Source organism: Candoia aspera, chromosome 2 (assembly GCF_035149785.1).
Source record: "Candoia aspera isolate rCanAsp1 chromosome 2, rCanAsp1.hap2, whole genome shotgun sequence".
NCBI classification, from domain to species: domain Eukaryota; kingdom Metazoa; phylum Chordata; class Lepidosauria; order Squamata; family Boidae; genus Candoia; species Candoia aspera.
The window spans coordinates 63,062,675-63,134,763 of NC_086154.1; the positions used below are offsets into that span (position 1 = coordinate 63,062,675).

General features: G+C 41.2%; 1 protein-coding gene and 2 long non-coding RNA genes across 3 annotated transcripts; 1 reads left to right on the plus strand and 2 right to left on the minus strand.

Annotated features, from left to right (window-relative positions):
- Positions 1–23,862: 23,862 nt before the first annotated feature.
- LOC134489359 (uncharacterized) lies at positions 23,863–33,692 on the minus strand. The gene is made up of 2 exons (XR_010067113.1): positions 33,266–33,692; positions 23,863–24,325 (listed from the first exon to the last, which is right to left on the minus strand). It is a non-coding gene; the product is annotated as an uncharacterized LOC134489359 (long non-coding RNA).
- Positions 33,693–48,207: 14,515 nt separating this feature from the next.
- Positions 48,208–49,407, plus strand: LOC134489991 (actin-3-like). The gene has a single exon (XM_063292865.1). It carries the CDS (start codon positions 48,208–48,210, stop codon positions 49,405–49,407), a length of 1,200 nt encoding a protein of 399 aa, XP_063148935.1.
- An 11,710-nt stretch (positions 49,408–61,117) lies between these two features.
- On the minus strand, positions 61,118–71,845 carry LOC134489358 (uncharacterized). Its single transcript, XR_010067112.1, has 2 exons — positions 71,755–71,845; positions 61,118–61,525 (listed from the first exon to the last, which is right to left on the minus strand). It is a non-coding gene; the product is annotated as an uncharacterized LOC134489358 (long non-coding RNA).
- Positions 71,846–72,089: the final 244 nt, after the last annotated feature.

The following is a 72,089-nucleotide window of genomic DNA, read 5'->3' on the forward strand; positions in this document are numbered from 1 at the left end:
TACCTGCTATAGTGTTTCAATCAGGTGCCTTACAGGAAATCTACAAACCGGAATTAGTGCAACAGCACACCACCTCTGAAACTGGAGATAATACATTACCATTGTAATTAGCAGCCATTGGTAAACTTGCTTATCACAAATCTCTCTAGTTCTCTTGAAACCTGTCCAATCTGGAAGTCTGGCTATATACAGTGTAAAGGAGTGCCTTCTTCAATTTGTCTTGAGTCTCCCATGACTGAGATTAACTGGATGACTCAAGATGTATGTCACCTTCTTCAAATTATACATCGCTTCTTAAATCTCTGTCATCTCCTGCCTTAACTGCTTTTCCCCCTGAGCTAAAGAATTCTAAATGTTATATCCTTTTCCTGTCAGGGCTGCCCTAGCCCTGTGGTCATTTTACGTGCTCTTTTCTGCCATTCTTCCAGTGGCTGAATTCTATCGGAACAAGACTGAATCAAGGACTGGTCCACTGGGATCATTTGTATGTCCTTATAAAGTAGAAAAGGCTATTCTATAAAGTTTAATTCATACAAGAGATTGTATGGACAGTTTGCAGTCATGCTATTTAACATTTCCAGCAAGGAGAATAGCAGCAACATCTATGCTGCTGTATTTTGGGGAATAGCTACCTCCTTCATGTCCTTACAATTTTTCCTGTGTTATTTCCCTGCCTTCTTTTTCTCCAACTTTTCTTTGCTAATAATTGAGTATTTAGCCAGTGATAGCAGAGAAATCAAAATATAAAAGAATCCTACAAAGTACTGGAGTAAAATAGGATGATAAATACATGGAACAGCAAACAGAAGCAAACCATTGGCTTAGTTCCCTTTCCATCTAGAATTTTATCCTGTTCTGATTCCTGTATGGTAGCCTATAGTACCTAAAATTTTATTTAGAATTTAAATCTAATTTGTAGGTACAAATGGTTGAGTTAAAAACATTTCCCATGATATTCCTGCATAGGTAGTCATCCCCCATAAGATTTTTGTATTTTAGGGCTAGGTAATAGCCAGCGGCCAATGGTCAGATATTCTGTGAGTTGTACTTCACAACATGTGGAGCATTCCATGTCCTCTACTTCTATTGTATGCTATTTTCTAAAACTAAGCAAAGGAGTATACAGAACAGCTGCTACCTGTTGCCCTTTCCCTAAGGTACACTCTTGTGGAGCCCCAGACGTGATGATGCAGCTAGCTCAAAGCCGAAAGGACGGCTAGCGGCCGACGGTGCTGGTGGTGAACGGCGAATCCGATGTTCTAAGGATCAACACACCATTGGAACCTGGAATGTAAGATCTATGAGCCAGGGCAAATTGGATGTGGTTGTTGGTGAGATGTCGAGATTAAAGATAGACATTCTGGGCGTCAGTGAACTGAAATGGACTGGAATGGGCCACTTCACATCAAATGACCACCAGATCTACTACTGTGGACAAGAGGACCACAGAAGAAATGGAGTAGCCTTCATAATTAATAGTAAAGTGGCTAAAGCAGTGCTCGGATACAATCCAAAAAACGATAGAATGATCTCAATTCGAATTCAGGGCAAGCCATCTAACATCACAGTGATCCAAATATACGCCCCAACCACAAATGCTGAAGAAGCTGAAGTAGAGCAGCTCTATGAGGATCTGCAGCACCTACTGGATGACACGCCTAAAAGAGATGTTATTTTCATCACGGGAGACTGGAATGCTAAGGTGGGCAGTCAGATGACACCTGGAATTACAGGTAAGCATGGCCTGGGAGAACAAAATGAAGCAGGACATAGGCTGATAGAATTTTGCCAAGACAACTCAATGTGCCTAACAAACACCCTCTTCCAGCAACCTAAGAGACGGCTTTATACATGGACTTCCCCAGATGGACAACACCGAAATCAGATTGACTACATCCTTTGCAGCCAAAGGTGGCGGACATCTATACAGTCGGTAAAAACAAGACCTGGAGCTGACTGTAGTTCAGATCATGAACTTCTTCTTGCACAATTTAGGATCAGACTAAAGAGATTAGGGAAGACCCACAGACCAGCTAGATATGAGCTCACTAGTATTCCTAAGGAATATGCAGTGGAGGTGAAGAATAGATTTAAGGAATTGGACTTAGTAGATAGGGTCCCGGAAGAACTATGGACAGAAGTCCACAACATTGTTCAGGCAGCGGCAACAAAATACATCCCAAAGAAAGAGAAAACCAAGAAGGCAAAATGGCTGTCTGCTGAGACACTAGAAGTAGCCCAAGAAAGAAGGAAAGCAAAAGGCAACAGTGATAGGGGGAGATATGCCCAATTAAATGCAAAATTCCAGAGGTTAGCCAGAAGAGATAAGGAATTATTTTTAAACAAGCAATGTGCGGAAGTGGAAGAAGACAATAGAATAGGAAGGACAAGAGACCTCTTCCAGAAAATTAGAAACATCAGAGGTAAATTCCAGGCCAAAATGGGTATGATCAAAAACAAAGATGGCAAGGACCTAACAGAAGAAGAAGAGATCAAGAAAAGGTGGCAAGAATATACAGAAGACCTGTATAGGAAGGATAACAATATCGGGGATAGCTTTGACGGTGTGGTCAGTGAGCTAGAGCCAGACATCCTGAGGAGTGAGGTTGAATGGGCCTTAAGAAGCATTGCTAATCACAAGGCAGCAGGAGACGACGGCATCCCAGCTGAACTGTTCAAAATCTTGCAAGATGATGCTGTCAAGGTAATGCATGCTATATGCCAGCAAATTTGGAAAACACAAGAATGGCCATCAGACTGGAAAAAATCAACTTATATCCCCATACCAAAAAAGGGAAACACTAAAGAATGTTCAAACTATTGAACAGTGGCACTCATTTCACATGCCAGTAAGGTAATGCTCAAGATCCTGCAAGGCAGACTTCAGCAATTCATGGAGTGAGAATTGCCAGATGTACAAGCTGGCTTTAGAAAAGGCAGAGGAACTAGGGACCAAATTGCCAATATCCGCTGGATAATGGAAAAGGCCAGGGAGTTTCAGAAAAACATCTATTTCTGTTTTATTGACTATTCTAAAGCCTTTGACTGTGTGCACCATAACAAATTGTGGCAAGTTCTTAGTGGTATGGGGATACCAAATCATCTTGTCTGCCTCCTGACGAATCTGTAGAACAACCAAGTAGCAACAGTAAGAACAGACCACAGAACAACGGACTGGTTTAAGATTGGGAAAGGAGTACGGCAGGGCTGTATACTCTCACCCTACCTATTCAACTTGTACGCAGAACACATCATGCGACATGCTGGGCTTGAGGAATCCAAGGCTGGAGTTAAAATTGCTGGAAGAAACATTAACAATCTCAGATATGCAGATGATACCACTTTGATGGCTGAAAGCGAAGAGGAACTGAGGAGCCTTATGATGAAAGAAGAAAGTGCAAAAGCTGGCTTGCAGCTAAACCTCAGAAACACCAAGATTATGGCAACCAGCATGATTGATAACTGGCAAATAGAGGGAGAAAATGTAGAAGCAGTGAAAGACTTTGTATTTCTAGGTGCGAAGATTACTGCAGATGCTGACTGCAGTCAGGAAATCAGAAGATGCTTAATCCTTGGGAGAAGAGCAATGACCAATCTCAATAAAATAGTTAAGAGCAGAGACATCACACTGACAACAAAGGTCCGCATAGTTAAAGCAGTGGTGTTCCCCATAGTAACATATGGCTGCGAGAGCTGGACCATAAGGAAGGCTGAGAGAAGGAAGATAGATGCTTTTGAACTGTGGTGTTGGAGGAAAATTCTGAGAGTGCCTTGGACTGCAAGAAGATCAAACCAGTCCATCCTCCAGGAAATTAAGCCAGACTGCTCACTTGAGGGAATGATATTAAAGGCAAAACTGAAATACTTTGGCCACATAATGAGAAGACAGGACACTCTGGAGAAGATGCTGATGCTAGGGAGAGCGGAGGGCAAAAGGAAGAGGGGCCGACCAAGGGCAAGGTGGATGGATGATATTCTAGAGGTGACGGACCCGTCCCTGGGGGAGCTGGGGGTGTTGACGACCCACAGGAATCTCTGGCGTGGGCTGGTCCATGAAGTCACGAAGAGTCGGAAGCAACTGAACAAATAAACAACAACAACACTATTGTGGATTTGCTTTTGCTTCCAATCTGGTTCACATCTCTCAGAGGTTCAACTCAGCATGCACAATTAAGTATAATGGCAATGCTTTTTTCATATATAATGTCAGGATACTGAATACCAGTCAGGTAGAAGTTACAGAGGTAGGGTATTAAATAAGGTCAGATCTCCAATGGTTCATAGTTACAGCATATGGGCTCCAACACCAGCATTATTATGATTGAAATGGAGCAGCAAATGGTACCTCTGTCAAGTAGCTGGATATCCTCAACTGGTCAGGATTTGGCACCTGCATCAGAAAATCTCAATAACCTCTACTTATTCCTGTGTATGATAATATTAATAAATTATATAACTAACCATTTGTGGCCAACTCATGTGACCTTTTTACTCAGCATAATGGTAAACTGGTGCAGTATTTCTATGAGGATATTCAAATTATATCTAATCAAGACTATTTATGCTTTGTAGATTCTGCCCACCCATCCCAGCACATACCCTGATGGAAGGTTTTCTGCACTAAAAGAATGGTCATTTCATTGTTAAAGTCCACAGGTGAAAACCACATGAAGGCAAGCTTTTACATTCTCTTCTGTTCCCATAAAGAAACAAAATTATACTTTCCATGAGTGCCACATCTCTTGCATGCATTAACAGTCTCATGTGCATCTATATCTATCAGTTGTTCTATATATCATGTTGTGTAAGGATGACATTTTGTAAATGCCATCTGATCAGTTCCAGTTTGATTAAATTTGAGCTGATCCTACCATTCTGGAATGCCGCACATCAGGCTGTGGATTAAATGACAGGTTAGCCAATGTTCAGTGTTATAGTCCTATTTTGACTAAGAAGTTGAGTGAGAGTGGGTGGGATTTCCAAGTGCCAAAATTTCCAAGTGCCAAAATAACTTGGCAGACTTTGATTGTTCTGTCCCTTGGGGAAGGGTGATGAGCACCATTTGCTGTTCACTATGAGACAGCCATTGGCCTCAGTAGGTCAGTGGGCACAAGGACTTGGGTGTTCTTGAAAGGATGCCAAGGAACAAGAGCATCCCAGTTTTAAACATCCTCAGGGTAAAACAGGCTGGTTGCTATAGGGGTTCTTCAGAGCCCCAAATGATACCCCAGAAGAGAAGGTGGCCTCTAAAAAGATATGTTTGGGGACATATTTTCCTTTCCTTGGAGGCATGAGAATTCTTTGCCAACAATGAACAGAACAATGTGATTTCAGAGTGGGTTAAACTGTCAAGGACTATTAGAGTTGCCGTAGCAACCTGTACCCAACCCTCGCACCACACATTCATTAAGTTCTGAATCAGAAATAGGAGGCAATTGCCTGTTTGGTTTCCTAGCAATAATTTCAAAATAACTGGGGGAGGGAGACTGCAAAAAAAAAAAAAGTGCAATGTTGGTACAGAGTTGCCCCATTAGTAAATCCTGTGCTCCAAAGAGGAAGTGACATGTGAGTATCTGAGGAGTCAGATCAGACAAGTTTGGAGACAAAGCCAAGTGATTTTTTTCCAGGACTGAATACAAATGCATAAAAATCTAAAAGGAGAACAGGGCAGCCTGGCTTGTCAGGAAGCAGACTGCAGGCCCCCTCACAACAGACAGGTTCAGTTCAGCCTTTATGTTCCTCATGCAGAAGGATTGTTTCCTTCACTGCTACTGTGACTATCTAAAATAAAAGTTGAAAATCAGCTGGAGGTCAAGCAAGAGAAAGATAGTAGTGCAGGTTTATAATGGAATCATTGGTTACAACTGGGATTTTTTTACACAATTAACAATGATCTACTTGATGATATTCATGCCAGGATGTGAGGGCTTTTCTCTCTGCATTGAAACATATTTTAAAATATGGGTAATCTATTTTTAGATAGAGTTTAGATTACTTTACAATGACAGCCAAACTAATATTAAGAAGCGACTTGGGTCAGGTTTCTGATGAGCATCTTAAAAGGAGCAGCCATATACAATTGGAAGAGAGAAGAAATAATAAGGGTGGCTTACTTGATGTGGTACTTCTCCTCTTCACTCTGATGCTGCAGTGTTTTTTGTTCCAGTGTTGCAAGGAAATACATTGAAGTAGGAAGATATATAGTGGCATAGAAACCTAAACTTTATGACAATCCCTGGAAGGGACATTATTTTGACAAGGGACCTGTCAATCATAGAATTTGTGATTGGGTGCTCTCCATATTACAACAACCATGATTATCAGCTGTCCATGGTGCTGGACATAATACAAATTGTAATTCACTCTTTATTTATTTATTCATCATATTTTCATCACTGCCCATCTCCCCCACACGGAGGACCCTGGGCGGTTCACAATAAAAACAATTTAAAATTCAATAAAATCATAAATAATACCAGTAATATATAAATGTGAAATGCAATGAAGTCCAAGTAACAGTGGATCTAATTTAGCCCATAAGGGGATAAGACCAGTCCTGGCAGAACTAGGCAACCAACCAGACCCAAGAATGGCTCTTCCTCTCCCCACTCCAGGCAAGGTGGCAAAACCAGGTCTTCAGCTGTTTTCTGAAGTCCAGGAGGGAGGGGGCTAACCTCACTTCTGGGGGAAGGATGTTCCAAAGGGTGGGAGCTGCTGCAGAGAAGGCCCACCTCCTGAACCCTGCCAGATGGAATTCTCTTACAGCCAAGGTCCATAGAATGCCCTCTCTGCATGACCAGGTGGGACCGGTTGATGTAACGGGGATGAGAGACTCCCTCAGGTAACTTGGCCCCATGCCATGTAGGGCTTTAAAGGTGATAACCTTGAATTGGAAGCAAATTGGCACCCAATGCAGCTTGCGGAGCAGGGGAGTTATATGTGGTGATCTTGAAGCACCTAAAATCACCTGCATGGCTGCACTTTGGACCAGCTGTAGCACCCATGTTAGGGTTGTCTGGAAAGCACCCAGTTGTGCTTAAAGCTGTGTGGATTGGGAAGAATTTTGAGGGCTTCTAGCAGCCAGCACAGTCTTTTACTTTTTATTGTCCCAGATCCAACTTCCCAAGTTCTACCAGCTGCCAGTCAATGATGCACGGATGTTTCTCATTCTTCTTTGTCTGCTTTTACCTCTATGGCACTGTCTGGAATTTGCTGTTACATGTTCTGCTCATAATAAATATGTTTGTGTTTTGGCTCATGTTGTTAAACAAATCATCCAAATTGTTATTTGCCAACTGGGTAGATTTTGTTTTTTTTTCCATATATACTAGAAGAACACTCTGTCCATTTCCCCAGATAGTGAGAACTCCCTAGGCAGAACTACTGTACCTTTAGCTTCCCTAGGATGAGAATAAGCACTAAGGATTTGCAGGAATCTTTGTATTTCTGCTTTTATAACCAATGCAAAGGATACTGTATAAGAATGAGGGAAGGAAATCCAGTCCTAAAAGAGGAAGCAGCAATCTGTATCCGGCAACAGATTCCCAGACTGTATCCCAACTCCTTGAGGCTTCTTCAAGCCCAGCTAATTCCAGTTACAAGTCATTACCTTTGTCTTCAAATAAAGTTGAAATAACTTCAGCTTTCTTTTCTCTTTCTTTTTCAGAGTAGTGGTCTCAGTCCCCAGCCTTGGACACAAATTGATCATTCAGGGAAACATCACTCAACTACTTCTTTTATTTTTTTACTCTTATTTATATTTATTTATTAGAGCAATTTTATATTTGTATATTTTATTTATTGTATGTTTGTTGTTTTAATTAATTATTGTAAACCACCCAGAGTCCCCCAATGGGAGGAGATGGGTGGGGACAAATTAAATTAAAAAATAGAAAAATAAACGAGTAAGGAAAAATCTACTAGTTATATCTGGCTATTAGCAAGCAAGCAATTACTTCCAATTCCTAGAAAGAATGCATTTTAAATAGTTCAGTAATCCATTCTGGGAAAAGAAGATAAAGTGTACAAAACTGAGACTGTGCAGAGTAATGTTTGGATGGATATTTATATTTATATAGTTATTTCTCTTTTTTCAGACTGAACAGCTCCCTCTTCATTGTTACTTTTCCTCCTCTTCCTCCTCCTGGCATAACCATTAATGAAACAAAAAGGCAATGTTTACTGTGCCCCACAAAGCTATTTCCCAGTCTCAGTTGTGCTGGAAAGAAATATTTTCTTCAGGATCAAACTATATATTCTTAATGCTCTTGTAAATGGCCAGCAACATCCCTCTCCTCTCCTCTACCCTATCCCTTTTCCCTATGGAAAAGCTGCAGTATGACTTAGGGGTAGCAGTTAATGGGCCACGCAATTACTCTGAAAGAAAAAAATAATTTCATCTAAGTCAGTGATGGGAAACCTGCAATCTCTGTTACAGAAAACCTGTTTCTCAGCATATTTGCTATTAGATATTTATCCCTTGGGGTCTTGAAGTCAGTGGGGAATCTTGTTCTTCAGCTCAGGTAACAAAATGTCTTTATCTACTTCTACTTGTTGAGTCCATGTATTTCACACTATTATCAAACTTAAGAAAGGGTGGCCATCCTTCAGCCCTAACGGGGCGGAAATCTTTATTCATTAGCATCTGTCCTCTAATTTTATTTCTTGTTCTGCTGCTGGTTGGTTAATATCAATGGAGAATTTACAGATAAATAGACTGTAGAGAAGAAAATGTTCTGATTTTGTAGATTTTATTCTCCAGCAAAACCTTGATATATCTGTTGCTAGCTAAGCAGAGATGAGTTCAGGGTTCTAGCTAGTAAAGCATCTGGACTCCTCTAGAGCCACTGGGACTTCGTCAGCATTCCTAAAGGTAGGAGTCTGAACTGAAGTGAAGTTTGCAGCAATCGCCACAGAAATCTTTTGAAGCTGCTTGTTGCTTTTGCAATAATATTGGGAATAATCTTTCATTGAAATGACATAAAGATGGATCTCTTTTGCTACTACTGGAACCTGGCACTTTTTGTTTAACTGTGCATTTATCTATCTTGCTTTGCAATGATGAAATAACAAATAATCACAGCTCATTCGTCACAGGCTCTCTTCAGGGGTTCATAGCTTCAGTGTTATCCACCATTTATAAACAGTTCATCTGTAATCCAATATTAATGGAGCAGTTAATGTAATCAGAAAAAAGTTGCTATCTCAGTATAAATAAACCTGTACATTTAAAAAAACTGTGTGTCCTAGAAGTATTAAAATTAGCTGTTTAGGAGTATGATCATCAACCTGAAGGGAGATTTCCTGCCCCCTGGAAGTAGAACTCTTTATCTTTTATTTTTTTTAATTCTTAGTTACTTGTATTCTTTGAGGATAAAAGATTCATTCAACAGTTAGGTTAGGGCTACTATATCTGGGCTGCAAAACGTGGAAAGCCATTAGATGGCAGCAAAGGCATGCAGAAAGCTAACTCTTTGCTGCCATCTAGCAGCTGTTGGGACCTTTGCAAATATTCCTTTATTTACCTCAATGCCAAGAACATGGAGATAGTCAGTTTGCCCAGGGGAACAGGGTGAAAAAATGTCACGTAGCATGGACAGCCCTCAATTGTATGCTAGGTTTTTTTTTTTTAAGTCAGAGATGAATTCTGCAGCTGTGGACAACCCATGGATCTCTCTGCCACTTATCTGCTTCACACGTCTCATTAAACCGTAATCCCGAAATGTAGTGGAATCATTTTTTTTGTTTTTGTTTTTAGAAAAGCAAAATAGATTTCTTAAATTAACACACCAATTTTACTTCTTAAAAATTCTAACCAACCAAAAAGACTAAAAGTGGGGGAGGCAGAAAATTCAATCCTTCCCCCTCAGGAGATGTCATCGTATGTCCACAATGCCTTGCCTAGATTTCATGATAAACTTAAGGATTATTTTTATATAGATACTAATGGGCATTTTATGGATCTTTTCTTTCTTTCTTTCTTTCTTTCTTTCTTTCTTTCTTTCTTTCTTTCACTGTTTATTAGGGGTTTTCCCCTCCTTTTTGTCATGTTTAGTTTATTTTAATCACTATAACATAGCTAGTTTTTTCTTCTTCACAGTACAACCACTATTTATCTTTTATCCCCCTTTCTGTTGCTGTTGCAGTTTCTGTGCTTCATGATTAAAAATAAGAAATATATCCCCAAAATGCCCCCTGCTGCCTTCAAAGCCTGGCCAGCCCTGAAGGGTGGATGGAGAGGCACATGAAGCTGAGCATCCATCCCAAAGGGCAAAAGGAAGAGACAACCATAGCACAGCCCCACTGGCAACCACCTCTGGGTAGGTTGCTCAGATAAGTTATGACAGCAGACAAATGCTGAAATATTCCCAATGAAAAGGCACACACAACTATATGGACACAAACATATGAAAGGTACACTACCTTTCCTTTGATTTCAGTAGGTTTATGTTCAGTCTTGTTCATTCTCTTGATTGTTTTCTTGTTTCCTTGTGCATTCATAACTCTGGAATTCTTCTATGCAGTCATAACTGGTCTTTTTTGCACTTTTTACAAGGACTCTACTTTCAGCTGATTAGAATATATGGAAGCAGAAGAGAACTGTTGAACTAGAAGGTAGATGATCATCCAAAGGCAACCCTCTTTGAACACTACAGCCTTTGACAGAGGATACAGGGTGGCAGAAACTAAATGACAGCCCTTCTGCATAAGCTGAAGTGTTTATGGTCTTCAGAAGAGGTAGAAGGCCATGCTGTCTATGTCATGGGACATCCTGAGCAGATCACCCAACTGAAAAATCTGGAAGGAGCACTTGGGCTAGGAGCATTTGGAGAGATTAACCCTTTACACTGTATCATCAGTTAATACCATAAGCTCAATGTTGCTATAATTTCACCTGGGGATGAAATTACTCTCCAAAAGACTTATTAGCAATGTGAAGGGGGAGAATCAATTGGAAAAACTCTAGGGGCACGTTTTAAAACACTTCCATCAGCGCCACTGTTCTGAGTCTCACAGAGTGTCCCCCACATTCTATCTGCTTTGTTTGCTCTCCTTTTCTGTTTTTCTGCCGAGAATTTCTCCTACAACATATGACTGGGCCAGCCTACTCAGTATGTTCTTGGCCTTGAAACATGCTGCTCCTCCTAGTCACCAGATGAAAGACCAGGTAGCACCTTTGTTGGGCAATAACCTGGCATAATCAGAGACAAATCATTCCTGGCATAATCAGAGGCAAATCATTCCTGGCATAATCAGAGGCAAATCATTCCTGGTATAATCAGAGGCAAATCATTAACTTCATTCTCACCATGAATCAGAAGAACCTGGCTACATCCAAGCCTGTTAGGAAGCTCAGGCCCAATTCATGGTACTGGCTGGAACTTTGTAAGGCAGGTGGCACATTGATGCCCTATTTACCTCCCCTTATCTTCATCTGAGGCCCTTCTCTAGGTGCCTGCCCACTGAGTCGAGGCAGATGGCTATAAGGGAAGGTGCCTTTTCAAAAGTGACATCCAATTGGTGCAATACCCTCTCAAGATGGGCTTACCTGGTATCTAGTCTATGCCTTTCTGGCATCAGGAAAATGGCTTTCTTATTTTCTCTGTCATTTTAGGAAACTATTATATAGTTACTGGATACTGTTTTATTGCCAGTTTTATTGTGATTTTATCTGTTGCTGTTAAATTTTAGTTCTATAATGCTTGTATTTTTATTGATTTTTCTTTGAAGATTTTCTCCCTAATAAGGTTTCAGCTCAAGGATCAGTAGATTTACTAAGTGCATCGTTATCACTTTTGCTTGAAAATCTTTATGCCACTACACTACTGTCTGTAATTGTGTAATGTGTGTACCTATTTTATATTTATATGTGCAAATATGCATTGATTGTGCAGACTGCAGTTTCTGCAGATCTAAGCTAAACTAAGCTAAACTACTGCTGAGAAGAACAAACTTCATGAGCAAAGTCAATATAAACCTATATAGCAAGTAGTATGTTCCAGCAGAATAGGTGTGTGCCAGGTCCCTTCCATTAAATGTTGCCATCTTGTGTGACCAAGGAGGTGTGCCTTCTCTGCTGTGACCCCCACCCTCTGGAACAGCATCCCCCCAGAGGTACAGACAGCATTCCAGAAAGCTTTGAAAAGTTGGCTTTGGTCCCAGGCCTGGGGTTGATGTTTGTTATTTATCTATGGCCCTGTTTTGTTTTGTTGATTTTGTTGGTTATTAGATCATAAACATTAGATTATTATAAACATCATTAGATCTGGGCTGTCTGATTTAATGTTTTTAGCTGTTTTTATGTGGTTTTTTTCTAGTTTTATATACTGCTCAAAGTCCATTGGAGTTGGGTGGCCAATAAATTTAAAATAATAACAATAATAATAACAGCAATGACAATGACAATGACAACAAACAGATGCTGCCTTATCCTGTTCAGCAAACAACTGAAAAACCTCCCAGAAAATTTAATAAACTGCTGAGCTGCTGAGCTTGCCGATCGGAAGGTCGGCAGTTCGAATCTGCGTGACGGGGTGAGCTCCCGTTGCTAGTCCCAGCTCCTGCCATCCTAGCAGTTCGAAAACATGCAAATGTGAGTAGATTAATAGGTACCGCTTCAGCGGGCAGGTAACGGCGTTCCATGTAGTCATGCCGGCCACATGACCACGGAAGTGTCTACGGACAAACGCCGGCTCTTCGGCTTTGAAACAGAGATGAGCACCGCCCCCTAGAGTCAGACACGACTGGACTTAATGTCAAGGGAAACCTTTACCTTTACCTTATTCACACTGAACATTCAGTCATCAGTTAGAACTGGAAGATATTTAAGCATGTCCTCTTGAAAGACAAATGAGATAAGATTACCACTGCTTATATGTCTCTTGAAATGAATGCCCAGCCATTTTACTGGAGCCTGTAGGTTGTTAATGCCACTTACGCTATTAGCCCGAGCACTCCTAGCATTTAGTGATCCAAAGGAATTCATTTCAAGTGTAGGTTCCAAAGTTGGACCATTTTTCCACCTTCCCTTTTTACTCGTTGTGTGTCATAATTAAAAGCAAGAAGTGGTCTCTTTTTCTTTTTCTCTTCATGCTGGAATTTTCTAACAATTTCTGTTTAGCCTTATCAGTCTCCTGATTTCTCATTCTACCTTGGTATTCAGAAGAGTTAAGCTTCTTTAGACTCCTAGTGAGCAATATACAAGCATCAATCCCAGATAGGGCTAAATGGGTTGATCACCCACTGAGATCTATGCCCTTCATCCTGGTTCCTGAGGAGAAAGTTATCTATATGTTAAATATATTTGTCCTATAAGAACAGAATGACGGGGCACCTAGCTGATGAATTGGGACGCTGAGCTTCCTCAGATTCAGCTGTTCCTAGACCTAGCTTTCTCCCATTAATCCACATAATTTCTTATGCTGTCGCTATCTTTGCATGATTCCCTTGGGATAAATAGTTTGTTTTTATTAAATATGTAGGTTCTGGATTATTCCTCCCTACACAATATCAAATCCAGCCATTTAGCCCTAAAGCACATTACTACTATCGAAGCCAGTTTACTAAAACTGATCCTCTTCTGCTAAATTAGGCTTCAGTTTAAACCATCCTTGTTTTCTATTCTGATTAAAGATTATAGAAATTGAAATCCAGCATCAGATAGGAGAAGCTGAAATCTTAAACTTGAAATGCCCACACTATCTTACTTGAGTAGATTATTTTACTTATTCTTTATTAACATACTGTATTTCTATACTGCTTCTGATGTATTCACATACCAACCAATTTGCAATAAAAATATTAAAATACAATAATAAAAATAATAAATTGAAACAATGCAATTTTATTTTATTTTAATTTAATGTGGTATTATTATCATATTATGATAATATGGGTGGAATGGAAAGCAAAACCAAAATGGAACCATTCTTCCCACATTCACACAGTGAAGTCCTGGGTATAAACGAATAAACTTTTAATTATCATTATTGGAGTGGGAGAGCATTCCAGAGTGCAGGCGCCAGGGCAGAGATGGTCCATTCATGAGTAAGTACATAATGACACTCAGTAAGTTTCATCACCTACAACAGGGGTTCCTCTGATGATTTCACTCATTGATGCTTTTGACCCAAAGTCCTAGAGGTAAATATTCCTAAGTGTGGTTATCTTGGACTGAAATATCCACATGTAACTGGACAGTGTATTCTAGATCTTTAATCCATTTTAAAAAATGTCCCACTTGTGCCAGAGTAAAATTTTGGATGCAGTTCAAGGAAGAAGCCAACTCGGAAACTTAAATCTGTTGAATTGTCACAATCTCTTTGCACTATGGTCTCTGCACCAATGGGTTAAACTGCACAGGGCATTGTTAATTTGAAAGCAATAAAGGTAGAAATAATGTTGTAAGAAGGTAAAATTAATATGAAAGGAAACATCAAACATTCCCTTCAGCAGTACCAAATTATTTTAGGTTCTTACTGAAATTCATTATTAAGGAAAGTTCAAAATATGTATCTCTGTAATGTTTTACAGTGCTGGCACTTGATGTACCACATATGTGACTTAAACTAAAGTATACAGTATGTGTATGTATCTTCAGCAAAGGATCGTTACCTTGTTGTGGTGCTGGAGCTTGAGCACCTCAGTGATGCCATGAGCTAAACCATGAAGGGCCACCCAAGACGGGAAGGTCATGACAGAGAGGTCAGACTAAATGCGATCCCTGGGGAAGGTAATGGTAACCCACCCCAGTATTCTTGCCGTGAAAACTCAATGGATCAGTACAACCAGAGATATGTTGGTATACCATCGGAAGATGAGACCCCCAGGTCAGAAGATGGTCAAAATGCTACTGGGGAGGAACAGAGGATGAGTTCAACTAGACCCAGACGTGATGACGCAGCTAGCTCAAAGCCGAAAGGACGGCTAGCAGCCGACGGTGCTGGTGGTGAATGGCGAATCCGATGTTCTAAGGATCAACACACCATTGGAACCTGGAATGTAAGATCTATGAGCCAGGGCAAATTGGATGTGGTTATTGGTGAGATGTCAAGATTAAAGGTAGACATTTTGGGCGTCAGTGAACTGAAATGGACTGGAATGGGCCACTTCACATCAGATGACCACCAGATCTACTACTGTGGACAAGAGGACCACAGAAGAAATGGAGTAGCCTTCATAATTAATAGTAAAGTGGCTAAAGCAGTGCTCGGATACAATCCAAAAAACGATAGAATGATCTCAATTCGAATTCAGGGCAAGCCATCTAACATCACAGTGATCCAAATATACGCCCCAACCACAAATGCTGAAGAAGCTGAAGCAGAGCAGTTCTATGAGGATCTGCAGCACCTACTGGACAACACGCCTAAAAGAGATGTTATTTTCATCACAGGAGACTGGAATGCTAAAGTGGGCAGTCAAATGACACCTGGAATTACAGGTAAGCATGGCCTGGGAGAACAAAATGAAGCAGGAATTATTTTTAAACAAGCAATGCACGGGAGTGGAAGAAGACAATAGAATAGGAAGGACAAGAGACCTCTTCCAGAAAATTAGATACATCAGAGGTAAATTCCAGGCAAAAAAGGGTATGATCAAAAACAAAGATGGCAAGGACCTAACAGAAGAAGTGGAGATCAAGAAAAGGTGGCAAGAATATACAGAAGACCTGTATAGGAAGGATAACAATATCGGGGATAGCTTTGACGGTGTGGTCAGTGAGCTAGAGCCAGACATCCTGAAGAGTGAGGTTGAGTGGGCCTTAAGAAGCATTGCTAATAACAAGGCAGCAGGAGACGACGGCATCCCAGCTGAACCGTTCAAAATCTTGCAAGATGATGCTGTCAAGGCAATGCATGCTATATGCCAGCAAATTTGGAAAACACAAGAATGGCCATCAGATTGGAAAAAATCAACTTATATCCCCATACCAAAAAAGGGAAACACTAAAGAATGTTCAAACTATCGAACAGTGGCACTCATTTCACATGCCAGTAAGGTAATGCTCAAGATCCTTCAAGGTAGACTTCAGCAGTTCATGGAGCGAGAATTGCCAGATATACAAGCTGGGTTTAGAAAAGGCAGAGGAACTAGGGACCAAATTGCCAATATCCGATGGATAATGGAAAAAGCCAGGGAGTTTCAGAAAAACATCTATTTCTGTTTTATTGACTATTCTAAAGCCTTTGACTGTGTGCACCATAACAAATTGTGGCAAGTTCTTAGTGGTATGGGGATACCAAGTCATCTTGTCTGCCTCCTGATGAATCTGTAGAACGACCAAGCAGCAACAGTAAGAACAGACCACGGAACAACGGACTGGTTTAAGATTGGGCAAGGAGTACGGCAGGGCTGTATACTCTCACCCTACCTATTCAACTTGTACGCAGAACACATCATGCAACATGCTGGGCTTGAGGAATCCAAGGCTGGAGTTAAAATCTCTGGAAGAAACATTAACAATCTCAGATATGCAGATGATACCACTTTGATGGCTGAAAGCGAAGAGGAACTGAGGAGCCTTATGATGAAAGAAGAAAGTGCAAAAGCTGGCTTGCAGCTAAACCTCAGAAACACCAAGATTATGGCAACCAGCGTGATTGATAACTGGCAAATAGAGGGAGAAAATGTAGAAGCAGTGAAAGACTTTGTATTTCTAGGTGCGAAGATTACTGCAGATGCTGACTGCAGTCAGGAAATCAGAAGACGCTTAATCCTTGGGAGAAGAGCAATGACCAATCTCAATAAAATAGTTAAGAGCAGAGACATCACACTGACAACAAAGGCCCACATAGTTAAAGCAATGGTGTTCCCCGTAGTAACATATGGCTGCGAGAGCTGGACCATAAGGAAGGCTGAGAGAAGGAAGATAGATGCTTTGGAACTGTGGTGTTGGAGGAAAATTCTGAGAGTGCCTTGGACTGCAAGAAGATCCAACCAGTCCATCCTCCAGGAAATAAAGCCAGTCTGCTCACTTGAGGGAATGATATTAAAGGCCAAACTGAAATACTTTGGCCACATAATGAGAAGACAGGACACCCTGGAGAAGGTGCTGATGCTAGGGAGAGCGGAGGGCAAAAGGAAGAGGGGCCAACCAAGGACAAGGTGGATAGATGATATTCTAGAGGTGACAGACTTGTCCCTGGGGGAGCTGGGGGTGTTGACGACCGACAGGAATCTCCGGCGTGGGCTGGTCCATGAAGTCACGAAGAGTCGGAAGCGACTAAACGAATAAACAACAACATGTGTATGTATAATGGCATGTATCCCTGCCCACTGAGTTTTTATGATAATTTTGTGAACACTGTTAGCACTTTTGTGTGTACTTTTTGACTTGCAAAGTACATCACAAAATCAGAAAAAGTGTGGATTTTGGCACATCATTGCTTTCCTCTTTGAATACACATTTGGGACGTGTGAATTGAGTATGTTCACACTGAAATGTGCACTGAACAATTTCGCACCCATCCCTAGTTTTAAACAGAAAGCAGAATCATTCTGTTATTGTTCCAGTTAATTACCTCCAGGGGAATAATCTGTCTCTTAAATAGCTTCCATTTTGTCGAAAGCAATATATATGATGTTCGATCACAGATCTCGGACGGCAAGTGCTTTGTAGATAGGCAGGCTCTGATCAAGAGAGCAGAACATGCACTTCTTTTGAAACCAGCTAAACGTGCTAAGTTGTTCTTTGGGTGCCAGGGACTTCGGGATGTAAATGGTAATATCACAGCCCGAGTTTGGGTTTTAAGGACTATTTATTTAAAGAGCTATTTAGAAAAAAGACCATAGAATATGTATTCCTATAATCTGAAATCTCCAGACCAGGTTCCATATACACGTAAAAAGAGCTGTATCTTCTCAAAACAAAACATATTTGTTGAATCTTCAGACAACTTCAACACCTACTGTTTGTCAGTTCGTTTGTTTATTCAATTTGTATACCACCACAATCAATCAGACTCTCTGTGATTCGCAGTAAAGCAAAAATATCATCAACAGTGCAGCTCAAACATTGATGGTAAGTAAATTAAAATTCAAACTAAACTATACATATATATACATACATACATACACACACATACATACGCACACACACACACACACACATATATATATCACAACAGTCAATGGCATCATCTCACTCTTCATAAACTCTCTGAAAGAGTTCTGTTTTCAATCACTTTCAGGAAGCACATAATGTGGGAGCAAGTCTGATATCCATTGGGAGACTATTGCAGAGCACAGGCATGCCATGAAGAAAGGGTGCCTTAGCCCCTGTAACAGAAGTGTCAAAAAGTCAAGATGGCAGGACTTCAATTGCATGGTCTCAATTGCCATCTTGGGTTTTCTTTTACCTTCCCTGGGGATGTCCCTGTCCCTCACTACCTGAAAATGGGGTAGCAATAGTAGTTTGTTCCAGGATAGGCCAATTCTGGTTGGAAAAGACAGACCAGAAATTATCTTAGTGCCAAGCCATATATGGCTTTATGATTTAAAACTAGAACTTTGAATCACTCCGAGAAGCCAAGGGGTAACTAGTGCAGTACCCAGAATACCCAGTGTAATGTGCTTATGGCAATAAGCACCAGCCAATAACTGGGCTTCTGCATTCTAGACAAACTGTTGCTTCCAAGTGGTCTTCAAAGGAAGCTCCAAGTACAACACATTCCTATAACTTAGCCAAGTAGCGATGACAGTGTGAGTCACTCCAGTTAAAGCTGCATCAGCCAGACCTAGGCAAAGGGCCTCCTGGTCATGGCTTCCAGTGCCCATATAGCAGTAGCCACAAGTCTAGGTTTAGGTTCCCTAAATTACAAATAATCCTTAAGGGGCAGTCCCACTCTGTCAAGAGAAAACCCCAGTGCTGACAAAACATCAACACCATAGTAACTTCATGGTGCTTGGGCTCAGCTTCAGTCTGTTTCATTCCATCCAGATCTTAACCACCTTCAAACACTGGGACAAGATGTAACAGCATTCCTGCATGGCCTGAGGTAGCAACGTATAGTTGAATATCATCAGCATACCAATCATGCTGTGCCCTGAACCAATGCATGGCCTTCCCAAACAGCTTCATGTAAATTTGACAATCAGAACTGACTCCTGAATCACCCCCCAGGGGAGTAGCCATTGACCCAATCTCTCCTCCTCTGCAGCAGATAGTGCCATCAATCTCGTCCCCACATATGATCCAGAAGGACACTTTGGTCAATACTTTCAAAGGCCAATGCAAGATCTGAATGGACCAAAAAGGACTTGTGAGGTGTTTTTATTTTACTATAGATATTTACGCTGTTGTTTTTATAGGATTTATATACTGTTGTTTTGATATTTATTTTGTATTATATTTTTTATATAGCGGGCCTTCTCTGCAGTGGCGCCCGCCCTGTGGAACATGCTGCCCCCGGAGGTGGGATTGGCCCCATCGCTCCTGGCCTTTCAGCGGAGTCTGAAGACCTGGCTCTGCCGCCTCGCTTGGGGCGGAGAGGGGAATAGATCTACATGGGGATGGCTGCTACAGACCACTCCCCCATACTTGGACTGTTTTAGATTCTTCTGCCACTTGGACTTTTTATTTTTTTATTCTTATTTATATTATTTGTTGCTGTAATTTCATATTGTGTATTTTATTCATTGTATTATTGTTGTTTTAATTGATTATTGTAAACTGCCCAGAGTCCCCTGACGGGAAGAGATGGGCGGGGACAAATTGGATAAATAAATAAATAAATAAATACGTTGTTAGCCACTCAGAGTTGCTACAGTGAGATGTACAGCCATATAAACCAAATTCCTAATAATCGCAATCATAATCTTAATAATTCCCCAGTCCAGGTTCTGACAAATGCCATCCACAGGAGCATCCAATACATCTCTATCCTATGCCTTGGCCTTAACCCTGAGTGAAAATAATCCAGATAATCCACTTCTTCTAGGACGCTCCATAGGTGGACCCCAAATACCCTCTCAATTCTTCCTAGAAAGAGAAGTTTACAGACTGAATGAGAATTGTCAAGAGCAGCTGGGTCAGGCCAGAGATTACTTAGCTGGGTCAGGCCCACAGTCACCATTATTCTCATTCCCGCAGATTAACATGCCATTTTTTCTTGAAATGGTCTGTTACCTGTCTTAATACAGGCCTCCCTCTATATAAAACAGGAGAAATGGGTTGAAAAATCCTTAACCTAGATCTGGATTGGAATATGTCCACATGGCCCTAATTCAGGGCAGTCAGACAGAAAGGTGGGAGAAGGATGAATCAGTCTTAGGTACCACAGCACTAAGCTGAAGATTGGGTAGACTGGAAATCTGTCAGCTGTTGAATGTGGACTAACTTTATGAACCTTTGGCTTTTAGGTTGTGCCTGGTGTCTCTGGGATTGAAGTTAGTGTCTCGGTTATATACACTGACTGCTGACAAGTCAGGAGCCACTCCAAGAATGGACTTCTAATTGCAAACAAATCATTTGACAAGCATCTTTTAAAACTGAGGATTCTGGCTGGCTGCTACATGATCTATTAACATACCAGTAATGGGATTATCTATTATATATGCCTTTTTCAGCATCTCTGATCATTTTGTGAGAAGCACAGAGACAATACTGGGAAATAGCATTTTGCAGTGGTTTCATCTAAGAGATGCTACTGCACCAGTAACTAGTAAAAAAAATAAAAGCATATTGGAGTATTTTTAAATGCTTCTGTCCAAAGCTGCTTGTATGAAGTCCTTTCTATGTCACATACTAACTAGGTGGCATCCCCTTTTATATATCAGAACCCCAGAAGAGGAGCTTCTGTCTACATCATGCACAAGAAATGTTCCAGTTTCTCAGCGGTTATGGTTGCAGCTCTCATATCTGGAAATCACCTGAAAATATTTACTTTTCCTGACATTTGCACCAGTATTGAATATATTTGCCTTCTGAGAAGATTTTATTAATGTTCCTTATAACAAATTTGTATTTAGCTTCCAATGTCCTTAATGATGTCATCATGTAGCTAAAAATAATTGTCCAGTACCATGATGCCCAAGATGTCACTGTGTGATCTTAGGTGGGTGAGATGACATGCAATTCATCAAAACACTTCCTTTCTTTCAGTGTTATCACTGTATTTCAAATTCCAAATGACTATATATTGGCTGGGATCATCATAAAACTAATCCCAAAAGAAGAAAGTGTCATTGCTGCATGCACCCCTGTATGATACCAAAGCAGGAAAAGCTAGGAAAATTAATTGCACTTAACATTAATCTCAATCATTCATAAAACAAAGCCTTACATTAGAGATCATATATGAAAATCCTGATGATGGATTTAAAGCTGAGAGGCAGCAAGAAATTTGCCTGTTTCTTTGCAGCTGATAGAGCATTGGAAGTAGAACTTCCCAGTTCTCTTCAACACTCTCCGAGTGTCCCTTGTTTTCTTTTTATTTTATTACTAATTTAAATTACAGTTGGTCTTTTGGTGAGGGTCTTATTTTAAATTAGTAATGATAAGCATTGTATTCTCTTGCAACAATGTGATGTCAAAAATCTTTCTTCACATTGTCCACTTCAGTGCCTGCATTACACTTCACTCCCATTCCAGAAGTAGGTGATGCCTAAGTGATTGTAGTATTTATATCATTCTGCAATCACTCTTAAATGAACCATCTTCTGGGGATAATTATTTTCAGGCCTTTGATCCGTTCTGAGCTGGACAGAGGTGCTAGTAGAGGCATGCATGATCTCTTCTAATATTCATGTGTATTGATCTACTGTATTTCTAATTATTTCAAGTTGTATCAAACAATTACAATGAAGTATATTATCTGCTCCTTTGCATCTGATTTTCTTTTCTCATCCCTCTGTAGATGTCACTTGCAGAATATGATGGATTTCATTTTAAGAGACATTTATCTTGCTCTAAATGTGCAGCTAAAGACATAGTGCAAGGAACCTAGTTTTTAATGAAAAAGCCAACAAACTGAACTTCCTCTTATAATTGGGTGATCTCATCTGGTCTCATATTTCCCCAGTTCAAGGCTGAAACAGGAAAATTTCTTCCTTGTGTAGCCTTACTTGGCATTTCACATTGCTAGGCAACCATTTCTAAGAAGGCCTGCCACAATTGAGTGTTAGATGGTACACAATATGAGGTTGTGCAAGAAAAAATGGTAGGTGGAAGACACAAAAAAATGAGACTCTCACTTTTGGGTTTCAAATGTGTTTTCTCAAGCCAATTATTAAGCTATGGAATTCATTAATGCAAAACATGGCAATGGTCACAAATGTGGAGGCTTTAAAATGGAATTGGACAAATTCATGGAAGGCAGTTCTATCAAGGGCGTTCACCTCTGAGTTGGGGCCAGCCTACTTCAAAACACCAGTTCCAGGAGACCAATGAAGAGGGATATGTCTCCACTTATTGCTTGCAAGCTTCCCAAAGGGATCCGGGTGGCCACCGTAAGTAACAAAACGCTGGACTAACATAAGCCTTGCTCTGATCCAGCAGGACTATTCTTATGCTCCTGTGCTGTTACCTAAGTCCATTGATGTATTTCCATGGCCTTCAGATAGACCTGCCTGCTTCACAGATATGAGGACCTGAAGAAAGAGGCTGCTTTGGTAAACCAAAGTTCATTCTTCTAGCTTTGGTGCCTGCACTTTAGATACGGGGTTTGTCCATGTAGAACCATCCCTTTCAAAAGCCATGTCTAAAGATGCAGGGATGCTGTGTTCCTAGTATAGTAATAGCAAAAAGAAAAACAGCTCTTCTGATCTCAAAGCGCCAGTTAGACCCTTTGAGCAGCTTACAGGTAGAGTCAAAGGCATCTTTTACGCTACTTGCCTTATACCTACCAAGCCTCAGGGACTCAGGATCCTGTGTTTACTTGAATGCTAGGCCCAAAGTGCAAGGAACAGTATTTTTGTCTGTTTATGTTAAGCACTCACCTCTCTGGTTTATGTAAAATTAAAGGATTTGTTCCGATAGCTATCACCAAGTGGCACGTGCACATTTTTTTTTCTCACAGTGTGAGAACATATTTCAGCTACCTCTAGTTAACCCTAGGTCTCTTCAGACATGATATTTATTCACTAAGAATGGCAAAAGGAATTTTTAAAAAGCCCCTTTTGATGTATTCCACAGACCCTGAACAACACATTGGAGATGGAGCACCACACCCATTTTTAAATTGGGAACCAAGCAGATTAGAGCCACCCATCCATGTGGAGTAAATTAAATCTACTCTGAATTGACCTGATCCTTGCTGAGATGGGGATTTGTGCTGAGTCTGGGAACAGCAGTCCTGGGAAGCAACTATAACTACAAACTGGAGAATATATCATTCCAGTCAACTACTGGACATTACCTGAAATCCCACCAAGAAATTATTGTCTTCATATTTTATGGTATTATTCTTCTGTAGCCATATACCATTTGTTAAAGATAGTAACGAAGAACAATGCTTAAATGTTTGGAAAATATCTGAAGAAAAATTAGTTCCATTGGTTCCTTTAGTCAAGTGTCTATAAAAACATCTATCCTCTCTTGTTTTACTTACATCAGGAACAAATGCTAAATGAATCTGGTTTTCTATCTTAGAACTGCCCAAACTTGTCTGCACTTCTGCAGACTTGGCAGAATATTTTACAGAGGTCTAGGGAAATAGTTGTCAACATGAGTTGCCTTTTAGTTCTCATTCTGTATGTATTGCAGCGCCTGAATCAGTACTACATAAAAACCAGCTTTTGTATGGATTTGCACATTATCCCCCAGGATAATTTTCACAAGGACGGGAATGGATAGAACTTGAGGGGAAATCTATAATTGCTGTGCTGCGTGGGGAAAATATAAGGAAGAACCAGAAGGTAACATCAAATCCAAAAATCTTTTTCATGACGAGAGACAAGCTATCTTATAAATACAAAGTGAAACTCAAGAAATTGTATTACTTAATTTATGAGGACCACTTGCTTTTGTGACGTTGTTCATAAATCTCAGTGCAAAATGAAGTTTTAAAGATTTTATGGGAAGAGGGAACCATCCTATCCATTCTGGAGAGCAAGCATTGGAGGGCATCAAAAGGTGCTTTCTGGAGAATTTGGCTAATGGGCAACAAAGATGATTGTGGCTGATAGCTTTGGGGCATATTATAAGTTACAGGGTGCACAAAGGCTGAGAAATCTCTTCCAAACAACAGCCAGTGAGTCATATATGAAATGCCATGGGGTATTTCCACTGCAAAGAAGGGGGAATTTGAAGGCTGTTTTTATGGCCTTTCCTTAGTTCTGCAGAAATCATGGCAACCATATAAGCTGACATTCATCTGGATAGATTCTGCAAATGCAAAAGTTGGAAAATGAATAGTTAGCATTACAATTCGACACGGTCTTCCTGAACTAGTATGCCCATCTACCTTACCATATTTCCAGATAGACCACCCTTAGGGGCCATTTCCTGATGCAGAAAAGAGACTGTAAGCATACCCTGATTTGGTAAACATAAAGTGGCTTATTTTCACTTCACTTCCGTTTCACTGATTCTGCAGTTTGCAGTATCTAGCAGCTCTGTGCTGGAGCCCACAGCTTTCTTTCTTCCCAGTCCTAAGAATTTTGAATGCTGAAACTGAATTATGGCTGCTCATGCATTTTTAAACCTCAGCCTCAGCCAGCCAGCCTGCTCACTTACTTCATCTCATTATGAACTATTCTGGCCACAACATACTTTGGACTATAGCCGTGCATTATCCAGTTAACTAAACTGACATCCAATGATATTTTCATGTAAATCAGACTTCATGAATCTGGTACCTTCCAAATGTGTTGGTCTACAATTCCCTATGTCTACCCACAGAAGAATTCTTGTCCGAGCCTATAGATTGGGAGCTAAATCTACACAGCCTCGACCCAGTGCTAGAAATTCTGGTGATGCAGGACTTATTTAAATGTTGTAGGCAAAGTGCTCCCTGACTCAGAGAATGTGGGCATTTAAGAGTTCAAGCCTAGAGATGTAGTTTATGATTAAGAAACTGCATTCTTATATTTACTCCCACTTACTTACAACTTATTCAGTTGTAGGGCCTGTCTCACAAGGAAGACAGGCACTTCTCGAAATGCTGCTAACTGGAATCTGGTAGTTCCAGGAGCAATGTCATCAGTGGCTATTGGCCAGAGCTGGTGATCTACCAGCCTTTGATTTTATCTTGTGAACCTGATCTTTTGGCCTCCTGGAACAATTCCTCTTGGCAGGCTGTCTCTGGAATCAAGCTATGGACACTGAATTGGGTTCAATGTGCTTACTGCTACTTGAACTCTGCCCTAGGCCACCTGAGAGTTACTAGTTGCCTTCCCTAGAATTCCCAGCCATATTTGGTGGCAATTCTTGGAGGTGTAAATGAACTCATCAAGGACACCAGATTTGGGAAGTCTGACATCAACCTTCAACTTCATTTATCATAAAACATGGAAGACAATCTAATCAATGCTTTACCTATAGAGGACAAAGGAATGGAGGATGAGTAGATGCAAAGACCTAAATGACTGCTAGATGGCATGCAAGAGTCAAGCATTTTCTGTATCTCTTTGCTCCCATCTAGTGGTCATCCTAATCTTTGAAGCCCAAATGTATTATGTTTAAACATGAAGTAGATTAAAATGAAGGAAAGTGTATGGATAAAGTAAAAAGTGAGTGGGCGGTTTCACTTCCAGTTTAAACCAGATCAGAAAGTTTTCCTTTTTCTTTTAATTAATTTTTATTAAACAAGCTTTTTACAGAGTAAAAACAATGCAAATTTAAATGAAAAAGAAATAAAGAAAAGTAGCAGAAAAGTGATAAGTAAATAGGAAAGAAAAAAAAGAAAGAAAAGAAAGAAAAGAAAGAAAAAGAAAAAGAAAAAGAAAAAGAAAAAGAAAAAGAAAAAGAAAAAGAAAAAGAAAAAAAGATAGAAAGGAGTGGCTTCTGGTCTTCTTTACAGCAGTTACAGTATAAATCAGAACATTTTCCTATCACCCATCAATGCCCGATAGCAGCTAGAAAGGCCCAGCCAGTACCTGCTACATCAATAGTTACATGTGTGCAGGTTAGAAAAATAGAATGGCAATTAACACAATGTCCAACTGCAGCAAAATAAAAGCAACTGCTTCACAACTTCTCACCAAAAACATCAGGCCCTCTGGAATTGTTTCATGAATATCACTTCACTGAAGTATATAGCGGGCAATTACGGCATTACTAATTGCAATCGGATTCTAGTCAGAGTTCAGTGAACAGCCTGGCAACTAACCCATCAGTCTCCCATGTTTGTTCCATTAGTAAGAACTGACCTGCCGCTTAAGGTTTTTCTTTACGTGTGTCTCATAGCCCTGCCTTTCTGTCCATTCGGTTGCTAGACTTCCTCCTTAGAGGCAGGCCTATTACTTTTACTCTGACAGGCTTTACCTGACCCTTAAAATGGGTTTAATAGGATTATTAATAATTGAGAATGGGTTAAACTCTTCACAGAACTAGATCTTTAGAATACAGCATTTTAGGAACTATCCAGAGAATTCCAGACTACCCCTAAGGCAGGAAAAATAGAGCCAAGGAAGGGAAGGATAGGGCCAGGCCAGTGTCAGGCTCTGCCTGCGATCCAGTAAAGACACAGACGCTAGCATAGGCTTAGGTTCTGGCTTTACTGAGGAACAGAGTGCATGCCCTTTGAAAAGCTGAGAGTGAGGGGAGCGCGCCGGAACGGGATTTAAATAGCCCGCGCCGGTCAGCGCTCCACCCCACCTTATTCCAGGTGCGTCCCACGAGTCCCACTGGTTCCGTCCCTGTCAGGTGAGAGGTCGTTAAGCCCCCCTGCGCCCCGGGTGTCACCTCGATCGCCTTCCTGAATGGTAATGATCCATTGCTGGGCGATCAGGCTCTTAATCTTTGACAGCTCGGGCACGCCTCTCTTGTTGTTTAGTCAATTGCTTGTTGGCAACTTTGTATCGCTGTCTTCCGCACCGCTGGTCTCGGTTGTTACTTAGTTTCCTGCACCTGTTGCTTTCCTTTGTGTTTCATAGTTGCCTTTGCCTTAATCCACCAGGGAACCATTTCCCTGTATTGTCATGCGAGCCGTTGCGATGTCACAAGCATCTCAACGGTGATCATGACGGCCAGAGAAAGAAGAGATTTTGCTGGCATCGAGATTTGTGCTTCTAGATCAAAGTAAAGCCAACTAAATTCTACATTTTGTTTCTAGTAGTAGCCCAATAGAAATCCTGATGAAACTCCTAGGCAAAGGAGGATAGAGGTACTGGTTGCTAATAAGCAAAGATTAATCACATGGCTATTGTGTTGTAATCACTGTTCAATAGGTCCTTATTCAGTAGGTCTGTGAAATGCTTTTTTAAAGAGCTGACATGCTTAGGGGTATTTGCAATCTCCTCCATGTGAAGGAAGACTTTCTGATCTTTGTCCTTACAATTCCAATTAATTTGGTCAAAGGCCTCTAACGTTTCAGCATGTTTGAAACAAATATGTTTTTAAATCTCATAATCAATTTCTAGCACCCTAATTTTACAGTTCTTTCTCATTACTCACTTTTCCTTTTTCCACCCCCTACCCTGCCCCCCACCCCAGTTCTGGATCAAAAGCCTGCAGGATTGGAACAGCATATTCATAAATGAAATGGAAAACACTGAAAGATTCACCACTCACCGTCTATTAGGACTGTCTATTAAAGGTAAAGGTTTCCCTTGACGTAAAGTCCAGTCGTGTCCGACTCTAGGGGGCGGTGCTCATCTCCGTTTCAAAGCCTTGGAGCCGGCGTTGTCCATAGGACACTTCCGGGTCATGTGGCCAGCATGACTCATGGAACGCCGTTACCTTCCCGCCGAAGCGGTACCAATTAATCTACTCACATTTGCATGTTTTCGAACTGCTTGGTGTGCAGGAGCTGGGACGAGCAACGGGAGCTCACCCCGCCGCGCGGTTTCGAACCGCCGACCTTCCGATCGACAGCTCAGCAGTTTAACCCGCAGTGCCACCGCGTCCCTAGGACTGTCTATTAGGACTGTGCAAAGCCTGGATTTGAATATAATTTGGTTGGGTTATCACTTCAAATCAAACTGATGAATCAGTTTGATGCATCAAACAAATTGAGTCCCATTAAATTCAAATTCAAAACAGTTTTGTTTTTCATGCACACCAACTTTTTATCAATTTGAATCAAATCCATTTGAAGTGTAAATCTGACTAAACTCTTCCATTCACATTCTTTTAGATTTTTTTTTTAGATTTTTTATCCCACCTTTATTACTTTTATAAATAACTCAAGGGAGTTATAATAATAACTCAACATACCTAATATTCCTTCCTCCTCCTATTTTCCCTACAGCCACAACCCTGTGAGTGAGTTGGGCTGAGAGAGAGTGACTGGCCCAAAGTCATCCAGCCGGCTTTCATGCCTAAGGTGGGACTAGAACTCACAGACTCCTGGTTTCTAGCCTGCAGCCTTCACCACTAGACCATTCCCAGTCTTAAAAGAATATTGACATCTGAAAATAGTAAACTCTGTCTCAGATAAAAAATTATTATGTGTAATTACTTGTTCCCATAACCTAACAACTTTGTTGTTGCTGTTTATTCGTTTAGTCGCTTCCGACTCTTCATGATTTCATGGACTAGCCCACGCCAGAGCTTCCTGTCGGTCGTCAACACCCCCAGCTCCCCCAGGGACGACTCCGTCACCTCTAGAATATCATCCATCCGCCTTGCCCTTGGTCGGCCCCTCTTCCTTTTGCCCTCCGCTCTCCCCAGCATCAGCACCTTCTCCAGGGTGTCCTGTCTTCTCATTTTGTGGCCAAAGTATTTCAGTTTGGACTTTAATATCGTTCCCTCAAGTGAGCAGTCTGGCTTGATTTCCTGGAGGATGGACTGGTTTGATCTTCTTGCAGTCCAAGGCACTCTCAGAATTTTCCTCCAACACCACAGTTCCAAAGCATCAATCTTCCTTCTCTCAGCCTTCCTTATGGTCCAGCTCTCGCAGCCATATGTTACTACAGGGAACACCATTGCTTTAACTATGTGGACCTTTGTTGTCAGTGTGATGTCTCTGCTCTTAACTATTTTATCGAGATTTGTCATTGCTCTTCTTCCAAGGATTAAGCATCTTCTGATTTCCTGACTGCAGTCAGCATCTGCAGTAATCTTCGCACCTAGAAATACAAAGTCTTTCACTGCTTCTACATTTTCTCCCTCTATTTGCCAGTTATCAATCACGCTGGTTGCCATAATCTTGGTGTTTCTGAGGTTTAGCTGCAAGCCAGCTTTTGCACTTTCTTCTTTCATCATAAGGCTCCTCAGTTCCTCTTCGCTTTCAGCCATCAAAGTGGTATCATCTGCATATCTGAGATTGTTAATGTTTCTTCCAGAGATTTTAACTCCAGCCTTGGATTCCTCAAGCCCAGCATGTCGCATGATGTGTTCTGCATACAAGTTGAATAGGTAGGGTGAGAGTACACAGCCCTGCCGTACTCCTTGCCCAATCTTAAACCAGTCCGTTGTTCCGTGGTCTGTTCTTACTGTTGCTACTTGGTCGTTCTACAGATTCGTCAGGGGGCAGACAAGATGACTTGGTATCCCCATACCACTAAGAACTTGCCACAATTTGTTATGGTGCATACAGTCAAAGGCTTTAGAATAGTCAATAAAACAGAAATAGATGTTTTTCTGAAACTCCCTGGCTTTTTCCATTATCCAGCGGATATTGGCAACTTGGTCCCTAGTTCCCCTGCCTTTTCTAAACCCAGCTTGTACATCTGGCAATTCTCGCTCCATGAATTGCTGAAGTCTACCTTGCAGGATCTTGAGCATTACCTTACTGGCATGTGAAATGAGTGCCACTGTTCGATAGTTTGAACATTCTTTAGTGTTTCCCTTTTTTGGTATGGGGATATAAGTTGATTTTTTCCAGTCTGATGGCCATTCTTGTGTTTCCCAAATTTGCTGGCATATAGCATGCATTACCTTGACAGCATCATCTTGCAAGATTTTGAACAGTTCAGCTGGGATGCTGTTGTCTCCTGCTGCCTTGTGATTAGCAATGCTTCTTAAGGCCCATTCAACCTCACTCCTCAGGATGTCTGGCTCTAGCTCACTGACCACACCATCAAACCTATCCCCGATATTGTTATCCTTCCTATACAGGTCTTCTGTATATTCTTGCCACCTTTTCTTGATCTCTTCTTCCTTGCCATCTTTGTTTTTGATCATACCCATTTTGGCCTGGAATTTACCTCTGATGTTTCTAATTTTCTGGAAGAGGTCTCTTGTCCTTCCTATTCTATTGTCTTCTTCCACCTCCGCGCATTGCTTGTTTAAAAATAATTCCTTATCTCTTCTGGCTGACCTCTGGAATTTTGCATTTAATTGGGTATATCTCCCCCTATCACTGCTGCCTTTTGCTTTCCTTCTTTCTTGGGCTACTTCTAGTGTCTCAGCAGACAGCCATTTTGCCTTCTTGGTTTTCTCTTTCTTTGGGATGTATTTTGTTGCTGCCTCCTGAACAATGTTGCGAACTTCTGTCCATAGTTCTTCCAGGACCCTATCTACTAAGTCCAGTCCCTTAAATCTATTCTTCACCTCCACTGCATATTCCTTAGGAATATTAGTGAGCTCATATCTAGCTGATCTGTGGGTCTTCCCTAATCTCTTTAGTCTGATCCTAAATTGTGCAAGAAGAAGTTCGTGATCGGAACTACAATCAGCTCCAGGTCTTGTTTTTACCGACTGTATAGATGTCCGCCACCTTTGGCTGCAAAGGATGTAGTCAATCTGATTTCGGTGTTCTCCATCTGGGGAAGTCCATGTATAAAGCCGTCTCTTAGGTTGTTGGAAGAGAGTGTTTGTTATGCAGAGTGAGTTGTCTTGGCAAAATTCTATCAGCCTATGTCCTGCTTCGTTTTGTTCTCCCAGGCCATGCTTACCTGTAATTCCAGGTGTCATTTGACTGCCCACCTTAGCATTCCAGTCTCCCGTGATGAAAATAACATCTCTTTTAGGCGTGTTGTCCAGTAGGTGCTGCAGATCCTCATAGAACTGCTCTACTTCAGCTTCTTCAGCATCTGTGGTTGGGGCGTATATTTGGATCACTGTGACGTTAGATGGCTTGCCCTGAATTCGAATTGAGATCATTCTGTCGTTTTTTGGATTGTATCCAAGCACTGCTTTAGCCACTTTACTAGTAATTATGAAGGCTACTCCATTTCTTCTGTGGTCCTCTTGTCCACAGTAGTAGATCTGGTGGTCATCTGATGTGAAGTGGCCCATTCCAGTCCATTTCAGTTCACTGATGCCCAAAATGTCTATCTTTAATCTTGACATCTCACCAATAACCACATCCAATTTGCCCTGGCTCATAGATCTTACATTCCAGGTTCCAATGGTGTGTTGATCCTTAGAACATCGGATTTGCCGTTCACCACCAGCACCGTCGGCCGCTAGCCGTCCTTTCGGCTTCGAGCTAGCTGCGTCATCACATCTGGGGCTAGTTGAACTCATCCTCTGTTCCTCCCCAGTAGCATTTTGACCATCTTCTGACCTGGGGGTCTCATCTTCCAATGGTATACTGACATATCTCTGGTTGTACTGATCCATTGAATTTTCACGGCAAGAATACTGGGGTGGGTTGCCATTACCTTCCCCAGGGATCATTACCTTCCCCAGGGATCACATTTAGTCTGACCTCTCTGTCATGACCTTCCCGTCTTGGGTGGTCCTTCATGGTTTAGCTCATGGCATCATTGAGGTACTGAAGCTCCAGCACCAAGGCAAGGTAACGATCCTTTGCTGAAGGTAACAACTTTAGGAATTTGCAAAAACATACATTTTAATGATGTGTAATTCTGATTGCATCTCCAACAACACAAACATTTACATACCTCTTTTAAATAAACACAAAGGGGGTCCAGTAAGTTTGAAGCATTATTTTTGTTGAATAAGCTATACTCTTAGATCTACTGAAGTGTTTTATATGGATGTTAAGATTTCCAATTCCTTATTCTATTCTGTATTTTAAATTTGCATGTCAAATTGATTTATCAATAACAAGTATTTATACAGACTAATTACAGGGTATGTCTCATAAGATTTAGTGATCACTTCTAATAACTTAGGTGTCTGAAGCTGAAAACACCACCGGCCAAATTAAGATGTTAATGATGTTGTAAATGCAGCCAGTGGCAGCAACAAATAATATTTATTCTTTAACATAGGAATGATAAAAACTCATTGTTATCATAACTGATCTAAAGGAAAAATCCCAGCATCTATTCAAATCCATCATATAACTGTTTTGTAAAATCAGTTATAAAATGTGGTTTACCCTATAGCATTCTCAATCTGGCATGAGAAAAAAGGATTAAAATGCCATTTTCAAGAAATAATGTAGACTGCAATTTTTGAATTGATGCAGTAATAACAGGAGAGATGTCTAAGCTAATACATTTTGAACCCAATTAACTAAAGATATTACAGTATGTGAGAATATTACAAAGGGGCCTCTTGGAGGAAAGATAGGGCCATATCCTTCTGTTGTGGGAACTGCATGGTTGAAACGCAGGATATAAGTAGACAAACATTGAAATTCCCTTGCCTACCCTTCCATCCAATGAGGAGGAATATGTATTTTATGCAGCACCTTTTAAATGTTGAATAAAGTGCTGTGGTAAGAGAGACTGAATTTTTAAAGACCCAAATGTTCTATAAAATATAATGGAACCTAATTCACAGGACATGGAATCTGGTACTGAACTGACGTGGGGAGTCACTACTTCTTTTTACTGCTTAAGTGTCACGTAAGCAAACTGGGACTGTACAGAGAGCTCTGACTTGAGGAACACATGCAGATTGGTAACCTGAACCTTGATTTATACAGAGAGTGTACTGGGGATGTTAGTTGCTGCTTTGCCTCAGGCAGTGGTATGCCTTGGACTGACCAGGTCATAAGCTAAGTAGAATTACTTAGGTTATGAATTAGGAATCATAAGTAATATATGTTGAACTTCAGCTCCCATAATCTTGAGCTGTCATGGCCAGTGGATGAGAAATTGTGGGGAATGAAATTCAGCTCATCTAAAGGGCACCAGGTTGGGTTCTAAGCTGAGTTTCAGCAGTCTTCAAAGTTGCAAACTAAAATGACCAATCAGAAGTCAGACTGAACAAAGGACTGATCAGGAACCAACACCACCAAAACGACCAATCAGGATTGGGCACAAACAAAGAACCAATCAGGGACCAGCCCTCACCAACCTGCATCAATCAGAAACTAGCTCAGCTAAAGACCAATCAGCAGTCAGGACACCTGGCTGTAAAGACAGGAATCCAGTCAGTCCCTGTCCAGTTGTCTGAGCTCTGCATAGCAGACCACCTTGCCTCTGAAGATGCCAGCCACAGTTGCTGGTGAAACATCAGGAAATCTGTTGTCCACTGTCACAACCCTGAAGTCCAACACTGTCCAACAAACACCAGTCATGAAAGCCTACACCAGTATATTGCAAATTAAACTTTTCCAATCTGACTTGGAGATATTAGGGACTGAGCCAGTACCTTTTACACCAAAATAAGTGTTCTGCTACTGACCCACAGACACTGCTCTATCATGGAGCACAAACATCAAATTTTCCTAAAATTATACCTGCCCTAAGGATTCCTTCACTGAAAAAGAGGAGAAACTGCACAGAGTATTGAGTCTAGGATGAACCTGTAGGCTTGCAACTTCTGAACTGTGAATGAGAAATGTCAAGTTGTGGTGAAGTTGTCTAGCCTCCCCCAAGTCATAATGAAAAACGGTGCTTGAAAATATAGGCCATGAGGCATAGTGCCCACCTGAAGCAGAGCCTTCTCAAGACCATAGCCTTGTGAGTTACCATGACTGTGACAGCAAGGAATGTCTCAAGCCTCAGTGTATATATATAGGGATCTACACCACCAAGTTCTTCATTGCTTCAACATCCAATAACTTTGGTTCTGTTGCTTAACCTTGACTTTGCCATGATACAGAATCTGTATACTTGGATCTTCCTGGTTTTTTACTCTGGATGGTCTACAGATAGCCCTTTCTTTTATTTCCCTTTTATTTCCTTCCTCGACCTCAGTGACTCTGGACTCTTTACAATCCTGCAATTGCTTCTGTCAAAGTCTTATTGCCAGCTTCAGCCATGAAAGTGGCACAACAATTTCTATCCATTGGCAGAGAGACTTTTATGCTTGGCACTAGGTGAAGTCTTTGGAAAGTCCATTGACAATCATGCAACTTGCAGTAATTAAGCATGAATAACAGGGAGTTACCTCCTGAAAACAGGGAAAGGGTTTTTATCTTTTCACAACTGAGATACCAGGCTGAAACAATGAGAATTATCTCTTCATTAATACTACCTGAGACTTCAGACGCACTTCAGTACCCCAAAGCTGCAAATTAGGCCCAACCAAACTTTTCACAGGCATGATTTTAAGCAAGAATCTAGCCTTATAGCTTGCATCAGTCATGACTTCCAGGGGCTGAACAAGGCTAAATCAGAAATATCATAAGCTTAAAAATGATGTGGCATCATCAATACCAATGCATTCATTTCTAAAATGCTATAGAAACGACTTCATGTAACTGTTGACCTATTGCTTTATAGCCCTCCAGTGGTTGCTAACTCAATTCCTCTGCAAATTGCTTGTGCCCAGGTTTTGACCAAAATAATCCTTTGTTGCATCAATTGGGGCTCAATTCCCAAAGGCAAAATCTCCCACAGGATGAATATTAATAAAAATACCTTCCTTAGCGGCTCTTGATATATTTGCATTTGTATGCTTTATGAACTCTTCTTTGCTTTTTCCTTCTCCTCCCCACCTCATTAGAAATCATTTGGCTGGAAATAAATCCAAGAACACATTCAGAGAGCATATCCATTGGACCAGAAAATACATAAAATACAATTGTGGCCTGTGTGTTGAAGTGACCCAGTTTCACCCAAAGAAAAATCCCTCCCAGAGCAAGAAGGGAAAATGTGTATGTTCCTATTAAAAGGTGCTAATTCAACAGCATTTTCAAAACAGATGCATCCAAGTGAATTGGAAGGGGAAGAAAGAGGTCTTTAAAAGAGAACCACATTTACAAACCATTCAAGATCTTCTGGGAACAAGTACCAGCAAGGCCAGTCAACTGAGGGCAAAGGGCAGACAACAGGGAAGCCAGTGCATTTTTAGACAATCTGAGGGGATTGGTAAATGATGGCCTTAGGTGTACATGTTGTTCCCAAGTTCACTATTGTGGTTACTGACCCCTGCTTTAAGCCTTGCAAATACTTAAGGAATTTTTTTGTAAAACCTTAATTAATCATTCAGGGTAAAGGATTCCATTAAATCCAAATGTCTGTTAAATCCAAATGTGTGTCCTTTTCATCAATTGGCATCATTTGTGCATTTAAAGAATTGATGTAAATGATGGCATTTACAGGAAAAACCTCAGTTTAGAAGACAAAACCTCAATAGTCATTAGTCTCTTGAACGGGGATGAAGTCTGAATGGAAAATTTTTCTAATGTATCCAGTCTGAGGTCTGTTCAACAGATTTTACTCTATTTGACCTCCCCAGAAATGAATGTTGGTCCACTGACTTCTGGAATACAGCATTTGACGTGCTATGCAACACCCTTTAGTTGATAGAAATTGTACAGCCCTGGCATACTCTGGTCACAGTACTTACCTAAAAACTCAGAAATTATCTTTCTAACCATCATCTTCCTGATCATTGCTTAAGCAGAGATTGACCCTCTGCAGGCAAAGCTTCTGTCCTCCCATTGAGCTATGGACTTTTCTCCAAATGACTTGTGGAGGATGCAAATGAGTGAGTTCCCATGCTTTCCATTACAAAGGATTATACAGATTTTGCCATTGAATAGCATAGCTCACAACTAATAGCTCTTAACTGAAGCCAGTAGAAAACAGTGATATAAAAAATACTGGTGATTGTTTGATTGATTCATCTCTCCTTGATCAGTGGCCCTTCCTATACTTCTTCCAGAGGTTCAGGTGATAGACTAATATAATTAACCTTAGCCACAGCAGTAGTTGCTCTCTACATATCTTTCATCCCAGGACTGGTTTCATGTGACATTCTGGCTTGGTAGAAAGACTCTGTCAAGAAACTTTAGCATCTGGCTCTACCTTGAATCAAGAATGGACGTAGATGGCTTCCAGAAGGCTCCTGGACTAAGGATATCATAGTCCTGAAATATACATGCAAGGATTATGAATGCCACTGTCCTTATCTTAGTGAGATACCCACTCTGCTCAAAACTTGAGCCCTGACACTAAGCAATACAAGAAAAACTGCTGACCTAGTCTCATCTTAATCTCTGCTATTTCATCTTCCTTGCTCCCCCATACCATGATCAATTCTGTATCTCTGAAAATTATAAAGTTCAACCACCAATGAAGTAGAACTTTGTGAGGCTGATCTGTTTGAGAAGAGATGGATCATGCTGCTTTCTAGCTTTGCTGAAAGAGTTTGGGGTGAAATAATTGGAAGGAACAATGGCTCACAAAACCATATATGTTTTGCATACATCATGTCCCAGATTCAGCCCCTGACATCAGTATAAAACAGAAAGACCCTTGTAAAAAACTGGAAGGACTGTGACCAGCCTCTATTCATCATACTGAACTAGATGGGCCAATGACTTAACCTGATCTTAAAGGATTTCCTGTGTCTTATTCCGAAGTTTTGATGTTAATGAGCACAAATCACATATCTTATGTTCATTGTAATGAATAATGTGTGATGGATTTCTGTATATTTATTGTAACAATAACATTTCTCTTCACTTTTTAATATAAAATTCCAATTATTTAGAATTTAGAATGAAGCATATTTTTCATGCAGCATAACTCCTAAGCAAAATATCTTAGGATTTTAAATTATGTAATTACATCAGGAGATGTTTCAATCATTACGCATTATTTTCTATACTGTGTAAAGACGGGGACTCGAGCACCTCACCTAAAGTTGCAAGTGACCATTCTACCAGTGAAACACACCATTGTTCATACTCTCAGTTGAGGGTGTTGAATGATTATCTTGCATATATCTTGTGCTGGTGGGTTCTTTTATTGGTAGTTGGGAGATGTATTGCATTGTCTTTATTACGATGTTGCTGTGTACACCACCCAGAGGCCTGTGATGGGGACACCATAAAAAACTCTGCTAAAAATAAATACATTACTTTCTGGTTCAGTTCAGGTTCAGCAGGCAGAGTAAAATTACAGCAGAGGCCTGGCTTAAGTTTGAGTGAACAATGAACTTCCATTCCAGAATTAGTTTCCATTTGATTTCGCTTGCTGGAGGAAAGAGGGATAAAGACATGCTTTGCAATTGGCAGGAGGTTTTTTAAAAACAAAGGAAAGATTCATTTTGCAGTTTGGCAGTTGACATTTCTCCTGCTAATGCCCTACCCTAGCATCAGGGCATTTCATCCAAGTACGGCAAACTGACATGCTAAGAATAAAGCAGAAGATGATAAGCATTAAAGAAGTTGGAAAATCGCCTCAATGAGCATGCACATATACACACTGACAACCTGCAACAGAGGCGACGGTTTGCATGTGCTGATGCCACTGGCTGAATTCCCCCGGAACAGGCTTCTTGCATTTTATGCATTTCTCTCTGAATTCCTCTTGTAATAACGTGCAGGAAGATCAGTCAGACTAATTTCCATAAAGGGCACCTTATGCATACGAAGGTCCTCTTGGTGTGGCAGCTATTGCAAGGAATCAACACAGATTGACCATTATACTGGCTGCCACTTGCGTAGGAAGCTTGGAGATAGGGCTATCAGCACCCCTGCATTTTCAGCCCATTTTCAGCTCAGCATGTATCCTAAGCCCGATTAATTTCTTCCTGAAACAGTATGATGGAAAGGTTCTCTCTTCACACGTATTAACAACACAGGCCAATTTCCATTTGATTGGAGTCAGGCTTCTGTCATACCATTACACACACACGCACACACAAAATAATTTGATCCTACAAATTATAGGCCTATTAGTTTTCTAAACACAATAAGTAAACTCTATGCCAGATTTTTATATCTAAAATTAGTGCATTGGGTACAAAATGAAAATATTGTTGCTGAAGAATAGGCTGGATATAGAGGGGAATGATCAACATTAGATCATTGTTCAGTTCTCCATCATTTGGTAGAAAAATATTCTGCACCCCGAGGTTCCCTGTTTGCAACTTTTGTTGATTTTAAATCAGCTTTTGACTTAATACCAAGAGAAAGACTGGGATAGTCTGAGATATGCCACTAAAAGTTATCAATAAACTATCAGAAAACCAAAGTTTTAGTTTTTGCTCAACATTGTCATAAAATTCACAAATGGCAGATTAATGGGACTCAACTTGAGCAGGTGTGCACCCACAAATGTCTTGGAGTGCAGGTCCAAGATTCTCTGACAATCAGTTTTTAACAATGCTAGAACTGACCTCAAACAATGAATTTGGGGTATAGGTCTCCAAACAAATTTAAGCAAGGTGTCACACCCCATTATTTATCAGATTCTTCTGAAAGGTTTAGCTCCAGCATCTTATTTATCATCCATCATGATTCTGAAATTTCATAAGGCCCACACTTTAGCCAGGCTGGACGCAATGCCCTCAGCAGTCCTTTTTGGATATTTTAAGGGTACTCCCATATCTCTTCGATTATGTCCATGTGGTGATGGCTCAATAGAAACTCTAAGCCATATGCTACTATGCTGCTCCCTAGATAAAGACTCTAGACAAATCTCTATTTATCGAATCTTGAAGAAATTTCTGGGCAGGGAGTGTGATTTCTACTTACTGTCACTTCTTTTGGACAAGGATTCAAAAATATCCTCCCAAGCCACCCAGTTTTGCGCTACCATCTATACAGTACGTTTCACCATTAATTAAGTTTGGATACTCATTTATTCAACACTTTTTATAATACTATTTTTTATTTTTATTATATATGTTCTTATTTATTTTTAGATCCTATTTTACTCATTGTTTTTCTGTTATATATATACTGTAGATGTATATAACAGTTCTACTATTAGACATTTTACTGTATCTGGCCTTATGGCTTTAATCAATTGATTTTATTTGATTAGTATGATGGAAAGTGGAACCCATATCTGGGATTTGGTCATATATGACTTTAACGATATATGAACAGAATGGAAGAGTTCAAGCAAGCAGGGAAGATCCCATGCAGGAAGAAACCATATCAACTCATCTACTTTATTCCTGCCTTCAGATACAATTGGAGCATCACAGGCCAGACCAGAGACAAGTGGCTTCATGCTAATGTGATAGCACACAAAACTGTTGCCACAGTATGGATTGGATATCTCACAAGCATCCAAACAGTTTCTGCCTCATCATCTCTGCTCAAACTTCATCTTCACTGCCTCTACATGTCTCAAAGCCCAACATATAATCTTGGGGACAATGGGATTATGTGCATACAGTACATAATTCTCAGTAGAACATCTTTTCTCATGACGGCACAATAGGTCCTAGCTTCCAGCATGTAAAGATGGTCTGCCAAGGACCTGGAGAACCACCACTGCCAATTAAGCCTTTGCCATCCCCAACGTAACTTTTTAGGATCTTGTCCAAGGAGAATCAATGGAGGAGAAGGAAAAGAATGACATAAAAACTGTTTTAAAAGTTTTCAAATATTCGAAAAACCTCAGACCTCATTCAGAGTGAATGAAGAGACAATCACAGATTTTGAAAATGCTGTGTATAACTTGCTTTACTGCACATAACAGATCCCAGTAATCCTTACATCAATTCTGTAAAGTAGCTTAGTATTGGAGAGGCTATAGCTTGATGAAAGAACATATGGTTTGTATTCATGCTCTGCCTTTTCTAGTTAAGTAAGATTACACAGTAGGCACTTGAGCCACTGGAGAATTTAGCAATACCGGGCTAAATGGATCAATGGTCTGATTTGATGGCCTTGTTCACACTAATTTAAGTTAGTCGATGGTGGGGGCACTGTGTTGTGTGCATATGCTATTCCAGTCAGTACTGGGGAAAGAGAGAAAGAACTTTATCCCAAAATTATACTGTGGGGGCCATTATACTCTGGGTCAAACTATTCTCCCCCAGTCAGCCATGTCGTGCTAATCTGAAACCCACTTAGCCACAGGTGGAGGTGGGGGCCAAAAAAGGCAAAGATGACATGTGTACATACAAAGGGGCAAGGCTTCAACACATTGCCGTAACCACCATCTTGCCTTTACCCATGGACCTTGGGGGCTATGAGAAGTGTCCAAGCCTCATCTAGTCAGTACTTCAAGGCAAAGAGGAGGAGCCACACAGTGACAGAAAAAGCAACATGCTCCAATGTGGAACTCATAGCCAATGCCTGACAGTCTCAAGACAGCCTCCCAAACACTGACTGGCTTCAGCAACCAGGCCACATGCACTGTTGCCTTAGTAGCCAACTTGGAAGGGGCCACTGATGTAATGAAGCCTTATCAGTATTCACCTGATGCAAGGGTGCATGAGATGGGTCTGGGAAAAGTTGGTGGAGACTGTATTGCCCAAACAACAGCCCCTGATTAACTTAGCCTGACTATACTCTGCCAGATACATAAATAGATTAGTGGCTGTGTGAGTTAATCTGTGGTATGAACCAGGGCAAAATAGTCTAGGTTACTATTACAAAGAATGAGAAAATGATGGTTTGCCTCTGCTCCGTGGCAGAGGCAAGATCTGAACCAAAGGCTTTCTCATGCAGAGCTGTCTCTACCCATCATATTCGCCAATAAATTGAACAAGCACTGAAAAACCATATACAAACCCATATGAGTTACTCTGCAATTTTCTCAATCTCTTGCTTTGCAAAGAGGCTTTTAATGCCATACGTGAAACTTGGATTACCTCAGAGAAGGGTGTGCCCCATGTGGAGGTGTTTGAACACTTCCTAATATGTTCCAGGAATAGATATCTTCTTGTTCTATGAATTCATTTTGTTCTCACTTGCCTTAAACAAACTGTGACTGAATTGAGACTTCCTGGCTTAAAGATGGGGGGGGGGGGGTTAGAGAGAGAAAAATCAGTCACATGCATGAACAGAAATGACATTTTAAGATCACACATCCTGATAGTGCTAGCACATTCACCCAACCAGAGGACAAGAGACAAACGCCCTGGCATCTCAAACCAGTCAAAGCTGAGAACACAATTCACACACAAGCAGCCAGGGTTCCTAAAAATCTAAATGTTATCCCCCAGATAAATAAGAATTAGGACAGGTGCCAGGGAAATGCGACTGGCCGTCAGAGACGCCGGGGCAGAGATACAACTAGGAAGGTCTTTCTGGATCTTTCTTTCCTATCTCAGTTCTGCAGATCAGAAAGGCAGGAGCAAAACGCAGCATAAAATTGTTCCACCTAAAATGAGTCAGGCCTGGTTAACAAAGATGCTGCATGTTCTTATGATCACGTGGCTCTTATTTTAAACAAAGGAACCTAATTTCAGAACCTTGCAAGTCCAAAGCATATCATAGAAACAGATATGCACATAGAACCCCATTGAGCTTTTCAATGTAATTGTAATGATGAGCATTTAACAGGCTCCTGCAGCTTCTCACAGAGCAGGCACTGCCTTTCAGTAACATAAAAAGAAGAATTTTTTAAAAACCTATTGCACAGAATAATATTTTTTTAAATATCTCAAGCATAGCAGATTGTGTGCTTCAATTGGATTCCTTGATAGAATTGTGATCTGGTCAACCAATATTCTCTAGGTCTGAAGACCCCAACTTATCATTAGAGGTGCTACTGTGCTCATGGAAACCTTTGTAGGACTTCTTAAGTTTCCTGCCTCATTTGACTTCCTATATTTAAAAAAAAATGTTTGACTATAAAAATTGGAACATTCTGGCATTCTGTAAGGCAAAGCTCCGGCTTCCAGCATTCTATCATTCAGGATCCCTTGGACCCCAAACTGACCACATAAATCTAATGAATGGCTTCATCCCAGTACTTTTACATATTCCTCTCTGTCCAAAAAATGGCAAGCAGGGAAGATAAGGAGAGGGTGACAGATAACATTAGCGTAAGTTGGCATTCAGTGACTGAGGTTTTAGGATTTTGCAAGAGCCCCCACATCATGTTCTTAAAATTTTAACTGTGCCTACCTAGCCAAAAAGGTTGCAGGGTATGCCCTAGGCCAGTGTTTCTCAACCTTGGCAACTTTAAGATACTTGGACTTCAACTCCCAGAATTCCCCAGCCAACCATGCAGCCTCCCCATGCTGGCTGGGAACTTCTGGGAGTTGAAGTCCAAGTATCTTAAAGTTGCCAAAGTTGAGAAACACTGCTCTAGGCACTTTGCAGAACAAAAGAGAGCAAGACAAACAGCTTGGTAAAAATGCAGAACAATTGTGGGGAGTAACTTCCCAATTTCCATTATGTGCATACCCTGCAGATAATACGCATTTGAACAAAAATTTAGATGAATCTCAGAAGTGATGCTGTTAAAAAAAACCAGAGGTATGAATGTGGCAGACTGAGCTAATCCACAATAGGAGAATGTAGTTGTCAAATATCTGGACAATCACACATTTGTTAGAACACCAGAACATAAAATGAGCCCTGCTAAATCAGGTCACATTAATTGGGTATTCCACGTCATATAGAGGTCCAGTAGAAACATTCTGGAAGCTGATAAGCAGGACATAAGGATAATAATTCTCTTCCACCGTTGCTGTCAGGCCCAGCCCAAGAACAATGGAGAATCAGTCCATTCAAACTCCACTTCTTTATTTGCTCACACCATATAGACAGAATCTTGCCAGACTAAGGCTACTCTACCTAACCTAGAGGGAAATTACCTGGGAGAGCTCTAGAACAGGGCTATCCTGAACCTCTTCGTTTTCCCACCATTGCCTCCCAGATTGTGCCTCCTCATACCTCCTCCACCTCCTTGGAATGTGCTCCCTCCTTCCTGAGAACCAGCAGCACCACCAAAATCCACCACATCTGCTCACTGACAACGGGATTATTTAGGCAACCTCTTTTTCCTGTTTGGAGCAAATTAGGACCTCGGACAGCTCCATCAGAGTACAGATTCGACTCCTCCATATAATAAACTAGACAAGCTTGAGACCCATTAGGTCATCCTTTGAGCGAAAGGTAGTTCAGCCTCATGTGACCAGAATGAACCTTTAAATTTTAGGCTGACCATATTTTTTTATCCCAATGCTGGATGGTCCCGTGATCATCTAAAAAGACTATATATCATAAATAGAAAAATAATTGTAGTGGCAAATGAACTACAATAATAAATAGATAAACAGAAGGACTATAGGCAGGAAAAAAAAGCAGTGGGAGCAGGAGCGACTTCCCACTTCCTGCTGGCTTCCCAATGACTTTGCTTGTTGGAAGCTGGCAGGGAGTGTTGGAAATCACAATCACATGACTCCAGGGGTGCTGCAACAGCCACAACTTTGCGAGTAAAACTGGTCTGAACATCGTGGAAATTTCAATTCGCCAGGAGCAATGGGTCCCAGATTTTTTATGCATTCTTTAATTTAGCAGATTTTAGGTACCTTGATTCAAAAATTGTTGTCGTATAATGCACCATTTGGGCTAACCTGAGGATACAAACAGACAAATGGATAAACACAATGAGAGTTTTAGTAGTATGTAGATATACTTCACATGGAATATATTTCAATTTATCAACATCCACAACATTCCTTGAGCATGTTTTCAGTATCAATGTTATCTTATAGATCTTCCTTTTGCCTTCCCTCCCCTCCCTCCTTTAAAATATAATTATTTGGTATGATGGGACTGGCAAATATTTGTATGTGCTTGTAATGTATTTATCACATCTATGTTTTTCAGTGTACCTTTGACCAATGCATTCACCTATCCTGTATAGAATAACCTATATGGTCCCTCCAAACTAGAAATCAGAGTGAGCAGAAAGCAGATGCTCAGCAGAAACATACCAAATACATCTTGGTACATACTGAAATTAAGCATACTAATAGTTGTATTGTATGCTTGCCTCATTAACATGAATGCTAGTATGTGTCCTTTAACATATGAATAGAAGCCTGATCAACCAGATCCCTGCCAGCTTCCCACAAGCAAAGATACTGGATACCTGTATGAGTAGATCTGTATAATCTGCTACAATTCCATTATCCTGGCAGTGTGCTATCCCAGTTTCTTAAGCAATTTAACCTGGAGTGTGGGTTAAATATAACTCACAGAGGTTTCTCATCCCGTCCTTCTAGCTTCCTCTTTATATTTCTCAGGTCTCCAATTCTTCTCTGCACCCTTATATCTTCCAGAGCATAGATTGCCCCCTCTCAATTCACTGCAGGATTGGGGTGCTTAAAATTTCTTAATTCCAATCAGCTGCTGATCAAAGCTTAGCATGCAAAAATACAGTAAATGACAAGTATAAAACAAGAGTTGGCCCTGGGGCTGGGACTTCTGAAGACACTGCTTTGACAACATCTGGATGGGATAATCTTGTCCCTGAACCTGATTTGCTTCCCTGACTTTATAACTGGGAGAGAGAGAAAGAGAGAGAGAGACTTACTTTATTTGGTCAGTGACCTGCTTGAAACAAGATATAACAAAATCCAGCCACGGAGGTATACGCACTTAGGTATAAATAAAATAATGAAGCACTGCACTCTATTGGGTTTGTGTCAAAGTAATGGGAAAGAATAACTGAATACTAATGTGTACTCAACACAGATTGCTGTTACAACTGATTCCTGTTCTATTCCCCATTCAGATTCTCTCCATTCTTACCTGCTGACATTGGAATGCCCTGAATGTCCCTCTGATCAATTGCTGATGTTTGATCCTAATCAGGCAGCCATCAATATTCCTGCTGATTACAAAATGTTAGCCTAATGAATTCAACTACTCCACATTAAAAACACATGACTGTTTATTTCCCCATCCTCCTCCCCTGCCTATTCTGCCCTGGGCTGTAAACAGGCTGTCTGCTTTGCTATGCATCTTCAGGCTTATTCTTAGGCAACTGGAATAAGCTGCATTTGTCATTAATTCTAGCTGAATACCAAGAGACAAGTGTGGCTTCTCTGACAATCCAAGAAAATTAAGCTGACAAAGGCAGATTAGCCACACAGATGTATTTATTTTTTTAATTCCCTATGTCTGGTCAGAAGAGAAAGAAAGCTGGGAGACTCCTTGAACCAAGACCCAGTTCATTGGGAAATCATGTTTGTTCTTCAAGGCGTTGAGCGCAGAAGACCTGTGGGATAATTTTTCAGCCCTCTCCTTAAAGGGAATAAAATGTGAAGATGTGAATGTCCCCATGCCAAAGGTTTACAATCCAGCACATAAACTTGGAAACAAATCCATGGTTTCAGATTCTGAAAATTTCTCCTATAGATACCATTACCAGATGAATCAAGAGGGAACTCTCCTGGGGGCACAAAGGGGAGGGATAAGATGCAAAAAGTTAGGATGGTTTCCTGCTATTGTGCCAGAAAATTCATACTCTAAACCAGTGTTTCTCAACCTTGGCCACTTGAAGATGTGTGGACTTCAACTCCCACAATTCCCCAGCAAGCATGGCTGATGGGAAATTCTGGGAGTTGAAGTCTACACATCTTCAAGTGGCCCAGGTTGAGAAACACTGCTCTAAACTATATGTCCCCATGCAGAATTTAGGTTCATACACAGTGATTCAAATTCACAGAGCTAGACATGGAAAGTGAGGATTAGGCAGACCAGATCTGGAGTCAGCCAGAACGATCTGGATGCTATATCCTTTAACTGAACTTGGTGTTCTGGACAACCATGGCAACAATTAAATTATTCTTTATTCTTTATACTTTATTTAATATATTCTGTACCCCTTCCTATGCCAAAGCATCATGAGGCAATAAAAATAGCAGTAAAATATTTAAGAAACAATATGTTATATCAATATAAAACAATTGTCAATAAAAAAATGAATAAAACATATTAACTGAAAAAGTAGAGCGGGAGCATATTCTCTCATATTGGAAAGGCCTGGGTGAAGAGACGGGTTTTCAAAAGATGCCTAAAAGGTTTTCTCTTCAGTGGCTCCTGAATGTCAGAGGGGAGAGCATTCCAGAGGGGAGGTATCACCACATAGAAGGGCTACCCCACAGTAGCCACCAGATATATGGCAAGATTATTCCTGATTATCTCAGGGAATCACTGAGTGTTTTTTGGGGAACAGGAACTATTTAGAGCCTGACATGTCATGATCCAAACCTTGAACTTGGCTCGATAGCTAATTGGTGGCCAGTGCAGTCACTTCAACAAAGGTCTGATATGTTGATTATGTGCCATCAAGTCATTGACTCTTAGCAACCAGATAGATTTTCTCCATGATGATCAGTGCCTAATCTGGTATTTCAGCTCTTACAATGGTGCACCCATCACCACTGTAACTGAGTCCATCCACCTTACTGCTGGCTGTCCTCTTTCCTTCCATTTTTCCCAGCATTAGGGCCTCCTCCAGAGATCTAGGTCTTTGCATAATGTGTCCGAAGTAGGATAATTTGAGCCTGGCCATTTGTGCCTTCAGTGAGAACTCTATGTGCATATATTCAATTAATTATTTAATCAATGAAATAATGAATTTTTAATTTTATGACAATTGTAAATTCTGTTTATTTACTGATATTTTATTTTCCATCTACTATGTCCTTTTTCACTTTCTCCTTTTGCTTTTATGTAGTCATATTTTTTTCCTTAAATGTTTTAAAATAAATTTTAAAATGTTCAAAAAATATGTGCCTGCCCAGGTACCCAACCAGCAATTTTATTTTATTTATTTATCAAACTTTATTACTGCTCATCTCTCTCCCAAGGACGGACTCTGGGGGGTTTACAAAAAAAATATGACTACATAAAAGCCAATATGACTACATAAAATTATTCTCATCATGCCCATTATACATGGCCATCTGCTTTGCTAAGATTTTTAGCAGCCTCCAGCAGCAAGGTGGATGGACTGTTATAGTGGTTATGAATGCACCATTGGAAGGACCAGGTTAGGGACAGATCGTCATGGAGAAAACCTATCTATGTGGTTGCTAGGAGTCAACACCGACTTGATGGCACATAATCAATCAATCAATCTTTAGAACTCAAAGGACCCCAAATGTATTTCAGAAAAAATGTGCATCCAAAGAAGACCCAAAGGAAGAGCAGTCTCAAGCATTGACAGTGATGAAGTCACTCTGGAATGTAGCTTATTGCTTCATGTCTTTTTGCTCACCACAATGCTTGCATTTACTGTTCAGACTGTGGGTCTGCAATAGAGTTGTACCACGAGACAAGGCATAATTAGCCTTTCACTAAGATCTAATATCAAAAACACATATCAAAGAAGAAGAAGAAGAAGAAGAAGAGGAAGAAGAAGAAGAAGAAGAAGAAGAAGAAGAAGAAGAAGAAGAAGAAGAAGAAGAAGAAGAAGAAGAAGAAGAGGAGGAGGAGGAGGAGGAGGAGGAGGAGGAGGAGGAGGAGGAGGAGGAGGTGGAGCAGGAGGAGGAGGAGGAGGAGGAGGTACAGAAAGGACCCAATCAGCAGCATCCACAGAGGTAAAAATAAGTCAGGATGGCAGTCGTAGCACTGCAATAAATGTATAAAGGGATGGGGCTTCAGTCATGCTCCCATGAATCCAATTCCTTGGCCTTCTTGTGTCCCATTTTCTTCATTCATGAAGTAAGTAGGCAACTAATTACTACATGGTGTCCTTCAGTTCTTGAAAGAGTTTGCCCCCACCTTCCAGAGGACAATTCTCCAATACCCATCAGCAGGGCTATGTGAAGATGGCAGATTGGAAAGGGATTTTCTAGAATCATGACCATATAAACCTTTGAAATATTATAAAATGTCCAGATAGTACAAAGTTATCATTATACATTTTCAGTGGGTATCTTTATGACAACATCTCTTTGGGAAACATTTCCATTTCACTTCCACATCTGTCTTAGAATCAGAACTTATCCTCTGCTATTATGATGCCTCTCTGATCTTTCCATGACCTAGGAAACTGCCATGACGACAGAGTTCCTGCATTCTGTACTGTAAGGATTTCTTCCATCATTCTGAAGCTGCAGGACTGGTGTCTGGTTTTTTGGTCATATCGTGGTACAGTGAGCATGTAAAGAGTCCCATTACAATGAGCCGCCACAAGAAAGCTGGCAGCCCTGGTCCTGCAGGACTCAGACCTGGTTCAAGGGGTCCTGCCTCAACCTCCAAACCAAGCCCATCACATAAGTACAAGGAATATGCTGCTGTTGTAATAGATACTGGTACTGGCTACACCAAGAGTGGCCTTGCTGGGGATGAAAAGCCAAGATCTGTTGTGCCAAGTGTTGTGGGGGTACCCAGGTTCAGGACAAAGGAAAGCCCTTTGTACTACATTGGAAAGAACATTCCACAACGGCGTGCAGAGGTGAGCACGCATTTGGTAATGACTCATGGTGTGGTGACAGATTGGGATGCTCTAGAGATGCTGTGGCATCATGTATTTTACACTGAACTCAGTGTGTGCCCTGAAGAGCTGGCTGTGTTGGTTACAGATGCCCCTATGTCCCCAACTACCAACCGTGAAAAGATGGCTGAGCTGCTGTTTGAGAACTTTGAAGTTCCAGCCATGTTTGTTGCTCATCAATCACTTTTGTCCGTTTATTCATATGGACGCACTGGTGGGCTGGTGATTGGTTCTGGCTATGGAACTTCCTACACTGCTCCTGTTCATGATGGGTATATCTTACCACATGCCACCTATCGTCTGGACATAGCAGGCAATGCTCTGACAGAATACATGGCCAAGCTGATGGGAGAATCTGGGAACCCCTTTCAAAAGGAAGAAATGGAAGTGGTGTGCCAGATCAAGGAGAAGTGCTGTTACATCCCTGAAGAGTATGAGTCTGAACTGAATGCAGATGAGAAGAAATATCTCATGGACTACACGCTTCCTGACAGACAGATCATTTCCATTGGCAGTGAACGTTTTCGCTGCCCAGAAGTCCTCTTCAATCCTACCATGCTGGGCTATCCAGAAGTTGGACTTCATGTCCAAGCCCTAAACAGCATTAAAAAATGTATGCCAGAAAGACAGGCAGACCTGCTTTCCAATGTCCTACTGGCTGGTGGCACCACCATGCTCCGTGGCTTCTCTGAAAGAATTAAGAAGGAACTGCAGAACATGGAGCCAGAGGGCAAAGTGGGCATCTTAGCTTCTCCCAACCGTACCTTCTCTGCCTGGCTGGGTGGCTCCATTGTAGCCTCACTCAATGCTTTCCAAAATGTGTGGATCAATCGACAGGCCTACGATGAGAAGGGACCTTTCATTGTCCATCGCCACTGCTTCTGACCTAGGGGATGAGCCAGATGGGTGAGACAGGCTGAGCAGAGATGAGAATTAAAGGGGTGTCTCCTCAGCAACATGGTGTTTTTGACTACACAGCTTCTGAGTCTGTCTTATCATTACTTCTGGAAATGGGTTTGAACAGGAAAATCACACTCCAAGCTATCAGTTCATTTGCCCTGTGACTAAGCAAAAAGGGCATTGTAATTAACACACATCAGGAAGCACCAGACTGGAAAAGCCTGCAACAGGAATTTGTTAAAATCCCTTCCAAGCATAAGAAAACTTCATCAGGCTAACATATGCACACTACTGATGGTTAGAGATAAAACCTTTCAGTTCTAGAAGAAGGCGTTATTTCTTACATACACAAATGTAAAGAATGTCTCAGATACATATCACACTCACTTTTTCTGCTACAGACAGTTGAACCCATTACCCAGAGGAAATAAAACTCTCTCCCCACCCATTCCCTTTGCCATCTCTCCTTCACTCACTTCTGCACATTGGCTATTTAACTGAACCTCAGGATGTTGCACAGATACACTGGAACTGGAGGAAGAGAGATGAAAATAAAGGACTATGTAAAGTATGTGGCTCTTGCTGATAAATACTGTAATTAGTGAATACAGTTCCTCCTAATAAATGCTGCTGCTAAATAGAGGAACTCATTCTGAGAACATGAGTCTATGGCATACACAATGGGAATGGAACCGCACAGAGTCGTTGGGAGTCAGGCAGCATATACATTTAATAAATAATAACAATATGGGAAATTGAAATCTGTGCTATTGACAAGGGACAGTAATAAAGAAGTAGCAAATAGGTGTTATTTGTAATAATAAGGGCACTCTCCCTCTATCAACAGGTCACTGAGTTTGGTGCCATGATGGACATTGTTCAAGGTCTTCAGCCTACATAGCCTCCTGTTCTGAATGTATATATCTCCTTTGTTTCCTCCCCTTAAACAACATTACAGCTGAGATATATTTATAGTTATCTCATCGCTACAGAGTGTATGAGCCTTAGTCTAGCTATCCAGTCAAAAGCATGCTTTTAGAGTTGGGAGAATGATATGGTCTCTTCTCTCATGTCTCCAGAGACAATGTGCCAGGAACTTTAGAGATGGTCTTACTCCCCAGAGAACTGGGGATTCATTCTGCATCTTTTGCTCTGTCTCTATGACGATCTATGTAATTATCACTGGTGGACTATTTGTTGCCATGGCAAATTTAAATGCACACTGATCTTTGTGTGTTACACTCTGAGTCATTGGCTAAGCTGCCAGTCACCCAGCTGGGTCTGAGCATAATGTTGCCTGTTTAGCTCCATAGGAAAGGAACCAAACAGCTGGGGCTGATTATACTAGATTGCTTTACTGAAGGAACATTGAGGGTCTCAAGACATCTCAGGATCTTGAGCCTCAAATGAGATGATCTATTGGTGAAGCCAGGGAATAAACTGTCAGTCTGTCTCCCTAATATTCCCAACATGAACTAGCATTGCTGACAGTTCAAACCAGCCTGTGTACTCATCCTCTATAACCTGAGCAGTTTTGACCCAAAGGTGGGTGGCCCCTCTTTGACTTAAGTGATGGCTCTCCCAATGAGCATCAGAAAAGAGCAGCTGGTTAAACCTGACTAGATCACAGCAGGCCTCAAATACACTGGGAAAGGAAGACAGCAGGAATGATCTGTCATGGTGGGAAGAAAAAATGATACAAGAGCCAAAGTTACTCCATACAATTGTTTTCCCCATTTTGGAAATAAGTTGGGATTCTCAGACAAATCACAAGTCCTTTTTGGAAGCTTAAGAAAATTTGGCAGTAATCCATTTGAACATATGCACACATACCAACATATACAAACACAAATGCATACTTATTTATATATTTATTGTCCTGTTGCCCATATAATGCAGATATACCTGATCAGGGCCGCTTGTATAAAACCTAAGAAAAATTCTGTGCCCCATGAAGCAACCAAAGAAAAATAACCATTATTTTCATTGTATTGAATGTGAAATGTTGGTCGGTATTCCAGGTAATAAGAGTAACATGTAGTGCAGCCTAATCAATTATTTGGGTAAATTCTGTGATGGGCATTCTGAGAAAAAGCACCAAGTGGACAAAATGAAACTGTCGTTAGTGCCTCAGCAATACTGTTTGCCAGGCACTGTCTCAAGTGGTCACAAGGGGTGTCTGGAGGTTGGAAGAGCACAACCCAAGCTTGAGTTCAGCTGAACCCCATCAATGCATAAGCAATAGCTCTCTATAATCACTTTAACTCTATCAATTAGACATGTTGTAAATATTGAGCCATGTCTGCCTCCTGCTGATTAATTGGGAATTATACTTGAGGTTACAGCACAGTGCAAAGATTAATAACTGTGTATCTTGCTGTTTTCAGGCGGTATGATTAAACTCTTGATTCAAAGCTGAATCTACAGTGCTGTGCTAATTCCCCCAGGCTTACACAGCAGTTAATTACAGACAGAGGTGGTCGGCATTTAGTGTGATCATAGCTCTTGCTCCTGGAAGTGCAGCCCTTCTCAGCCTTGGCTGGAATGCACCCAACCATTGAGCCTTTCTATTCTGGCACAGGTTTGGCTATGTAGCACTCTATCAGGGACATTCTTGGACCAGTCAGTAGCTGGAGAATTGCATTATAAGCTTCAGGGATCTGTTTCTCCTTGGGCGTCAGGTCTCACTTCTGCTGCAGGGCTATGTATAATTGGCCTTTGCAGTCAGCAGATATCATGAAGCCACCAAACTGACCAGCCCTGTATTAGGAGTTTGGCTTCCTTTGACCTGGCTACCACAACAATACCTACTTCAAATTCCAGATCCTGTAATATTTGATTCTGTCCTCCAGCCACTAGGCAGAAAGATCCAGAGCTAGACAATTCACCTTCCGATCTAGATGTTAGTATAGATGCCCTTGGTCTGGAATGAGGGATCTCCATTCCATCTGACTCAAGACAATTCCCAAATATAGTTAATTCCCCTTGCCCACAACAGCTTTCATCCAAGTAGAAAAGAGCTGGTGTGCTCTGTTGTGAGAGCAAAGGGCAGCATGTTAGAACAACCATTGTTATGCCCTTGGGCTGTTTCTGGGCATCCCTAAATGGGTATTACTTTGTACAGGTTTTTGCAGCTTTCAGAAGCTCACATTTGTGTCATTCTCTTTGAAGGAGTTTCCATGTGTCTTTCTCCTTATATCCAGTTCCTTCCCAATAGAAGAAACCTTTGATCACTGGATTATGTTCAAAAACTTGACTGATTTTGCATTTTAAATAGATACTAAAATAAACCATACATTTAATCCTCAAAGTACACTAAGAGTATTTATTATGCTTCTGTTCCTATAACGTATAAAATGAAATAAAGACTTTGTCACATCAGGTTCAACTCCTGATAACTACATGAATACGTTCCTGTAGGGTTTTCTGGCATAATGATGAACTGGCTTGCCACTACCTTCTTCCAGGAGATGAGAGATAGATGATGATAAATAGATTGATGGATAGATGGATCTGGATCTGGATCTGGATCTGGATCTGGATCTGGATCTGGATCTGGATCTGGATCTGGATCTGGATCTGGATCTGGATCTGGTTAGATACCTAGATGAGAGAAAGAGATGAGAGAGAAAAATGAGAGAGAGAAAGAGAGAGAGACAAACTTTTTAACTGTCTTGCCTACAGCCCTGGGATGTCTGGTGGTCATCTATCCAAGCACTAAAAGTTCTGACTCTATTTAATATTTCTGTGATCAACCTTTATGAGAAGAAAGATAACCTTATGTAACTCAGGTCTCCCTGGAAAATGCTGCAAATTTAATATCTCATAAAGAAAAAATAATTATCACTAAAATGTGCTATATACCTGACCCAGAAGAAGACACTGTTGCATCCCTGGTTCCAAAAGAATGGACCTGACTAGGCAACCTGCCATTTAGGGAGTTTGCATAAGCATCCCAGAGAGAACTGAAATCCTATCTGAAGGTGAGGTAATAGGTTCCAAAGCAGAGGATATCATATAGGAAGTGGGACACTGGTAAGCTATATTCCTCAAAAGATATCCTGTGTACCTGAGGAAAGCCTAACATTCCCCCTCAATCAGCCCTTCAAGAAAAAATAGAAACCCAAAGGGGTCCCTGTCTAAAGGCTGGAACAAGGAGCCCTTTAAGAGTCCAATTTCTCCCCCAGAAAAGGCAGGATTTGAACTGCATGTTCCAAAAGCAAGCTGCACGTGTGACACTTATCTGCAATCCTGGAGATTTTGCAATTGACTGATGTCCTTGCTGCAGCTTTTGTGTTCACTGGCAGACTACAGCTCTGTTCACACAGCATGTTGCTAATCCACTGTTAACTGGACCATGGTTCACTGAATTAACTGAACTGCCTGGATTCATCCAGCACACCCTGAACCATAAGCTAACCATATTCACACAACATATTGAGCCATGGACCATCCAATTACATTTTAGACTAGTATATTGTGCAAACTCAGCTCTACCTCTAGGTCATGTTGCCTGTTTGTCTCTGTGGGGATTAAAGTTTTGCAAGGATTCATTTGATCAGCCAAGAAAAGAAATTATTAAAGATAGTTTTCCACTCCATAGTGTTCCAGGTTAGTTACTATACCCTCCAGTCAACATAGTTGGAAATGATGGGATTTGGACTCCAATATCTCATGAGGAGCAGGTCAAGGAAAACTGGTTTATTTTATTTATCAAATTTATATGCCGCCTGACTGCCAATGACTCTGGGCAGCTCACAACAATCTCTCAAAACAAGGAAATAAATAAAAACATTTAAAAAGAAGAATAAAAGATAAAAGATGGCAAGAACAGTTTAGGAATTATTAACTCATACTTTAAAAAATAAAGATATGAAATTTTATTAAAAATATACAAACTAAAATTAGAGTTGATATTATAAACTGACAATGCAAAACAGCTGAGATAAGTAGCATAAAATGGACAGGGAGGATGAAAAAGGATGTAGCATGTCACCCTAGTTAGATGTGCAGATCTTTCTCACTGCTATCCACCTTACCTTGGATGGTTGAAATACCCAGGTAAATGCTGCTTATGATCTTTAGGAATCTTTAGGAATCACTTTCGAAGTCTGTCTTAGCACTCTGAATTTTGCCCAGAAATAGACCAGGACCCAGTGCTACTGTTTCTGCACCAAGGGGATATTGTCTCCAGACTCAGTCCCAAATGCTGAAATTTTGTAATCCTAACTGCAATTTGTGGACAACTTTCAAAGGCAGTCCCCTTTCACGACCACCACCTCCCAGTGCACACACAAAAATGAATAACACAATCTAACTTGAAAATTGCTGGAACTGGATAACTGTCGTTAGTTAGTTGGATAGAAATCCAAGCCAGCATGGGTTTGTTAAGAACAGGTCAGGCCTAACAAATCTTATTGCCTTTTTTGATAAAGTGGCTAAATTATTGGACCAGGGAAATGCTGTGGATATAGTATACTTAGATTTCAGTAAGGCATTTGATAAAGTAGACCACAGCCTACTTCTTGGTAAGATAGAACAATGTGGGATAGACAGTACCACAACCAGATGGATTCTCAGTTGGCTGACCAACTGCATTCAGTGTGTGATCCTTAATGAAACTACATCTGCATGGAGGGAAGTATGCAGTGGGGTACCTCAAAGTTCTGTCTTGGGCCCAGTGCTCTTCAACATCTTCATAAATGATCTCAATGAGGAGATTGAAAGGGCGCTCATCATATTTGCAGATGACACAAAGCTGGGGGGAATTGCTAACACTTCAGAAGATAGACTCAAGATTCAGAAGGATCTTGACAGACTTGAGCATTGGGCCCTATCCGACAAGATGAAGTTCAATGGTGAGAAATGTAGGGTCCTACACTTAGGCAGGAAAAACCAGATGCACAGGTATAAGATAGGCAGTACCTGGATCAACAGTAGTGCCTACGAGAGGGATCTAGGTGTCCTGGTGGACCACCATTTAAGAATGAGTCAGCAGTGTGCTGCAGCTGCCAAAAAAGCCAACACAGTTCTGGGCTGCATCAACAGAGGGATAGTATCAGGATCACGGGAAGTGATAGTACCGCTCTATACCGCACTGGTGAGGCCACAATTGGAATACTGTGTCCAGTTCTGGTCACCACAATTCAAAAAATATGCTGAGGCCCTAGAAAGAGTGCAGAGAAGAGCAACAAAAAATGATAAGGGGTCTGGAGGCTAAATCCTATGAAGAACGGCTAAAGGAACTACAGTAGGTACGTCTAGCTTAACAAAAAGAAGACTGAGGGGAGACATAATAGCAGTCTTCCAATACTTGAAGGGCTGCCACAGGGAACAGGGCATCGATATATTCTCCATAGCCCCTGAGGGTAGGACAATGGGTGGAAGCTCGTCAGAGGAAGATCCACCCTGGAAATAAGGAGGAATTTCCTGACAGTGAAGACTATTAAGCAGTGGAACAACTTGTCTCCCAGAGTTGTGGGAGCTCCATTGTTGGAGATTTTCAAGAAAAGATTGGACAGCCATTTGTCCAAGATGGTATGGGGATTTCCTGCCTTGGGCAGGGGGTTGGACTAGAAGACCTCCAAGGTCCCTTCCAACCCTATGATTCTATGATTCGGTGATATATCTGTACCTAAAGTGGCACTGCTGGCATACCACCCTCAATTGCTAGGAAGCCTCCATGGCAAGAGACCCATCCATGTCAGAGCTTGTACAAAGTCAAGCTTGTTCTACAAGAGGAAAGCAACACCATCTAGAAGAGATTGAACATCAACTTTCTAGACACCAAATAATTATGCCTATGCCTTACAGGATTGATTTTCAAGTTATCAGTCTTCAACCCAGCATTAAATGTTATATAATATAAATATGTATTTTGTGTCATTGCTGCATTGGAATTAGTAGTGAAAGCTGTAAACACATTGTGATTTGCAATTAGGAAAGCTCGACATATCTAGTATCTCAAATATGTAAACAAGTACAACTCATTATATCTGAATGGAATAAGGAAGTGTGGGCTGACTTGTACCATAGAAGAAATTGCTTTCAGAAAGCATATCAGTGCAGCTTAAATATGGAGAAAAGAAGCAATCCCTGCATATTTGTTGGGATTGTAATTAGTTAGAGCTGTGATCCAAGCATTCTGGATCCCAGTGTAATTAATGAGGGAAGCTGCCCTTGTTCTGTATGTGCAAGAACCATGAAGGATCTAGTGAAGTGGTGTTCATATGCAGGGGTGCTTGTATGCTAGCTGCTTATTATGATCAATCCATGCTTATAAGTCAATGTATGGTAACTAATATGGTGTCTTCTAATGAAGAGAAGTTTGAAATCATTCCGATACCTAGAAAGACTGCGAGAAGATTCACATTCCCATTCTCCAAGTTAATTCAGATGCAAGCATCTGAGTGATACTGCCAAAGAAAATGACATGGTCTGAAGTCCAAGGCAAGCCCTGTCAGTGGAGGTTCGAACTAGGAACCTTTGGGCACTATGTTGTCCTCAAAAGTAGGTCTGTAGCCCTGCTGCCTTCTGATTTACCTGCTTAAACTTGTTTGCTTGCTTCTGGCATCCTAGAAAAACGTGGTTGTTTCTCTTCCTGTGTGACTCTGCCATAGCTGCTGTCAGATCAGATAAACTACGCTGTTGATAACCCAAAGGGCAGGTGCTGGAGAAGTCAGGATGGGGTAAATCTTGTAAGTCCAGCAAAACAAGCAGATTCAAGTGAGCAAGCATAGTCATTTCAAATGAGAAAATCATGACAGTCTGAAGCATCCAGTTTGGAGTCCTGGGGATGAATGTACCACTGGAAAGTGCTGATGACCTTTCTACCTTGCTCATCAGCTTAATCTGTTTTAACATAGTGCTCCTCCCAGATCAGCTGATACCCCACAACTTTAGAAGTATCAGGATTCAACTGGATATTACAGGGGAAATGCATGCAATAGTCTTCTGACTTAAAAAGAAGGAAGTCTCCATAGGCTGTGATTTGGGGCAAGAGGGGGACACAAAGTGGGTGCTTAACACTTTCACAGTTGGATGTTTTCCTTTCCTTCCATAGGTAAAAATGCACCTGTGGGAAGAGGAAGCATGCTGAATAGAAAAAGAACCCCATAATGAGTCCCTATTTCTTGCTATTTTTCACCACTCTCATAAAGAATGGTAAGAAGAAGGAACTATCAGAGAACCTCCAGAACTCAGATTCCAGTTTTCAAAAGTCCTTTATAAGTCATGGTGTTAACTTGATCATAACTGAAGCAGTTAGCCTTGCTGAATGAGTTTCAAACTTTTGTCCCGGCTACAAAGTGTGATGATGGGGAGGAACTGTAGCTCACTGAAAGGACATAGCTTTATATGAAAATCCCAGGTTCAATCAAAGGCATTTTAGTTGAAGATAAAGCAGCAGTTGAAGATGCATCAGGTGGAGAATACTTATCTAAAGTGACAATGAAACACCTCAGGGAACCTAATATTAGTTTGTTGTTTATTCGTTTAGTCGCTTCCGACTCTTCGTGACTTCATGGACCAGCCCACGCCAGAGCTTCCTGTCGGTCGTCAACACCCCCAGCTCCCCCAGGGACGAGTCCGTCACCTCTAGAATATCATCCATCCATCTTGCCCTTGGTCGACCCCTCTTCCTTTTGCCTTCCACTCTCCCTAGCATCAGCATCTTCTCCAGGGTGTCCTGTCTTCTCATTATGTGGCCAAAGTATTTCAGTTTGGCCTTTAATATCATTCCCGCAAATGAGCACTCTGGCTCTATTTCCTGGAGGATGGACTGGTTTGATCTTCTTGCAGTCCAAGGCACTCTCAGAATTTTCCTCCAACACCACAGTTCAAAAGCATCGATCTTCCTTCGCTCAGCCTTCCTTATGGTCCAGCTCTCGCAGCCATATGTTACTACAGGGAACACCATTGCTTTAACTATGCGGGCCTTTGTTGTCAGTGTGATGTCTCTGCTCTTAACTATTTTATCGAGATTTGTCATTGCTCTTCTTCCAAGGATTAAGCGTCTTCTGATTTCCTGACTGCAGTCAGCATCTGCAGTAATCTTTGCACCTAGGAATACAAAGTCTTTCACTGCTTCTACATTTTCTCCCTCTATTTGCCAGTTATCAATCAAGCTGGTTGCCATAATCTTGGTTTTTTTGAGGTTTAGCTGCAAACCAGCTTTTGCACTTTCTTCTTTCACCTTCATCATAAGGCTCCTCAGTTCCTCTTCGCTTTCAGCCATCAAAGTGGTATCATCTGCATATCTGAGATTGTTAATGTTTCTTCCAGAGATTTTAACTCCAGCCTTGGATTCCTCAAGGCCAGCTTGTCGCATGATGTGTTCTGCATACAAGTTGAATAGGTAGGGTGAGAGTATACAGCCCTGCCGTACTTCTTTCCCAATCTTAAACCAGTCTGTTGTTCCGTGGTCTGTTCTTACTGTTGCTACTTGGTCGTTATACAGATTCTTCAGGAGGCATACAAGATGACTTGGAATCCCCATACCACTAAGGACGTGCCACAATTTGTTATGGTCCACACAGTCAAAGGCTTTAGAATAGTCAATAAAACAGAAATAGATGTTTTTCTGAAACTCCCTGGCTTTTTCCATTATCCAGCGGATATTGGCAATTTGGTCCCTAGTTCCTCTGCCTTTTCTAAACCCAGCTTGTACATCTGGCAATTCTCGCTCCATGAACTGCTGAAGTCTACCTTGCAGGATCTTGAGCATTACCTTACTGGCATGTGAAATGAGTGCCACTGTTCGATAGTTTGAACATTCTTTAGTGTTTCCCTTTTTTGGTATGGGGATATAAGTTGATTTTTTCCAGTCTGATGGCCATTCTTGTGTTTTCCAAATTTGCTGGCATATAGCATGCATTACCTTGACAGCATCATCTTGCAAGATTTTGAACAGTTCAGCTGGGATGCCGTCATCTCCTGTTGCCTTGTTATTAGCAATGCTTCTTAAGGCCCACTCAACCTCACTCTTCAGGATGTCTGGCTCTAGCTCACCGACCACACTGTCAAAGCTATCCCCGATATTGTTATCCTTCCTATACAGGTCTTCTGTATATTCTTGCCACCTTTTCTTGATCTCTTCTTCTTCTGTTAGGTCCTTGCCATCTTTGTTTTTGATCATACCCATTTTGGCCTGGAATTTACCTCCAATGTTTCTAATTTTCTGGAAGAGGTCTCTTGTCCTTCCTATTCTATTGTCTTCTTCCACTTCCACGCATTGCTTGTTTAAAAATAATTCCTTATCTCTTCTGGCTAACCTCTGGAATTTTGCATTTAATTGGGCATATCTCCCCCTATCACTGTTGCCTTTTGCTTTCCTTCTTTCTTGGGCTACTTCTAGTGTCTCAGCAGACAGCCATTTTGCCTTCTTGGTTTTCTCTTTCTTTGGGATGTATTTTGTTGCCGCCTCCTGAACAATGCTGCCAACTTCTGTCCAGAGTTCTTCCGGGACCCTATCTACTAAGTCCAGTCCCTTAAATCTATTCTTCACCTCCACTGCATATTCCTTAGGAATATTCGTGAGCTCATATCTAGCTGATCTGTGGGTCTTCCCTAATCTCTTTAGTCTGATCCTAAATTGTGCAAGAAGAAGTTCGTGATCTGAACTACAGTCAGCTCCAGGCCTTGTTTTTACCGACTGTACAGATGTCCGCCACCTTTGGCTGCAAAGAATGTAATCAATCTGATTTCGGTGTTGTCCATCTGGGGAAGTCCATGTATAAAGCCGTCTCTTAGGTTGTTGGAAGAGAGTGTTTGTTATGCAGAGTGAATTGTCTTGGCAAAATTCTATCAGCCTGTGTCCTGCTTCATTTTGTTCTCCCAGGCCATACTTACCTGTAATTCGAGGTGTCATTTGACTGCCCACCTTAGCATTCCAGTCTCCTGTGATGAAAATAACATCTCTTTTAGGCGTGTTGTCCAGTAGGTGCTGCAGATCCTCATAGAACTGCTCTACTTCAGCTTCTTCAGCATTTGTGGTTGGGGCGTATATTTGGATCACTGTGATGTTAGATGGCTTGCCCTGAATTCGAATTGAGATCATTCTGTCATTTTTTGGGTTGTATCCAAGCACTGCTTTAGCCACTTTACTAGTAATTATGAAGGCTACTCCATTTCTTCTGTGGTCCTCTTGTCCACAGTAGTAGATCTGGTGGTCATTTGATGTGAAGTGGCCCATTCCAGTCCATTTCAGTTCACTGACGCCCAGAATGTCTATCTTTAATCTTGACATCTCACCAATAACCACATCCAATTTGCCCTGGCTCATAGATCTTACATTCCAGGTTCCAATGGTGTGTTGATCCTTAGAACATCGGATTCGCCGTTCACCACCAGCACCGTCGGCCATGATACCAGGTTGAAGGATAGTGACTGGCACCAGTTGTTATGCAATGAAACTCATGGTTGAGCAGCGCCTAGTCCAGGGGTGCAAACAAATCATCAGCATCCCCGTTTTGGACCTAGAGCCACTAGAGTTCATGGGAGTAACTCTTTTCAAACTTTTTTCCATTTTTTTGTGTTTGTGGGTTTAAGAGCAAACCAGGTGCCTTAAGTTTTTCAGAGATTTAATCTGTCCAGAACATGGTCCTGGCCTATGTTTTGGAGTGCTTTTGACTTGCTGCACAATGCATAATGCTGTCAGCCCCATAAAGTAGATCAGATCAGGAAACTGACTCTATAGGAAGATTAGAACTATACTTTATTGAGATAGTCTATAGTGACAGAATATTGCAGCCTAATTGTGCTTTACCTCCCCTCCTTCTTATAACCCAGTGAATCAGGGAAGAGTCTGTCTGAGTCTCTTCCGAATACTATCTTGCTTCCCAGGACTTAAGGAATGTTTTAGCCCTCTCATTGCCTAGGCAGTAGTTCTTGCCTATTTCCCTCAAGGTCATCTCCCAGACTCTGTACAAGTACCAAGCTCAAGCTGATGTAAGTGCATGCTTCTGGTCCACCCTAATCTTCAGTTGAACGCTCATGGTAAGGCCCATGGCAATGTACTGCTGTGAGATGAATTGGGAGGTACTTGAGGTTGCAGCTGGTGTTCAATAAGTTTATGGTTGTATCCACAGGTCATAACAACATGATACTGCATAAGAAAGAATAAACTTAGTATTAATAGTAAGGGTAAAGAACCAAAGAAAAAACATGTGAGATAATTGTTCACATGGAACCAATATTACAATTGGGAGCTTTAAATTTTCTAAGTTCTTGCCTATTTATAGAGGAAAGCATAGCAAATTGGAATCATGTCTGTAAGAAGTAGTTCAGTCGTTCAGCATCCAATCCCTAAAGTCTGTTTGTCATCAGTGTTTGGTGGCATATTGTCTGCTAGCTGGTGGCAGAAATATTCATTGAAGCCATTGCTCTTATGCAACTGTGTCCCCCACCCTAGAACCTCTATATGTCATCTTCTACCATCCCATTCATGCAGTTAGGTCTTGGGGGAACAAGAATTTGGTATTTATGAAACACACAGGCAAAAAAGACCAGTGGCATGCAATCCATTTTTCTATACCTGGGTAAAAGTGTCTTATTCATTCTCAGATAAGGATAATCTTTGCCTTAAGAGAGATGAAAAGAACTGTCTCCACTGCATTTCTTTTCATCCAAACACTCCAAGGAACAATGGCAGGCATATAATCTTGACCAAGGACCTACATGGAGCACAGTTATGCAAATCTTCCATTTATTTGTTATCTTCATGACATATTAATGTGTTTAAATAAACAAACCACATTATTGACTGTGCGCAGTACCATACTGTGATATGAGTGATAGCTGTGGATCCAAAGATCCTGGAAAGCTCCATGTGATTTATCTAACAGCCCCACGTTTTTTCTTCCTTGTGGCTGGCACTGAGCCAGGAATACAGGGTACCATATGCAGGGGATGAAAGATTTATCTATTTATCCAATTTTATCACCGCCCATCTCCCTCACAAGGAGGGACTCTGGGCGGTTTACAATAAAATAGAGTTAAAAACCAAAACAGTTATAAATACAATAAATACAATAAAAATAAGAAGGTAATGGAATCAAGATGGGCAAAAGTTCTTCATCAGACCATGAGTGTAGAAGGTCCATCCAAAGTCACCCTAGGGCACTAGCCATCCCCAAGTATGGCTATTCCCCCTTCCATTCCAAGCCTGCTGACAAAACCAGATCCTTAATCTTTTTTGAAAGTCCAGGAGCAAGGGAGCCTGTCTCACCTCTGGGGGAAGGATACCATTTCTCTTGCTTACTAAATAGCTCTTGAACTGACAGCATTTCATAATATTGATGCAATCAAGGTAGCTCAGAAACAGAAATTTTGTCACTATTTAGCTGTCCCTGAGTTTTTGTCTTTCTTTTCTTTTTTTTCTTTAGTTCCTCCCAAGTTGGAATACTGTATGATATCTATACTTGACATGGACTTCCGCCTCCAGCAGACTCATTAGTTGCAAGGACAGATTATTTTAATGATCTGGAATTTCTCTTTGTGGACCATGTCCACCTGTCCACAGTGGGGATTCCAGAAGCTATCAAGCAACTCAACAGTGACATTTCTTCAACCCAGAGGCTCTGCTTTGCTCCCTCCTTAAGCACAGCATAGTTTTCTTAGGCTGTAGCATAAATTTAGCAAGGGTAATTTGATTAAGTTGCATCACATGCTGTAGGCAGGCTTCTCTGAGCTAGTGCCTCCCAGATGTGCTGGTTTTCAATAAATCACAACCAGCCAACATGTTCCACACTGGTTGAGGTTTATGAGACTTGAAGTGCAATATGTCTGGGAGGAAAACCATGAATGGTAGAGAAGACTGCTCTAAGGAAATACAGTGCAAAATGGGACTTGTCAGGCACAGGAATTTGTTTTTCACCACAGTTGCCAAGAATTACCTATGGTATTAGGCCGCTGAGTACATTTCAAGCAATGACCACTCTTGAAACAAAATGCTGGACTAGATAAGACTATAGACTTGCCCAGCAAGGATCTTATGTTCTTAAATGGCAGTGAATCTTTCTGATTTTTAAAAAATAAACTCTTATAAAATCGGTGAACATGAAGTTCTGATGAACATTAATTTTGGCTTTATTCTGTTTCATAGCACCAGTGTTTTCTAAAAGGTTTGAGGGACTTCCAGCTGGAATGTTTGCCCCTTTAAGTTTCTCCCTCTCCCAACTATTCCCAGGCAGCCAGCCAAGCAAGGGCAATGTCATGAAAATCCTGGGGGGGGCGGGGGGGGAGGCTCTCCTCTAAAGACCAAGAAATGCCCAGGAACTCACTAGCCAAGTTTCATTGCAGGAAATGGTACAGTGGCATTTCCACAGCAGAGACCCCCAGGCTAGAAGCCAAGTTATTGCTACACCCCCAAAAGTACAGGCTGATGAACGTTCAGAGATAGCAGGAGTTGGTTTGCTCATTTGCAGGAAAGAACTCTTAAGGAATAACAAATCTTATCTGCAAGTAGTAGTCCTTTTTGCCAGTTAGTTTCTACAGACTAGCTATTGAACCAGAATGAATGCAGAAGCACACATGCTTTCAGTTTGCAGCATACCAGTACTTAACTATACCTGGCAACAGTCTAGATGGAATAAGGTTTAGGGCTACCATATTTGGCCTGCAAAAATTCAAATGACCACTAGGTATCTGCAGAGAATAAGAGTTTTCTGTATCTCTTTGCTGCCTTTTGGAGTTCAATTGAATTGTTGCCACCCCAGATATGGTAGCCCTACTGTGGCTGATCAGTTCCTGTGCCTGGCCTTGGCTGGTCCTGACACTTCAGATGTCTCTGCAAATGCTTCCTGGGATATGGCCTAGTCCTATTTGCTGATCTTTGGACTAAAGGATGTATTCTATGTGCTCTTGGATTTACTGATTCCTGGTTGGGACACTTTATGGATAGTTTCTTATGCTTGTCAGCCTGAACTTTGTTGAATGAAAGCCAGATGATACAAGGCATCCCATTCTTACCCCACTTTCTGTATGAACTTTTAAGAAGATGCATGAAATCCTCCTGAGGATTATCTCTGTTGTACTTCTGAACTCATTTGCTTCCCTCAATATTTTTCAGTTATTTCATCTGAGTCTTCAAATTTGCTGCACATTTCTTAAAGGGCAAACTTGTGGGATAACAACTGCTTGCCTAATGAGATTGAAGGATCAAACTGCCTGTAGTGTACCACAACATTAGGTTCCAAATACTTACTGGAAATGCTTGTTGCCTTTGGAATTTCACTCAGCCATAAACCAGGTAGACTCCGAGATGTTTTTTTTTATCTTCTTGTGATACAGATACATACACACACGTATATGTGTATGTATGTAACAGGATTGAGCAACCCATGGTCACTTGCAGCTTTCTTACAGCCCCTGGAGCCTACAAAGGATGGAACAGTGAAAATATGTGACAAACTATATATATTTATATTTATATTTATATTTATATTTATGTTTGTGTTTGTGTTTGTGTTTGTGTTTGTGTTTGTGTGTATATCTGTGTGTGTGTGTGTGTGTGTATATATATATAAATTATGTGACAAACTGCCAAACTATAACAGCCCTATTTCCAACTTTGCAAGCAGGAATAAGCAGGAAAGGAGTGTGGGCCTTACACTACAGCTATTCAGGCTTGGAAAATGATTCAGAAGAGGTGCTTCAGAAGTTCTGTGAATGCAGCACCTTTCTGTTCTTCTTTAAAGAAGGGAAATTATATCTCTGTGGCAAAAACCCAGACAGTCCCCAGATGGCATCAAAGAAGTCTCTTTGGTGCCATCTGATGATGATCTGGTTGTTCGCAGTCCAGATATTCTAGCCCTAATTCAAAGGCCCTAATTCCACATAAACCTGGAAACAAGATGGTGTTGCTTTAAGGAATCCACTGACAAAGTAATCCCCTATCTGTATTCTGAAATGGTATAGCCACAGTAAGACTACTGTATACCAGTGTGATTGTTCTCACTGTGTTTTTGCTGACACGGTATACTTTGATTGCTGTGTAAGGACTTTTTCTTCATGATACTCCACTTATGCAATTAGTCTTATACTGATCCCTTATTAAATGGATTAATAGCCAGGTAATTAATGGATCTTAGAAAATACTTGTTAATGAGGCAGTGCATGAGTTTTCTTAGTAGAGTCTATCAGGGATCCTTCTCAGCCCAGAACTAATTTATATGATTAACAGCTATTTGAAAGAAAAGAAATAAAGTCATAATTGAAAGTTTCAAAGAGACAAGCATGGGTGGATGATAGGGCCATTACTGAAGTAAAGACCCCTGAGGGTTGGATGGAGTTCAGCAGCATGCATGCCTAGGAAATGCAATGCAGTGCTCCATTTAGGAAGATTTTTTAAAAATCTGAATGTCCCCAAGAGCACCGGGCACTTCTTCCCCAACCTGGCACTCTTTTATTAAGTACTGGCATACCATCCCAGTCAGCATGGCAGGCCATCAAGCTGGGAAATATACTCCATCATCTTATGATATCAGGTTTGGGAAGTCTACTTCACAAATGAAACTGCACAAAGTCATGGGGAATATCCATGAAATAAGGAGAAAGAAGGGAAGACAACTGGGCCAGCCAGTCCCCTGTTTAAGTAGCCAGAGACTGTTTCCTACAAATACAGTATGCTAAAAGCTGTGCCAACAAACTTTCCTGGATTCCTAAGGAAACCTTCTCCCTACAGTCCTTCCAGATTGTCAAAGAGGAATGGGAATTCCGCTAGCCCACTGAGTCCTGCCAAATTGCCATGGTTAAGATGATGAAGCCTGGAGCCTTTCTACACCAGCTGTGCCAGAACCACTTCTAACTGTATCCTGATTTTGAACCATTATTTTCTGCTTATATCCTGCCCTCTGTTCTTTCCCATCACTTTTTTTTCATCCTGCCTGTCCACCCCAAAGCATCCTTAATAGAGCATCTTTGGCACTAACAGTAGCTCTGAGTCCTACTTAAGGGCTTCTGCAGTATTCTTGTCACTGGGTGCTCCTTTCAGGTGCCTCCAAAATTCTTCCATGCTCTTCTTCCAATTCCATCCCTTTAACCCCTTAACCTTCCATTTTCATCATTTGGCAATTGCAACAATATCGATTTGTTTCAGGTCAATATTCCAGGAAATTGATACCTGTTCTTCAACTCCACTGTCCAATCTTCTTCCAGCAGAAGTCGAAGAGACATTCCTGATGCTGTTAAATTCCTCCATTTCATCCTCGACATCCCCAAACAGTTGAGACATTTTAAAGCTCATATCTTCCACAATGTCCTGAATGCCTTGCATAAAAAGTTGGTTAATAATCAGAACCAATTTGCTTAAGGTCTCGATGGAAATCAGAGAAAATCTGCTTGAATTCCTCCATGTCTCACGCAGTAGGTTATGGTACCCCCTAGAAGCTTAATCAGTGAAAGTTGAAGATATGAGGATGTTCAAAAGTTGTTTACATGAAGTGAGAGTGAATAGCAGACTGTTCTCAAGGGAAAGCGAACAGGAATCTGAAGGTTCAAATCAGCTGATTCAACACGTAGGAAAATAGTAATTTCTTCAAATCCAGTACAAAAATAATAGGTAAAGGTAAAGGTTCCCATTTAGTTGTCTCCAACACTAGGGGGCGGTGATCATCTCCTTTTCATGGCCGAAGAGCCAGCATTGTCCGAAGACACCTCTGTGGTCACGTGGCCAACATGACAGTCACGGAACACTGTTACCTTCCCGCCGATGTAGTACCTATTTATCTGCCCCCATTTTCATGCTTTCGAGGTTGGCAAGAGCTGGGGCCACTGCAGGAGCTCACTCCATCACATGGCACTCAGGTCTCGAACCGCTGAACTTGCAACCTTCTGGTCGACAAGCCTGGCGTCTTAACCACTGAGTCACCACACCCCCACTGCAAAAATAATAGCAGGGAAACAATTATTTACTCTAAAATCCTCCTTAGTATTTGGATGGGAAACAAGCCAAAACTTAAAAAGGAACTTTTTTAAAAAATTAACCCCCAAAATAATGATAAGCACCAGGAGAACCTGCTTCTCCTTGCTGTAAAAAGCCTCTCTTAGGGTACATAAACTTAAAAATATATAAATTGGGTGATTTAGAAATGGGGTGGCCAGACCTAGTGTCTCTTTAAGGCTACAGCAGGGCTTGGAAATGGTGACGTCCCAGCCTCCCAGCAGCTCTTACCAGAGAAGCGCGAACGCTGTTTGCGATCCTCTGGCTACAAGTCGCTGTTCCAGAGGATGGATGGGATAATTCCAAGTGTTCTCTTTATCTGTGAAAATACTCCTCAGCTTCAGGAAAAACCTGCCTGAGCCCCCCCACCCCCCAAATGCTGCATTGTCAGTTCTGCCCACGGAGCCAGCAAGCACAGCTGTTCAGTCCACCATGTCCCCACCGGAAGTCCAGAAGACCCAAATCTTAACTGTCACTCCAAATACCAAAAGAGATGGGACCGTATCCTTGTCTCCAGGGATAGGCTCTTCCAGAGGAGAGGGACCAGAAGGTCATCTCCAGCTCTCCTCTTGACAACACTGTCTAGAAAGGGTCACCCATAGAATGCCCTCCTTATTAACTCCCACTGGACAGGCAAATCCCACTCAGATTAGCAGGTCCAAGTCAGGGCTTTATCATTATATGTGCTAGTTATGAATTTCAGACATTAATGCAAGTGCAGTTTAGAGAATTACCTTTTCTCTACCTGAAGTCTATTGGCAATCAATCTCATGGAATTACCTTGGGATAGAGGAAGAAGTATACATGGTTGATAAGATAATGCATGGTCTCAATGACTGGTTTGTTTGTTTGTTTTTTCTGATGGGGTCAGGGGACTCTCTTTAAAAAACATTCATTTAATTGTAAACATATGTCTGGCTGGCTGTGAGAGTGCTCATTGAAGAAAATGGTGGTTTGCACATGCATTAAGCCATTGTTTGGGTTCATGAATAAACCACGATTTCCTGGGCTTATGCAGCATGCTAAACTGTGAACCATTATTTATGAATTACAGTGTCTATGTTTGCTCAGCATGTTGAGTCAAAAACTAATGTCCTACATGTAATGTGTGAACCCATGAGTTTCTCATGAGCATCTCCCAATATCAGGTTGAAACTATGCCTAAATAATTGACATGAAAATGATGAACTTTAATCAAAAATGATGAACATGCCTGCTTAAGGAGAAAAAAAATCTCCTTCAAGTCATGGTAGATGACTGGCAACTTCATAGACATGTCTATTTCATTTGCTTGTTAGCAGTGCAGAGGTGGTTTGCCATTGCCTTCTTCCAGAATATTTATTCAACTTTCCATTTAACCTACTGTCTTGGTATTACATAGAGGTCTCCCATCCAAGTACAACCAGGCCTAACTCTACTTAGCTTCCAAGCCCAGGCTAGGTCAGCAAGATGACACGCAAACTGAGGTCACTTGTGCTGCAATCCAGCAGTCATGCATCTTGTTTGCTTTTCCATTAAAAAAACAAGCCCCCCCTACAGTGGCAAAGCTCCTTTGCCTGCCCAACTGCTCACCCTAGCCTGGCCTTTATTCTTTGCTCATGTTACAGTTTGGCAAAGGGACTGCAGATTCCAGTTTTTCTGATTGGCCACAATACCTCCTAAAATATGTTTGCCATGGGTACAATGTATGTGAAAAAAAGCAAAAGCTTTATAGATGTGAACCAATATACCAAGGTGCCCCAAAGCTTCCTGAGACTCCTCCCTTTACTGTTTCACTGACACTCCTATATTTTCCTCTGCTTACTTGCACAGGCACCACCAGCTGCAGGCTGACTCCTATTTTCCTGCCTTTCACACCCAGGCTGCAGTCACTTCCCAGTTCTTGCCAAGAGTGTGATTTTCACAGCAGGGAATTGTCACCCAGTTATTTACAGAGTGCAAGACGTTGCTGGCAGTTCCTCCTTTCCTCTCAGCACTGCGTCGCTGCAAGCTGCAGCAAGCAGAGTTATTAATACCATTGAAGTGAGGGGTGATACAGGAAAGCAGAATTAAGGCAGAAGGAATTGGGGTGAACGCTGCAGAGGAGCTGTACTGAATAGCTGCAGTGGAAGTCCAAGGAAGGAGGTGACATATACGCATTCTGTTCAGGAAGCTGCCAAAGATGCAGGCTGAGCACCGTTATCTTTTTTCATAGATGTACAGCGCTGAGTATACAGTAGAACCTCCTTTGCCTTGCCAGAGCTAGCCCTTTTGTTTGGAGGAGTGAGGCAGGTGGCCTCAGGTAGCAATTGGGATTGGGTTGGTCGCTGTGGCCAGGTGCTAGAAAACTGAGTGGTGTGCCCCTCAGCCTACTCCATGATTCTAGAAAAAAGGTGCTATCTTCGCGTGCAATGAAACGGTCAACACAATTGAACAGAGATGCACCTGCCAATCCTGTTGGTTTCTATAGAAAGAATGGGCAGCGGGACATCACCTCACCCTTCAGCTGAAACAGCAAAATGTCTTGGAGCAACCCTCAGCCTTCCTATCTTTGCCTAGCTTTCCTTTTTCTAGGACAGCTTCCTGCCACATTTGAAACCTACTATTATTTCTTTCTTCAGTGTTTGTGTGTATTTCTAAAATGAAAACACAACATGGTGGGAGCCTGACTTGCTTTGTTTTTGCTTCCAAATGCTCTACTCATTTATTTATGTTCTTTGTACTGATGTAATGGTTTACATCTTTGCAAAACTGTTGCAAAAAATCCAGGATAACCAAATCCAAATGAGGCAGCAAAAAATAACTGGAAGAACTTGCAAGCTTTGAGAAATGGGCAACAAACTGTGTCATTAAAATTTATGTGTTGTTTATTTCCCTTGTTTTTATGATTTTATTTTGTTTTCATGGATTGCAACCCACCATGAGAACCTCTGGATAGTGGGTGGGCTTCAGATTTTAAATAAATAATAACTACACTTTACTACTGATAGATGCAAATTAACAAGTTTATGGGAGAAATGTTATTTGACTATGCATTTACAATACAATAGATCATGAAGTCAAAAAAGTATTCTTCCACTGTAGATAGCAGTCATGTGCATCAGCTGGACCTGTATTCTGATGGAGCCCTTTAGAACCTGGAAAATAAATTAGCTGCTTCCACTTGAGAGAAAGACCTTGACAGCAGTCTAAAAGACATGCCATGAATAGGATGGAACATAATAATTAAAATATCTTGTCTCTATGGAAATCCAGAGAGAGGGGGAGAGAGAGAGAGAGAGTCATACTTGTGCCTGTACCTTTAGAATTATGAATTGCTGTGATCATCACCATTTAAAAGAGGATACAATATACAAATATACTGTAAGCAGTAGAGCAGGAACAAATTGTCAGGGGGACATTCTTATAAAGTCAAACAAAGGATAAAACTAAAAACCTTTAAGTCCAAACTGCTTAGGAAGTGACTATTTGAGGGACCACTTCTGCTACAGTTGGTCAGGTAAGGTCCAACAGGTAAGATTTGCAGAAGGGGTCCTCCTAAAAAAGCCCCTGCTGCTATGAGATCCATCTGTTGGGCACCCGTGAGAGGCATTTCTCTGGCGTTGCATCCAAGCTATGGAATGCTCTTCCCTGGAGGCTGTGCTTGACTCGTATTCTCTCAACCTCTACAAATGCCTCTCTTTCCTCAGGCTTTTAACAGTTAATTAATGGTAGCATAAACGTTACGCGATAACTTTTTAAATTTTGTTTTTAATCTTTTTAGCTCCCTTGAGTGCTCTTTGAGCCCAAAGGTGGAGCACACTGTAAATTGGTCAAATATAAGTGTAAGTAAGATTAATTTTACACACAATACATTAATTAAACTTACACACAATACCCACAAACCTATACATAAAAATAAAAATAGCTATAGCTATAGCCCAGTGCTTAGCCTGAAAGAACATCTGCCTGCCTGCACAGAAAGGACAGGGCTAAACTGGGGTTACTAAGAAGTGTCCCAGAGGTCTAGATATGGTCCCGGGGAGATATTTCACTCATTTGTCTTCTGGTAAAGGAATGTCTGATAAAGGAATGCGGGTTAAACCGCTGAGCTGCTGAGCTTGCCGATCGGAAGGTCGGCGGTTCAAATCCACCTGACGGGGTGAGCTCCCGTTGCTAGTCCCAGCTCCTGCCAACCTAGCAGTTCGAAAACATGCAAATGGGAGTAGATTAATAGGTACCACTTTGGTGGGCAGGTAACGGCATTCCATGTAGTCATGCCGGCCACATGACCACTGAAGTGTCTACGGACAAACGCCGGCTCTTCGGCTTTGAAACGGAGATGAGCACCGCCCCCTAGAGTCGGACACAACTGGACTTAATGTCAAGGGAACCCTTTACCTTTACCTTTAAAGGAATGTTGGGTGTCTACTCACATCACCCTTGGCAAGTTTTTCCAGACTGCTGTTTTGTGAAAGTGTCCATGTCATGCTCTCCAGTGCATCCAGCACTCTCTAAAGGTTGCTTACTCCTGACTTACAGGGTGGGGTCATCTCTCTGACCTCATTCAACTCCCTGAACCCATATTTTCTACAGAGCCTAACTATCTCCAATTATAAACAAGCTTACAGTACACCCTGGTTATCTTTCATTTGCACATTCTCCCCATCTATCTGTTGCCTGTGTTTTTGTTTTTTTTCCTTCTCTCCTCTCCTTTCCTCTGTTCTCTTCATCCGATGTCAACATTTAGATTTTATAGGCATTAATGCCA

Bases quoted from the DNA above. Each gene is read 5' to 3' on its own strand.
- LOC134489991 (XM_063292865.1), top strand. From the start codon at position 48,208: ATGAGCCGCCACAAGAAAGCTGGCAGCCCTGGTCCTGCAGGACTCAGA.